This window comes from Anastrepha ludens, chromosome X, assembly GCF_028408465.1.
Source record: "Anastrepha ludens isolate Willacy chromosome X, idAnaLude1.1, whole genome shotgun sequence".
NCBI classification, from domain to species: Eukaryota; Metazoa; Arthropoda; class Insecta; order Diptera; family Tephritidae; genus Anastrepha; species Anastrepha ludens.
The window spans coordinates 75,914,430-75,986,518 of NC_071503.1; the positions used below are offsets into that span (position 1 = coordinate 75,914,430).

General features: G+C 39.7%; 3 protein-coding genes across 3 annotated transcripts; 2 read left to right on the top strand and 1 right to left on the bottom strand.

Moving 5' to 3' along the window:
• The first annotated feature begins 1,228 nt into the window (after positions 1 to 1,228).
• Positions 1,229 to 4,546, top strand: LOC128870227 (uncharacterized). Its single transcript, XM_054112826.1, has one exon. It carries the CDS (start codon positions 1,229 to 1,231, stop codon positions 4,544 to 4,546), a length of 3,318 nt encoding a protein of 1,105 aa, XP_053968801.1.
• A 382-nt stretch (positions 4,547 to 4,928) lies between these two features.
• On the top strand, positions 4,929 to 6,627 carry LOC128869317 (uncharacterized). The gene is made up of 2 exons (XM_054111844.1): positions 4,929 to 5,934; positions 5,987 to 6,627. Exons 1-2 carry the CDS (start codon positions 4,951 to 4,953, stop codon positions 6,011 to 6,013), a joined length of 1,011 nt encoding a protein of 336 aa, XP_053967819.1. The 5' UTR covers positions 4,929 to 4,950; the 3' UTR covers positions 6,014 to 6,627.
• Positions 6,628 to 12,912: 6,285 nt separating this feature from the next.
• Positions 12,913 to 20,605, bottom strand: LOC128869526 (uncharacterized). Its single transcript, XM_054112091.1, has 2 exons — positions 18,663 to 20,605; positions 12,913 to 13,679 (listed from the first exon to the last, which is right to left on the bottom strand). Exons 1-2 carry the CDS (start codon positions 18,720 to 18,722, stop codon positions 12,987 to 12,989), a joined length of 753 nt encoding a protein of 250 aa, XP_053968066.1. The 5' UTR covers positions 18,723 to 20,605; the 3' UTR covers positions 12,913 to 12,986.
• Positions 20,606 to 72,089: the final 51,484 nt, after the last annotated feature.

Below are 72,089 nucleotides of genomic sequence, written 5' to 3' on the forward strand. Positions count from 1 at the left end.
GCATAGGCGGTGGCAGTCTCCACCCCTCTGGACCCAATAAATCCACTGCTTCACACTATCATGATTTAGCCGAAAGAAGATGGTAGCAATAACCTACATGTACTACAACAAAAAACACATGGCCGTGGTACAAAATCCAAAGGACGAATCTCCTGTTAGGATGTTCTCGAACAAAAAAAAAAGACATCACACGAGGAGAGTGGTAGTAAAACGGGGCTGGTCACTAATTAGGATTATTTCAGCGGAAATACTCAACCACTTCAACAACACTTAATACAATCATACCGCAGTGATCGCTCACAAGCTGTTTGTGCCGATGCTAATATATCTAACTATTTACCCGTAGCCAAAGGTGTTCCCCAAGGGTCTATGCTCGGCCCTCTACAAAGTGTGTTAAAATTTTGTGACATTCATGTATACGCAGATGATGTCCAATTATATTATATATCAGCTGCCTTTTTGTATCCATAAATAGTTGTATTAATAATCTCAACACTGACTTAGATCACATCAGCAAATGGGTCTGTGACAACAGGTTGCTCTTGGATGTGGATTGTGTGATAGTCTGTGTCGTAGTAAACTTAATGTCCTCTACTACAACATTGCCTAATATTAGTTTTTCCCTTAAAAATATTGTATTTTGTGTAAAATTTGGCGAAAAGTAAAAGGCCTGATGCTGCTTCACAAGGTCATTAACTCTTGTGAGCCCAAATACTTTGCCTAATGAATTCAATTCACTAAATCATCCCGATCACTTAACCTATGTTCGGAGCCGCGGATGATCTGCCCTAATGCACCCGCAAATAAACAGTAGCTTGCAAGCACATATGTACGTACATACAGAGGTGGGCACATACATATTTTTCTTATCTATCGCTATGTTGTGCCGGTACATAGAAATTTATGTAATTATCATGTTTTTTATTTCTGTTATTCCTTGAAATCCGTTCTTCGTTGTTCTGCATAAATATGTCACACAGCAAGTAAGTTAGGCAGTCTTGTACAAACATTTGAAAATAAATAGTCGAATAAAAGGGCAAAGGAATCGTTTTTCTTTTAACATAACGCTACTAAAAAGGCTTAGCTAGCTCTAATATTGGTGACCCCGACGTGATAATATAACGCGATTTTCCGGTATTTTTTAAATCCGTTATTAAAAACGTACAGTTGTGCCTGCCGCGCACTGATATAATTTCGACTCTCGTTTGCCAACGTCTAAACCTTCGTCATGCAAGGGGAAGATATAGATCGAGCAGCCTTTCTAAGACTGAAAACCAAGGCTATTTTCAACAGATTGGAGCGCTTAATCAAAGAGTTGGCCTCAGACAAGCTGCACAGTATGGACGAGTACAGTATTTCGGCAACGCTAGAATCTCTGGTCGAATTGAAATCCAACTTTTCTGTCGCGCATACAAGCTTAGAGGAATTAGATTTTGACTCCATAGCCAGCGATTTGCCAAACCACTTCGATGCTGCTCTAATCAACCTTAGGGCTAGCTTGCAACGCGAGATAGGTAAACGTAGTACCTCTCAACATTGCTCCACGTTCAGGATGAACTCCAGTGAAGCCCAATCAATCGTCGTGAACGCCAATAGTTCACGTCTACCATTACTAACGCTGCCTAAATTTTGTGGGGCCTACACTGAGTGGACAAATTTCTATTCGATGTTCACGTCAATTATCGACAAGGACAGCGACCTCACAAACATCGACAAACTACAACATTTGTGTTCCTGTTTGAGTGGCGCTGCCCTCGACACCGTGCGGTCACTGGAAATAAGCAATGATAATTATGAAACTGCTTTAGAACTTTTGCAGAAGCGTTTCGATAACAAACGTCTTATATTTCAGGCACACGTCAGGGAGATATTTGGGCTGAGCAAGGTGGATTCAAACGTAGGCATGCTCCGAAAGCTGACAGACAAGGTCACTTCACACATTCGTGCATTACAGTCGCTCGCATCTAACGAGAAAATTGCAGACTGCATCATCGTACAAATGATTCTCCAGAAACTTGACAAAACGACGCAGGCCAAATGGGAGGAAACCTCTTCGATCAGCGAGCTGCCATCCTGGGATCAATTGACTGCATTCTTGGAAAGGCGCTGCCGAATGCTTGAGAATGTTGAGCATGCTGTTCAAGCACAGACTGGTCAGGCGTTAAGGCATAGCAAAAACGACAGTATTAGTCAAAGGAAAACGTTTGTCGCCTCCAAAGGCTCAACACGTGTTTGTGTATTTTGTGGAGCACCCGAGCATGCAATTTCTAGTTGTCAACTTTGCGCAAATTTAGATCCGAACTCGCGCCTGGGGGAAGTTAAGAAGCTTGCACTTTGTCTTAACTGCCTCAAGGCTGGCCATCAAATGCGGGACTGCAAATCCGGATCGTGCCGCACCTGCCAGTCGAAACACCACACGCTCCTGTATTTTAACCGCTCAACTGCTTCGTTAACCGATAGTCAAGCCGATGCTTCATCGGTGGCCACAATTCGATCCAGTGCTATGACTGCATCGATATCTGCTTCGCTTAATGCCCCCGTGTCTCCTTCTGATGCTGTGCTCCTAGCTACTGCCGTCATTCTTGTAAAAAATCGTGCTGGAATCTTCGTATCCTGTCGCGCTCTTTTAGATTCTGGTTCCCAGTTGCACTTCGTCACAACTCGCTTCGCAAATCAACTTCAGCTATTCAAAACAAAAGCTTCTGCTACAGTCTCTGGAATTGGAGATGCCAACTTCCCAACGGAAGGTTACTCACTCGATCTCGTACTTAAGTCGCGGACTTCAGATTTTTCAACAAGCATCACTGCCCTTGTTGTGAAAACCATCACCGACAATCAGCCTGGCTGCTCCGTGAGCACCAACGAGTGGAATGTTCCGTCGAATATACCACTAGCCGATCCTGGGTTCAACTTACCACAGCGTATTGATCTGCTCATTGGAGCAGGACTGTTCTTCGATCTACTTTGTGTGGGTCAGATACGCTTAGGATCTGGTTTACCACTACTTCAGAAAACTCGTCTCGGATGGGTGCTATCTGGAGGTGGGCAACAAACTCCAAACCTGTCATCATTCGTCGTGAGGCAGAAATCCTCCAGTGGTCTCATTCCCAGCACTCGGCTGGACTATTTAGTACGTCGGTTTTGGGAGATCGAGCACATTTTCGAACCGATCTCTAAGGCCTCCCAAGAAGATCTTGACTGCGAAGCCCACTTCCAGGGAAATTATTTTCGATTGCCATCAGGTGAATACTCTGTTCGTCTGCCCATAAAACGCAGCATGGATGCCCTAGGAGACTCCTATTTACAAGCTCGTCAACGCTTTCAAGGTCTGGAACGAAAATTCGCCCGTAACCCTGATCTAAAGGCAGAATACAGTAAGTTTATTAAGGAATATCTGGACCTCAACCACATGTCGCTGGTTTCCAACGAGGTTGTACAACAATGCAAGTACTTCCTGCCACATCATTGCGTTATCAAGGATGACAGTAGTACAACAAAATTGAGGGTGGTTTTTGATGGATCTGCAACCACTACCTCAGGTTTTTCGTTAAATGACCTACTCATGGCAGGCCCAACTATTCAACCGAAGCTTTTTCATATTCTCATTAGATTTCATACTTTTCCTATAGCACTTACTGCAGACATCTGTAAGATGTATAGGTGTGTTCGCGTCACTCCACCGGACAACATGCTCCAATGTATTTTGTGGCGAGAATCTCCACAAGAAGACTTTCGCATCTATAAGCTCGACACGGTGACGTATGGAACTAAGCCTGCAGCGTTTCTAGCCATCCGAGCCATGCACCAACTCGCAGCAGACGAATCCGCGACTTATCCCATTGGAGCAGAAGCGGTACTTCGGGACTTCTATGTAGATGACCTGATAACTGGGGGCGATTCAATGGCAGAAGTACTCAACATTAAACTGCAAACAACTAGCCTTCTTACCCGAGGAAGCTTCAAGTTACGCAAATGGTGCTCTAATAGTCCTGAGATCCTTCGTGATATTCCTGACGTAGACAAGGAAAAGTTTCTTAAGTTTGACGATGGCAGTGACATCACCAAAGCACTGGGGCTTGTCTGGGACCCGCACAAGGACAAATTGCTATTTTCATTTGTACCACAAAGAGAATTCGGAAAAAACTCCAAACGCTCTGCGTTGTCTACACTAGCTCGATGTTACGATCCCCTTGGACTAATGGGGCCCACGCTGACCAAGGCGAAGATTCTTCTGCAACGAATGTGGAGAGATAAGCTCGAGTGGGATGAGAGTCTGCCACAATCGTTAGACACTGCTTGGTCTGCTTTTTGCACTGGATTTGCAGACATGCAGTATCTATCATTTCCTCGTTACGTTTTTCAGTCTGAAGCCATTAGAGAAATCCATGCATTTTGCGATGCAAGCCTTGAAGCTTATGGGACTTGTGTTTACACGCGATCAACCAAGGACAACACCATACAAGTTCACCTATTATGTTCAAAGGCCCGTGTCTCTCCACTAAAGACCGTCACCATACCCAAGCTGGAACATTGCTCGCACAGCTAATGGGTGAGTTTACAAAAACGAAACTTTTTAATTGTTCATTTCATTGTTGGTCAGATTCCTCCACCGTCCTTTCGTGGGTGCGAGAAGAACCGTCAAGGTTTAACGTTTTTGTCGCCAATCGGGTTTCCACCATACATCAACTGACAGAGGGCATGCAATGGCACTATGTTCCTACAGCAATGAACCCGGCTGACATTTTATCGAAGGGAGCTACACCCCGGGAACTTCTAGGATCGAAACTTTGGATGCACGGCCCACCCTTTTTGCTAGAAGCGGAGGACAACTGGCCACGCATGTGCTCACCACAACCAAAACTTCCCGAAATTCGACAAAGGGTTTTGCTTTCTGCAAATAATCATACAGACATTTCCCTTTCATTCAAATACATTAACTCATTCGGAACAATGCAGCGAATTTTTGGGTATGTCAGCAAATTTATTAACATCAAAAAATCGCCAAGGTCATCGCAACTTAAGGCTGAAGACATTCATCAGGGAACTCAACTTCTTATTCGCATAGTACAAAGAGTGCAATTGTGGCCGGAGTACACTGTATTGCAAGCCAATAAATGCGTCCCTAATTCGAGCAGCATTGCCTCGTTATCGCCATTCCTTGATGACTTCGGAATTATTAGAGTCGGTGGACGATTAAAAAATTCGATGCTTAGCTTTTCATCGCGCCATCCATGCATTCTACCGAAGGATCATCCACTGACGTACGCAATAATCACCTATTTTCATCGTAAGCATCACCATGCAGGTCCTCAAGCTTTACTCGCCTTTATTCGTATGCAGTTTTGGCCAATAGGTGGCAGGAAAACAACAGCTCGCGTTCTACAAAAATGCATTATCTGCCTCAAATCAAGACCGAGACTCGTCGAGCACATAATGGCTGATCTGCCCAAGGAACGCATTCAGGCTTGGCGGCCCTTCATAGTCACCGGTGTGGATTACTGCGGCCCGTTTTATTACAAGCCTGAAGTGCGCAACAAATCGCCACAAAAATGCTATGTTAGCGTGTTCATATGCTTCGCTACAAAGGCTGTTTGGATGGAGTTGGTAAGAGACCTTTCAACGGGTGCATTTATTGACGCATTAAAAAGATTCATAGCCACGCGTGGAATACCAAGATGTATCTGGTCTGACAATGCAACGAATTTTGTAGGCGCTAAGAACGAGCTTAAGGAACTACGAGACTTAGTTCTCAGTGAAAAACACCGCAGCAAACTTCACAACTTTTGCCTCAGTAATGGGTTCGATTGGCGCTTCATTCCCCCTCGCTCCCCGCACTTTGGCGGTTTGTGGGAAGCAGCCGTAAAGACAGCCAAGCAACATTTCTATCGTTCCGCTAGCTCATCAATTCTTGGGTTTGATGAATTGCGTACATTGGTATGTGAAATCTGTGCTGTGATTAATTCGCGTCCTCTAACCCCTCTTTCAGAAAATCCAGAGGATTTGGATGTCCTAACACCAGGGCATTTTTTGATTGGTGGTCCTATGACAGCTCTTCCTGAACCGGATCTCACGGCGCTAAATTACTCGCGACTTGATCGATGGCAACGTGTAACATATATACAACAAGTCTTTTGGAGGCGGTGGACTCAAGAGTATCTCACTCTTCTCCAGCAACGCGCAAAATGGCTTACGCCTCAAGCCAATATTCAAGTCAATGATGTCGTGTGCATAAAGGAAGAAAATTCACCGCCCTTGAAGTGGCCTCTAGCACGAGTAATTGAAGTTATCCCTGGAGCAGATGGTGTCGTACGAGTGGCACTTTTGCGAACATCTAGTGGCATAAAGCGTCGAGCCGTAAACAAACTGTGTGTTCTCCCGGTAAGGAATTCTGTTGAAAGCCGTGACCTTTCAACGGGGGGGAGGATGTTCGGAGCCGCGGATGATCTGCCCTAATGCACCCGCAAATAAACAGTAGCTTGCAAGCACATATGTACGTACATACAGAGGTGGGCACATACATATTTTTCTTATCTATCGCTATGTTGTGCCGGTACATAGAAATTTATGTAATTATCATGTTTTTTATTTCTGTTATTCTTGAAATCCGTTCTTCGTTGTTCTGCATAAATATGTCACACAGCAAGTAAGTTAGGCAGTCTTGTACAAACATTTGAAAATAAATAGTCGAATAAAAGGGCAAAGGAATCGTTTTTCTTTTAACATAACGCTACTAAAAAGGCTTAGCTAGCTCTAACAACCTATTTAGTAAGAAATATATGTACTTGTCTTGTATCTGAACGTCAGTTATACGTTTTTGTTGTTCGTCTTTAGAACGTTCTACATCAATACATTCGAAGTACATTGCGCTTTAACTCACACATTATTTTTCCCACAAAATTGCTAATATGCACGTACATACTACAGGTATAATAGTATATTGGTCCTTTTGATGTTTCTTTGTTCTCCTCCTCCTACATCTACCCTTCACAGCATACTATTTCCTCTCCTCCAACCCTTTTCTCTATAAACACCTCTTTAATCAGTAAAGAAATTATATCAATCTCAAATTTAAGAGACGGTAATCTTATAATCTCTTATTGGTAAACTCGAAGTTAATAGCAGAAAGATTTATAAAGGCCAATAATCTAGTAGGTATTTGCCAAATTACTTGCAAATAACATGATCAGCTTAACTATGTGAAGGGTACAATTTTCGCCCCTGCCTCTATAATATTCCTGAAAACGAAATCGTTGAAGAGATCAAATTTTATCATTTGGTGTCAGTTTACACCGTGGATGGTGTAACCAAATCAACAGGGGTTGTTCTGCTGACTTTCGACCTTTGCAATTTACGGCTGGAATTTAGAATAATGTCTATTGTGCAATTTTTGGCAAACTATTATGTCTTTATTAATGAAACTTGGTAGAGATGTTAGTGAGGTGTTAAAGAACACTCTTTATAACTCCAAATTATTCGGGAAATAATAATTTCGTAATTATTTGCCTTCAAAATGCCCTCGGGAACTTCACTAATGGACTATGAATAAGTTCATGCGGTTTTTTTTCGAAATTTGAAACTTTATTGACGTAAAATGGTTACAAATTTAATATTCAAAATATTGTCCATCGCTTACTACTACTTTTTCCCATCTTTCTGGCAATTCACGGATTCCCTTTGTGAAAAATTCGGTCGGTTTTGCCGCAATCCACGAATCGATCCATTTTTTGACTTCATCGTAATTACGGAAGTGCTGGTCAGCCAGGCCATGTTGCATCGATCGGAAGAGATAGTAATCGGATGGCGCAAGGTCTGGACTATACGGCGGGTGGGGTAGGACATCCCATTTGAGCGTTTCTAAGTATGTTTTGACCACTTGTGCAACATGTGGCCGAGCATTGTCATGTTGCAAAATAACTTTGTCGTGTCTATCGGCGTATTGCGGCCGTTTTTCTCGCAGTGCTCGGCTCAAACGCATCAATTGTCGTCGGTAGACATCCCCCGTAATCGTTTCATTCGGTTTCAGTAGCTCATAATACACAACACCCAGCTGGTCCCACCAGATACACAGCATAACCTTCAGGCCATGAATATTCTGCGCCGACGTCGATGTTGAAGCATGGCCAGGGTATCCATACGTTGCCCGACGTTTTGGATTGTCGTAATGGACCCACTTTTCATCGCCAGTCACAATTCGATGCAAAAAACCCTTTCTTTTGTGCCGTTGAAGCAGTTGTTCGCATGCCATAAAACGGCGTTCAACGTCTCTTGGCTTCAATTCATACGGCACCCAATGGCCTACCTTTCGGATCATTCCCATGGCTTTTAAACGTTTGGAAATGGTTGATTGATCAACTCCCAAAGTTTTTGCAACCTCTTCTTGCGTTTGAGCCGGATCTTGATCGAGCAATTCCTCCAATTCGGTATCCATGAACTTTGGCGGCGCACCCTCGCGTTCTTCGTCTTCCAAGCCAAAATCACCACTTTTAAAGCGTGCAAACCACTTCTGGCACGTTCGCTCAGATAGAGCATGCTCACCATAAACTTCCACCAAGATACGATGACTTTCGGCTGCTTTTTTCTTCATATTAAAATAATGAAGAAGAATTCCCCGCAAAAACACATTATTTGGCACGAAATTCGACATTTTCAAGTGTGGTAAAAATATTGTTGTTTACGCTTCAAATAAAAAACTTATACTGACGTTTGTGCCTTACGACAGTAGCTCTCCAATGAATGTTTGGAAATGTGGATCGATGGAATAATAATCAAGTTACGCCATCTGTTGTAAAACCGCACGAACTTACTCATAGTCCTATACCTGCAAATGAAAACAAAAATATGAAAAAAAATTAAGGATTTGAGTTTAGTGTTAATGGTTATAGTGCCTTCTTACTACATACATGCATATGACGTTTTAATTTTGGGTTCAATGGTTTTAACATGGAAAGGAGTTCTACGCAAAAATGCTGTGGATTGCGTGGCCGGAGTTGGACTGATGAGGCTTATTTTTTTGAAGCGCGGCCGAAGGCCGCCCACGCGAAAAGGAGTTCTACGCAAAAATACTGTGGATTGCGTAGCCGGAGTTGGACTGATGAGGGTTATTGTTTTGAAGCGCGGCCGAAAAAAATTCCATGCATGAGGACCCGTTTGTGAAACTGATCGAAGCAATACAATACACTTATATAATGTAATTTTTGGCTTTTAATTACTTTATTATTTTTTGTGATACGCTTAGTATCATTGTTTTTAAGTTTCGATGAGTTGTATGTTTTTATTTTCAAAAATATTTCTCAATTTTAAATTTCAGCAAAAAATACTGCAGTTTTACAATGAACCTTCCACTGAACATCTCTGCATACGAACTTCGTTTTTATGTCAGGTGTATGGCAGCACCAACTTTTCGCTAAATTAGAGAACTTTAACATTAAATTACTTAAAAACTATAAGCCTCCGGCAGGTTCGGTTTTCAGTTTTAAGATGGGGATACACCCCTCTATCCCCCCCTTTTATCCTTTTTTTTCAAAGCGATATACATTATACTAAATATTTCCCCAACTTACCAAGCAAAATATATATATCCTGATATAATGTAAAAATACGTGAATATATTCCCAACCCGCAGAGGTGCCAATCTTGTCAAATGTTTGGCCAACAGATTGTTCAAGTGTTAAATGCGCCAATTGCGCCGAAGAACATCCCTCCTCCTCCCCACAATGCAAAAGATTTGATTATTATATGCGCCAACATTTAAAATCAAAGTAACTGTAGTAATCGTTGCTTTAATTTAAAAAGAAGAATTTAAACAAAATACATTATAAAACGACCTCACATTTTGGTGTGTGCGTTTTAGTAAATTTAAAACTATACAAATTTGATAAAAATGTTTAATAATTTTGTGAGTTGAAATTAATTTTATAATATGTTCACATACGTTCACGTTCGCGCTTAACTCAAAATCCGTAATTAAAAAGTGCGATTTCCCATACAAAATTTCTCTCATAAAATCTGAGATTATAAAATAATCCTAGATAATAACGATACTTTTTGACATACAACCCTGTGTTTTCTGTTTTTTTTATCGATAAATATTATTACAAATGTAAGGAGAAACATAATAAAAACTAAATGAAATCGATGTCGGTAAAGAAAACGAGTCTCTAAACATAATTCTAATACAATTTTTGCTAAATATTATTAATTATGGATTAATTTTACAAAAAAAGCTTGCGTCCATAATCGTTTTGTCCTCTTATTACTCTCTATAGAATATCCCATGCGCATTGCTGCCATAATTTTTTGCAACCTCAGTAAACGTCGCATACGGATTTCCTCCAACTGTTTATTATTAGCAGCCAAGTGCGCAATTAAATTAGCTATTCCTTCTCCTTGTATTTTCTTCATATCGGTAATAATAATTAAAGAAACCAAAAACACCGAATATAATTTCTTTGAGGAAAAACCTCTCAATGTAGTATTGACAGCTGATTGTCAATTTTGCAGGTAATCTGACATATGTGAGCGGGTAGATTAATTTGGTGGATTTATAGGTGATTAATGTATATGTGAACGTATTATTATACGAGAATTCATAGAGCATACAAGTGTTTTGGCATATTGAGACTCTGTGGCCAAAAAGTAAGGTGAATTTGGTTGTAAAATGAAAAATCTTTATTTATTCTTGTAAATCAATTTCATCCCCTTCAAAATAATCCCCTCACGATGATATAAACTTATGTCAACGATTTTTCCAATCCCCGAAACATGCCAAATAGTCCATTTCCGGTATAGCCATCAGCGCCTTCTTCGATTCAGCTTTTATCTCCTCAATCGACTCGAAACGCGTACCCCGGAGTGGTCTCTTGAGTTTTGGGAATAGCCAGAAATCACACGGAGCCAAATCAGGCGAATACGGTGGTTGCGGAACGATATGCGCGGAATTTTTGGCGAAGTGGTCACGAAGAACGAGTGCAGTGTGAGACGGTGCATTATCGTGATGCAAAAACCAAGAGTTGTTGGCCCATAATTCTGGTCTTTTTAGACGAATTGCTTCACGTAAACGACGCACAACGCTCAAAGAATATTGCTTATTAACAGTTTGGCCAGGTGGAAGGAATTCATAGTGCACTACACCACGAAAATCGAAAAAAACTGTCATCATGACCTTTATTTTTGAATGACTTTGACGTGTTCTTTTCGGTCTGGCCTCGCCTTTAGCATGATACTCGCTTGATTGGTCGGTTGTTTCAGGGTCGTAAGCATAAATCCAAGTCTCATCTCCCGTAATGATTCATTTGAGCTTGTCCTGATAGTCTGAAAGCATTGTTTCACACACTTTTTTCCAAGAAATTGAGAGTTTTCGGTACCAAACGAGATTTGACTTTTCGTAGGCCCAAATGGTCTTTCAAAATGGTTTTCACAGATCCTTCTAATATTCCGAAGTAAGGTCTTGAACAGTCAACCGACGATTTTTGAGCACTAACCCCTTCACTTTATTGACGTGTTGGTCATCTGTTGACGTCGATGGTCGTCCGGAGCGCTCCACGTCATCAACACGTTCTCGACCCTCTTTGAAGTTTTTGTACCACTTATAAACATTTTTCTGCGACATGATCGAATCAGCAAATGCCTTCTGCAACATGCTAAACGTTTCCGCAGCCGAAATTTCATTCCGCAAACAAAATTTGATGGCACTTCTCTGCTCAATCAAATCAGACATTGTAAAAATCGAAAAATGCACTCTTGGTCGTTTGGTAAACACAAGCGCAAATATCTTACTGATAATGACATTCACATGAAAGTTGGCCCAGATGTTATTAACAGTGCTGCCAACTCATGAAAAAAATAACTAGAGCGAAATTTTAATCCCGCGAAGTTGGACAAATAAATTCACATTACTTTTTGCCCGCAGTAATATATATGTATGTACTTATATATATCAATATGTACATATATTATGTTTGTAATGTTTCTGCAAAAGTTCAATTACATCTTCAATTCATATAGTGTTGCCTACATATGTGTATACGCATGCAGCAACCATGACCTGCCTCACGAGCATCGCCTTATCATATTTACAAGCAATTAATAGGGAGTAAATAACAACCTAACAAATGCTAAAACAATTCTCTTTTGCATATGCATGTATATACATATGTGTATACACACTTGATGCCCTAGCCTATATACGTAGGTACATATTTGTGTTTTGAACTTCCAACAAAACAATGCTTACTAATGTACACATATGCATGTACATACATACAACCGCACACACAGGGCACTCACTTTATACCTCTAAATGCGTATGGCGTCCAAAGCTAAAATTCTATGCCCAGCGACTACAATAACAAAATGCGTTAATAGGCGCAGCGGAGCGGCCGTCATTCTAGTTGCCATGATGCTGAAGAATCTAAAATAGTCGCGGCGGCGCCGAACAGTTTCAACCATTGTACGGTACAACAAACACTCATCATCAAAAAATTCATTGATAAATTCGAGCTCATAGTTTTAAGAGCAAAGTACTTTCATTCATAAAATGAACCACCCTGAAAAATTCTTAAGCCTTTTTAAGATTAATTATTTTTGGGAGGGATGCGCGAACACAACAATTGCCTGAAATATAACTAGCGAGCGCGTTCGTTGTAAATTCACAAGTGACTTCTCTATTTCCTACTTCATGTTTATATAGGTTTTCTTAGCCTAAACTTAACTAACGGACCTTATATAATTAATGTTATGTTAAGTTATCTATGTACTTATACAGATATACATAGTGTTATTAAGGCAGAATATACTTTGAACAATTTTATAACAATTCATTTCGGATAATTACTTAAATTAATAATTAAAACTATAAAATTCATTTCGGATAATTACTTAAATTAATAATTAAAACAATAGGCCATTTGGCGTAACACCGGCCACCTTGAAAGGCTCATGGTCCTTCAACGACTGATGGCAGTACGGCGAGCTTGTGAATGGGGCGTTTAATTACGCCCGCTTTGGTTGCCACGTCTGCTAGGCGGACCTTGCCGTCTTGCCCTGTTACGATTGCGGCGACGCGGCCGAGCACCCATTGCTGCGGTGGTGTGTTGTCTTCCTGAACCAGGACGAGGTCGTTCAGCTCGAGGTTGCGCTTCGGATGCAATCACTTGCTCCTCTGTTGAAGACCCAACAGGTAGGTCCTGGACCACAGTCGCCAAAACTGTTGCTTGAGACAACAGACAAGTTGCCATCTGTCGCAGCAACGCATTTGGTCCATCGATACTTGGGCTGGTGACAGCGCTCGAAGGGGGCACCCAACTAGTAGGTGCGCTGGTGTTAGGGCCTCTCCATCGTTCGCGTCCTGACTCAGTGGTACCAGGGGTCGTGAGTTGAATACGGCCTCGACCTCGACGAGCAGCGTCTGCAGTTCTTCGGCGGTGAGCAGCGCGTTGCCGATTGCGCGCACGAGAAGGTGTTTGGCGGACTTCACTGCCGCCTCCCATAACCCGCCGAAGTGCGGTGCCCTGGGTGGTATAAAGGCGAAGGTGAATCCTTCGTCCGTTGCGTATTTCTGTACTTCCGTTTGTTGGGCCTCGAAAGCATCCCTCAACTCGCGAAGCTTGCGATCGGCGCCGACGAAGTTGGTGGCGTTGACGCTGTATATTTTCCGCGGCATTCCTCGGCGTCCAATGAATCTTTTTAGGGCGAAAATAAAACAATTAGAAGACAAGTCTGTTACTAGTTCTAAATGTACTGCCTTTGAAGTGAAACAAACGAACACTGCGATATATGTTTTTACTGGGGGTCTACCTCGTATTTTCAATGTAGTATATACGGGACCACAAAAATCTACTCCACATATTAGAAAGGGTCGTAGTGCACGAAGCCTATCGGCAGGCAAATTTCCCATTATTTGGGTTTGCAGCTTCGGCTTATAATGAAAGCAGTGTGTGCAGTTTCGAACGGTACGACTACAAGCTTCTCGAGCATTGACCAGCCAAATGCGGTCTCGGAGAAGCGCTACCAATGCCTTTGCTCCAGCATCGTGATTTCGAAAATGTAGGTACCGTAAGTATGTGGTAACGAAGTGCGAGTTCTTGCTTAAGAGCAGTGGGAACTTGGCATCATATGGGAGAGGCGCATTTAATAGGCGGCCTCCTACTCGGAGTAAATTAAACGACAGCGACAATTCCGAGTAGTTGTGCAAAAACGGATTAAGTTTTTGCAAACTTGAGGGTAGGGTGGTACCTTTGGTGAGTTTCATAATTTCTTCACCATATTCAACATGTTGAACCACCTGAATGACTTTGAGGAAACTTAATTTAATATCCTCAGCCGTCAGCATTTGTGTGAATGTCGCAGATGGGTTTCTAATGCGTTTTATCCATCTTAATATGTAAGCGACAATACGAAGCAGTTTTTGATGAGGAGATACTCTTTTGGTGAGTTCCATAATTGGATGCGATTCATTTGCTTAAACAACTAAAACTGTTGCGTTCCGTTTCTTCTCTAATGCTTCGTCTCCTGGAGAGAGCTGGAAGTGGGTGGTTGTTGGCCATAACGCAGGGTCTTCTAGGAGGAACTGTGGACCACTAAACCAGATAGAATTATTCAATTCGTCCACGTTACAACCCCGAGACACTTGATCCGCGGGATTTTGCTTAGTTGGCACATGTCGCCAAGTAGCTTTATCCGTCAACTCTTGGATTTCGGACACTCTGTTTGCAACAAAGGTCTGTAGTACAGATGGATGCGTTTTGATCCAATGCAAAACAATTTCAGAGTCTGTCCAGAAGTTTATATTTTCAATTGACCGACTCAACATTGGCGCTATTCGTGACCATAATTTGGCCAGCAAGTGGGCTGCCGAGAGCTCTAGACGCGGAAGAGATTTAGTCTTCAGCGGAGCCACTCTAGACTTTGCAGTAAGCTGCGTACATTTCGTTCCACCAGCCGAATGGCTACGTATGTATATACAGCAGCCATACGCTCGTATTGAGGCGTCGGCAAAGCCATGAATTTGGCAGCTTGCACTCGACTCGGTATGTACAAACCGAGGAATGCTTATTGATGGTAGCTGCAGTAGATTGGCTTTGAAATTTTCCCAGCTGGTGTCGAGGTGCAATGGAATCGACTCATCCTAATCTAGTTTTTGCAGCCAAAGCTCTTGCAATAAGATTTTTGCTTTGGTAACTAGTGGGGCAAGTAAACCAAGAGGATCGAAAAGACGAGCCGAAACTGATAATATGTTTCGCTTAGTGGCTCGTAAACTGGTAAAGTTGTCATTTAAGACAAACCGAAACAAATCTTCCTTCGGCAACCAATGGATTCCAAGTGTTTTTGTGGAGTCTGTATGATTGAAGTTTAAGGCCTTCTCAGAACTCTCACAATCGAAAAATGATGGGTGATTTGAAAACCACTTAGATAAATTGAATCCTGCCGAGTTTAATATTTTAACTACCTCACTTCTAATAAGATCTAGAGATTCGAAATTATCGGATCCTGTAAGCAGGTCGTCTACATAAAAATCTCTTTTTATTGCCTTTGAGCCGAGTGGATACATATGTGTATTGGCATCGCTGAGCATTTGTAAACACCGTGTAGCGAGAAATGAAGCAGGCGCAGTGCCGTATGTTACGGTGTTAAGTCGAAAGATTTGAAGTGGCTCAGATGGATGCCGTCTCCACACTACAAGCTGAAAGTTTTTGTCTTCTTCGTGCATGAGAATTTGGCGGTACATTTTAGTAATGTCCGCCGTAAATGCATATTTATGCAAACGAAAACGAAGAAGTGTTGAATACAGCTCTTCTTGAATGGTCGGCCCAACCATCAAGATTTCATTCTACGCAATTTGAGAAGAGGTACGACTTGATGCGTCGAAAACAACACGTAATTTAGTCGTCGTACTTTCAGGCCGAAGAACGCATTGATGCGGAATGAAGTAGTGTGGCTCACTCGGGATCTTATTATTTGTTGGGCTCATGTGACCCAATTCGATGTATTCATTCATGAAGTCCAATGTATCGACGAAGTTCTGGATCTTTCAAGGTCTTTCTCTCCAGGGCCTGAAACCGCCGAGACGCGGTTTCATAGGAATTACCGAGTAACTTACGGTCATCTTTGAAAGGCAGTCTTACTTGAAGCCTTCCTGAAGGCAAAACTTTAGTAGTTTTTACGAAAAATTTTTCACACTCTATTTGTTCAGGTGTGAATTTTGTCGAACTAGCTCCTGAAAGTATTTCTTCCATCGCCCAGAACCTTTGGAAAATGGAATCTATATTTGCTAGATCTTGTTCAGTATGACATAATGTGCTACTGACTGTGGGAGGAGGACGTTGGTTGGAGGCGTATTTGCCAGACACAACCCAGCCTAAAAGTGTCTTTTGCAATGTTGGGTGATTGGGGCTGGCCTTGATCTGGCCTTCAGCTAAAAGCTCGAAAAATGTTTCAGCACCTAACAAAAGATCTACCTTTTGAGCCTTATAAAATTCTGGGTCCGCTAAGCTAATGTTTTTAGGAATTTTCCAGCCATTAATATTTACGTTACGATCTGGATGGCTGACTGAAATGGATCGCATTATCCAAAACTGTGCCGAAAACTCATAATTATTGACCCGCGATTTTACAAACGTATTTAATTTCGTCCTTACTTTTTTGGTTGCATTTCCGATGCCGATAATATTTAAAGTCGTATTTTCGCGACGAATTCTTAATTTCTGCGCCAAATCCTCTGTCATGAAATTCACCTGAGATCCAGAATCCAGCAAGGCTCGTGCAGCAAGGTACTCTCCGGAGCTACGTTTTACGTTGACTACGGCTGTAGCCAACATAACCCGATCTGGCGTACTCGTCGTGTGCATGGCATGCGAGGTCGAAAGTTGTGGTGCAGTTGCAAAGGATACAGGGTACTGGTGCAGCAACGTGTGATGCGAACGGTTGCAAACACGACACCGATCCGCTTTGCACTTTGAAACTGAGTGCCCCTTTCGCAAACAATTTATGCATAAGGGGACTGATTTAGCAAACTCAAATACACGGGTATACTATGATCATTTGATTTACAGTGCGGACACACCGGCTGTTTTATATTTGAAGTCACTAAGGCAGCTTTTGTCCTCATCGCATGAAGGTGGGGTTTCTGAATGCTGTGAATGCTTGACGGCTTTAGCCTCGACGTTGAGGCTTCATCGGCAGATAAATGTTGGTAGCGTTTATTTAATGCTGCCTCACACTGACGCCATAATGGCAGCTTATCATAATCCAACTGTTCCTCCCACTTTGACCGAGTAACGGTGTCAACTTTTGACATTACCAGATGAATTATGATAGCGTTTGTGATGTTTTTCTCGTCACCTAACGACAGCAACGAGTCGTAAACAGCCGACACTGTATCAATCATTGTGCGCAATGAAAGCGCAGATGGCTTTGGGATAGTTGGCAGTTCAAAAAGTTTGGAAATTGTGTCGAAAAATATTAAGCATTTATTGTCATAAACTTTTTTCAGACTAGCCAGGCCTTTACCGTTCCCAAAGCTTCACCAGACAGACAGTTAACCAAGTGATTAAATTTCTCAATGTCTGGGATTGTAGGATCGTTGTGCACCAAACTCTCGAACAGACTCATAAAATTTTTAAATTCTGAATATTCCCCTTTAAATTTAGGTAGCGACATTTTCGGTAGTCGCGAGCTGTGAGGTGCAACAAAGGATGTTTCGGCTATTGACGATTTATTTCTCGCCAGAATAGATTTTATAACGGACTTAGTTTCCACTATTAGGTCCTCTAACTCCCCACGGGCTATGTCTTCCTCGTCGATTTCTTCAATTTTCGACTGACACTTCATAAGCTTATCGCTATGAGAGTTCAAAATGTCCAGTCGACACTCCAATTCAATTGGATCTAACGACATTGTTTTATCGAGGAGACCCGTTTTTATGCGCACTATACTATTTCTCGTAACAGTTCGCTGGCACTTTAGTGATTTCAATTCCATAATCTCCTTACTTGGAGAGAGACTTGGAACTGCTGTCTTTGGCTTGCTCATTTTGAGTTAAATTATTGAAACTCCCGAAAAATTTGCTCAATGTCCACAGAAACGAAAAAATATTGTATCTGTGAGAGTTTGTGGCTGAAGAAACGAAAACGAAAAGATGGCTGAATAGCCTGCACAAATCTCAATCAGAAAAACGAAAAATAGCTGTTGGACAACGCTGTGGTCAGGCCACGAAAGGATGAGCAAGCACAGTAGCACAACACTACGAAAATTGTTCAACAAATTTGCGAAAAATCGATTTTTGTTTGAATTGTTTCCTTGTAAATAATCCGTATTTACGAAAAATTTATTTAACTTTATAATAATTTTAATTTAATTGAACTTATTGTTCGAAAAAAAGGTATTCAATTTATTTAATTTTGTTTTTTAAATTTATTGACGATTTCGCGTTTGTGTGTGACCTTAACCCTTTATTATCAAATCCCAACGTACCCTTGTTTCACTTTCGCTGAGTTTTATATACGTATATTTGTATAGATGATTGTATATATGGTACATGTACACATATGGGAGTGTGTACATATATATGTACGTATATGTATATGCAAGAAAGTGAAAGGGTGATGCAAAAAATTGAGAGTGTTTATCAACAACAACCACAACTTTCAATTTATTGCACTTATTACCTGTAGAGGCTTATTGCAAGCCTTGACTTTCCTTTTGCAAAGGATGCAGGTGCAGGTCATTCCTGGCGGCGACAGAACCAGCGGTAGGAATTACAGCGACAGCGGGCGATGACCAGTGACCAGAGTAGCAGCGACGGTTACAGCGATGAGAGCAGCGGCGAGTATGGCAGTAACTGCGAGAACTGTGACTGCGGACAGTGATATTGATGAGGGCGACGAACTGCAAATGAGCAGCGGTGAATTCCACTGTTTTTTTTTTTTTTAAGAACAGAACTGAATTCTTAGCGGCATCCAATTACGGCACTTAGGTAATTTTTATTTTTATGTTTTAGGGGTCACAGTTTCTTTTTCCTTTTTTTTTTTTTTGTAACGGTTTTTTTTTTTTTTTTGTTTTTTATAAAATTGCCTTATTTTTGGCCGAGAACATTTATATAGGTACCACTGTGACCGTTTATATATACATATAAGTACCGCACTGTTTCAGCTATGCACTATGTATTTTGGTTTATTCTTTTTTATTTATTATTTTTTTTTTTTTTTAAGCACAAATAGATAATTTGGCACGCTTTTTTACCGCCGCTATTTATTAATTTACTGTTTTTATTTTTATGTATAATTATAATTTAAGATTTTTTTTTTTTCACTATGTTCCATAAACACGACACTGTATTACCGCTTCTCTCCTTATATGTTTATGTATGTATGTACACTATGTACTCGTTTTTTTTAATTTTGGATTAAGTCACTGAACCTTTTAGTGAGGGTGGTTTTTATGTTAGTTTGTTTGTTTGTTTGCTTTTGTCACTGCACTTGATGCGAAACCGGACTTGCAAAAATGTAAAACGCGCAGGCAATTGTTGTTGCTAATTAAAGCACTTATTGTTTGTACATATATGTTTATTGTTTTGTCTTTGGAAATAATTTCCGTATTGTTTATGTTTAATTTTTTAATTATGTTTCACGCATCATGTCCCTGCTCGGGCGCCATGAAAAAATTCTTAAGCCTTTTTAAGATTAATTATTTTTGGGAGGGATGCGCGAACACAACAATTGCCTGAAATATAACTAGCGAGCGCGTTCGTTGTAAATTCACAAGTAACTTCTTTATTTCCTACTTCATGTTTATATAGGTTTCCTTAGCCTAAACTTAACTAACGGACCTTATATAATTAATGTTATGAAATGTTATCTATGTACTTATACATATATACATAGTGTTATTAAGGCAGAATATACTTTGAACAATTTTATTACAATTCATTTCGGATAATTACTTAAATTAATAATTAAAACTATAAAATTCATTTCGGATAATTACTTATATTAATAATTAAAACAATAGGCCATTTGGCGTAACACACCCATATGTCAATTTTCTCTACCATTCGAAAATAGTCAATATTGGAATATTTCGCGTAGAATTATTTGGCAATGTTTGGTAAATCTGGAATTTTTGTCATGTCGAATGGACGCGGCTCGTATATATGTTTGCACCCATATATGTGTGTATAAATGTCTTCTAAATGCTCGACAACCGCAGCTGCTGTGCGTCAAGAGCGCTTAGGAGCATACAGTACGTTGCAGAAAACAACACAAGTAGCTTATAAAAAAGTTCTGTGTCGGACATTTCAATACTAGGAAAAATTTTCGAAACAATTATTTTATGTTCTCTAATAGTAGGTAAATAGTTAGTTAGTAGATTACTTTACATATGTATAATAGTTCTTCATTTGATAAAAAGTGCACAAAAACATATGCATATATCTGTAAGGCTAGAAAGTTGCTCTAAAATTAGAGTATTTCAAGGTTACTTTACATATTTGAAGGTTGCTGTACATGCAGTGCTGTGCCTATGAATGTGCACTGGATTTCTTGAGCAGTTTTAGGGAATCGTAATATTTGTTTTTGCTTCGGTAAGTGCACACACATACACACAGCATATATCATATACATACATATATGCGCATATGTATATAAATTCACATATTTCGATTTGCATATGCTATCTTCCTGTGTGCCTGGTAATGAAGCGTTTTCTATAAAGGATTTTGATTTGGGAGTTCAACAGATATATGTGTGCTTAATAACAGCACTTTGCTGTGCCTGTGAGTGCGCGTTGGATACCTTGGACATTTTTTGCGAACCGTAATAATTTTTCTGTGGCAAGCGCATATTAAAATTTGCATATGCCATCTTCCTGTGTGCCTGGTAATGAAGCACTTTCTATAGAGGATTTTGATTTGGTTGAAGGGACTTCAACAAAGTTTTAGAGAAGATGTCTTAGACAGATATATATTTTTGGATAATTTGCTCTTTCTACGTCACTATTGAACTTAGCATATTTGTTTTCTATTATGAAGTAGCTGTAGCTGGCCTACTGCGTTAACATTCTTTCTTCCTTCATATACACGAATTTTATTCTTATTTAAATTGTAGGTAAAAATAATACTTATTGTTATTGTTATGACAGATTGTATGGAATAAATGGAGTTCGAAAAAAAAAAAAAAAAATATAAACGAATTTTACTCAACTGCTGTTTAATTTGACCAGTTGAGTATATTTCTGTTAACTTTTGGTGAAAAATATGTCTATGGTGAAGTACGCGCGCAAAACGAGCACCCCTCAAAATTCAATGCGTTCCCATCATTGAGACTTCTCTAAGGCCGCCCACGCGAAAAGGAGTTCTACGCAAAAATACTGTGGATTGCGTAGCCGGAGTTGGACTGATGAGGGTTATTGTTTTGAAGCGCGGCCGAAAAAAATTCTATGCATGAGGACCCGTTTGTGAAACTGATCGAAGCAATACAATACACTTATATAATGTAATTTTTGGCTTTTAATTACTTTATTATTTTTTGTGATACGCTTAATATCATTGTTTTTAAGTTTCGATGAGTTGTATGTTTTTATTTTCAAAAATATTTCTCAATTTTAAATTTCAGCAAAAAATACTGCAGTTTTACAATGAACCTTCCACTGAACATCTCTGCATACGAACTTCGTTTTTATGTCAGGTGTATGGCAGCACCAACTTTTCGCTAAATTAGAGAACTTTAACATTAAATTACTTAAAAACTATAAGCCTCCGGCAGGTTCGGTTTTCAGTTTTAAGATGGGGATACACCCCTCTATCCCCCCCTTTTAACCTTTTTTTTCAAAGCGTTATACATTATACTAAATATTTCCCCAACTTACCAAGCAAAATATATATATCCTGATATAATGTAAAAATACGTGAATATATTCCCAACCCGCAGAGGTGCCAATCTTGTCAAATGTTTGACCAAAAGACCGTTCAAGTGTTAAATGCGCCAATTGCGCCGAAGAACATCCCTCCTCCTCCCCACAATGCAAAAGATTTGATTATTATATGCGCCAACATTTAAAATCAAAGTAACTGTAGTAATCGTTGCTTTAATTTAAAAAGAAGAATTTAAACAAAATACATTATAAAACGACCTCACATTTTGGTGTGTGCGTTTTAGTAAATTTAAAACTATACAAATTTGATAAAAATGTTTAATACTTTTGTGAGTTGAAATTAATTTTATAATATGTTCACATACGTTCACGTTCGCGCTTAACTCAAAATCCGTAATTAAAAAGTGCGATTTCCCATACAAAATTTCTCTCATAAAATCTGAGATTATAAAATAATCCTAGATAATAACGATACTTTTTGACATACAACCCTGTGTTTTCTGTTTTTTTTATCGATAAATATTATTACAAATGTAAGGAGAAACATAATAAAAACTAAATGAAATCGATGCCGGTAAAGAAAACGAGTCTGTAAACATAATTCTAATACAATTTTTGCTAAATATTATTAATTATGGATTAATTTTACAAAAAAAGCTTGCGTCCATAATCGTTTTGTCCTCTTATTACTCTTTATAAAACTTAATATAGAATATCCCATGCGCATTGCTGCCATAATTTTTTGCAACCTCAGTAAACGTCGCATACGGATTTCCTCCAACTGTTTATTATTAGCAGCCAAGTGCGCAATTAAATTAGCTATTCCTTCTCCTTGTATTTTCTTCATATCGGTAATAATAATTAAAGAAACCAAAAACACCGAATATAATTTCTTTGAAGAAAAACCTCTCAATGTAGTATTGACAGCTGATTGTCAATTTTGCAGGTAATCTGACATATGTGAACGGGTAGATTAATTTGGTGGATTTATAGGTGATTAATGTATATGTGAACGTATTATTATACGAGAATTCATAGAGCATACAAGTGTTTTGGCATATTGAGACTCTGTGGCCAAAAAGTAAGGTGAATTTGGTTGTAAAATGAAAAATCTTTATTTATTCTTGTAAATCAATTTCATCCCCTTCAAAATAATCCCCTCACGATGATATAAACTTATGTCAACGATTTTTCCAATCCCCGAAACATGCCAAATAGTCCATTTCCGGTATAGCCATCAGCGCCTTCTTCGATTCAGCTTTTATCTCCTCAATCGACTCGAAACGCGTACCCCGGAGTGGTCTCTTGAGTTTTGGGAATAGCCACGGAGCCAAATCAGGCGAATACGGTGGTTGCGGAACGATATGCGCGGAATTTTTGGCGAAGTGGTCACGAAGAACGAGTGCAGTGTGAGACGGTGCATTATCGTGATGCAAAAACCAAGAGTTGTTGGCCCATAATTCTGGTCTTTTTAGACGAATTGCTTCACGTAAACGACGCACAACGCTCAAAGAATATTGCTTATTAACAGTTTGGCCAGGTGGAAGGAATTCATAGTGCACTACACCACGAAAATCGAAAAAAACTGTCATCATGACCTTTATTTTTGAATGACTTTGACGTGCTCTTTTCGGTCTGGCCTCGCCTTTAGCACGATATTCGCTTGATTGGTCGGTTGTTTCAGGGTCGTAAGCATAAATCCAAGTCTCATCTCCCGTAATGATTCATTTGAGCTTGTCCTGATAGTCTGAAAGCATTGTTTCACACACATCAACGCGACGACTTTTTTCCAAGAAATTGAGAGTTTTCGGTACCAAACGAGATTTGACTTTTCGTAGGCCCAAATGGTCTTTCAAAATGGTTTTCACAGATCCTTCCAATATTCCGAAGTAAGGTCTTGAACAGTCAACCGACGATTTTTGAGCACTAACCCCTTCATTTTATTGACGTGTTGGTCATCTGTTGACGTCGATGGTCGTCCGGAGCGCTCCACGTCATCAACACGTTCTCGACCCTCTTTGAAGTTTTTGTACCACTTATAAACATTTTTCTGCGACATGATCGAATCACCAAATGCCTTCTGCAACATGCTAAACGTTTCCGCAGCCGAAATTTCATTCCGCAAACAAAATTTGATGGCACTTCTCTGCTCAATCAAATCAGACATTGTAAAAATCGAAAAATGCACTCTTGGTCGTTTGGTAAACACAAGCGCAAATATATTACTGATAATGACATTCACATGAAAGTTGGCCCAGATGTTATTAACAGTGCTGCCAACTCATGAAAAAAATAACTAGAGCGAAATTTTAATCCCGCGAAGTTGGACAAATAAATTCACATTACTTTTTGCCCGCAGTAGTATATATGTATGTACTTATATATATCAATATGTACATATATTATGTTTGTAATGTTTCTGCAAAAGTTCAATTACATCTTCAATTCATATAGTGTTGCCTACATATGTGTATACGCATGCAGCAACCATGACCTGCCTCACGAGCATCGCCTTATCATATTTACAAGCAATTAATAGGGAGTAAATAACAACCTAACAAATGCTAAAACAATTCTCTTTTGCATATGCATGTATATACATATGTGTATACACACTTGATGCCCTAGCCTATATACGTAGGTACATATTTGTGTTTTGAACTTCCAACAAAACAATGCTTACTAATGTACACATATGCATGTACATACATACAACCGCACACACAGGGCACTCACTTTATACCTCTAAATGCGTATGGCGTCCAAAGCTAAAATTCTATGCCCAGCGACTACAATAACAAAATGCGTTAATAGGCGCAGCGGAGCGGCCGTCATTCTAGTTGCCATGATGCTGAAGAATCTAAAATAGTCGCGGCGGCGCCGAACAGTTTCAACCATTGTACGGTACAACAAACACTCATCATCAAAAAATTCATTGATAAATTCGAGCTCATAGTTTTAAGAGCAAAGTACTTTCATTCATAAAATGAACCACCCTGAAAAATTCTTAAGCCTTTTTAAGATTAATTATTTTTGGGAGGGATGCGCGAACACAACAATTGCCTGAAATATAACTAGCGAGGGCGTTCGTTGTAAATTCACAAGTGACTTCTCTATTTCCTACTTCATGTTTATATAGGTTTTCTTACCCTAAACTTAACTAACGGACCTTATATAATTAATGTTATGTTAAGTTATCTATGTACTTATACAGATATACATAGTGTTATTAAGGCAGAATATACTTTGAACAATTTTATAACAATTCATTTCGGATAATTACTTAAATTAATAATTAAAACTATAAAATTCATTTCGGATAATTACTTAAATTAATAATTAAAACAATAGGCCATTTGGCGTAACACCGGCCACCTTGAAAGGCTCATGGTCCTTCAACGACTGATGGCAGTACGGCGAGCTTGTGAATGGGGCGTTTAATTACGCCCGCTTTGGTTGCCACGTCTGCTAGGCGGACCTTGCCGTCTTGCCCTGTTACGATTGCGGCGACGCGGCCGAGCACCCATTGCTGCGGTGGTGTGTTGTCTTCCTGAACCAGGACGAGGTCGTTCAGCTCGAGGTTGCGCTTCGGATGCAATCACTTGCTCCTCTGTTGAAGACCCAACAGGTAGGTCCTGGACCACAGTCGCCAAAACTGTTGCTTGAGACAACAGACAAGTTGCCATCTGTCGCAGCAACGCATTTGGTCCATCGATACTTGGGCTGGTGACAGCGCTCGAAGGGGGCACCCAACTAGTAGGTGCGCTGGTGTTAGGGCCTCTCCATCGTTCGGGTCCTGACTCAGTGGTACCAGGGGTCGTGAGTTGAATACGGCCTCGACCTCGACGAGCAGCGTCTGCAGTTCTTCGGCGGTGAGCAGCGCGTTGCCGATTGCGCGCACGAGAAGGTGTTTGGCGGACTTCACTGCCGCCTCCCATAACCCGCCGAAGTGCGGTGCCCTGGGTGGTATAAAGGCGAAGGTGAATCCTTCGTCCGTTGCGTATTTCTGTACTTCCGTTTGTTGGGCCTCGAAAGCATCCCTCAACTCGCGAAGCTTGCGATCGGCGCCGACGAAGTTGGTGGCGTTGTCGCTGTATATTTTCCGCGGCATTCCTCGGCGTCCAATGAATCTTTTTAGGGCGAAAATAAAACAATTAGAAGACAAGTCTGTTACTAGTTCTAAATGTACTGCCTTTGAAGTGAAACAAACGAACACTGCGATATATGTTTTTACTGGGGGTCTACCTCGTATTTTCAATGTAGTATATACGGGACCACAAAAATCTACTCCACATATTAGAAAGGGTCGTAGTGCACGAAGCCTATCGGCAGGCAAATTTCCCATTATTTGGGTTTGCAGCTTCGGCTTATAATGAAAGCAGTGTGTGCAGTTTCGAACGGTACGACTACAAGCTTCTCGAGCATTGACCAGCCAAATGCGGTCTCGGAGAAGCGCTACCAATGCCTTTGCTCCAGCATCGTGATTTCGAAAATGTAGGTACCGTAAGTATGTGGTAACGAAGTGCGAGTTCTTGCTTAAGAGCAGTGGGAACTTGGCATCATATGGGAGAGGCGCATTTAATAGGCGGCCTCCTACTCGGAGTAAATTAAACGACAGCGACAATTCCGAGTAGTTGTGCAAAAACGGATTAAGTTTTTGCAAACTTGAGGGTAGGGTGGTACCTTTGGTGAGTTTCATAATTTCTTCACCATATTCAACATGTTGAACCACCTGAATGACTTTGAGGAAACTTAATTTAATATCCTCAGCCGTCAGCATTTGTGTGAATGTCGCAGATGGGTTTCTAATGCGTTTTATCCATCTTAATATGTAAGCGACAATACGAAGCAGTTTTTGATGAGGAGATACTCTTTTGGTGAGTTCCATAATTGGATGCGATTCATTTGCTTAAACAACTAAAACTGTTGCGTTCCGTTTCTTCTCTAATGCTTCGTCTCCTGGAGAGAGCTGGAAGTGGGTGGTTGTTGGCCATAACGCAGGGTCTTCTAGGAGGAACTGTGGACCACTAAACCAGATAGAATTATTCAATTCGTCCACGTTACAACCCCGAGACACTTGATCCGCGGGATTTTGCTTAGTTGGCACATGTCGCCAAGTAGCTTTATCCGTCAACTCTTGGATTTCGGACACTCTGTTTGCAACAAAGGTCTGTAGTACAGTTGGATGCGTTTTGATCCAATGCAAAACAATTTCAGAGTCTGTCCAGAAGTTTATATTTTCAATTGACCGACTCAACATTGGCGCTATTCGTGACCATAATTTGGCCAGCAAGTGGGCTGCCGAGAGCTCTAGACGCGGAAGAGATTTAGTCTTCAGCGGAGCCACTCTAGACTTTGCAGTAAGCTGCGTACATTTCGTTCCACCAGCCGAATGGCTACGTATGTATATACAGCAGCCATACGCTCGTATTGAGGCGTCGGCAAAGCCATGAATTTGGCAGCTTGCACTCGACTCGGTATGTACAAACCGAGGAATGCTTATTGATGGTAGCTGCAGTAGATTGGCTTTGAAATTTTCCCAGCTGGTGTCGAGGTGCAATGGAATCGACTCATCCTAATCTAGTTTTTGCAGCCAAAGCTCTTGCAATAAGATTTTTGCTTTGGTAACTAGTGGGGCAAGTAAACCAAGAGGATCGAAAAGACGAGCCGAAACTGATAATATGTTTCGCTTAGTGGCTCGTAAACTGGTAAAGTTGTCATTTAAGACAAACCGAAACAAATCTTCCTTCGGCAACCAATGGATTCCAAGTGTTTTTGTGGAGTCTGTATGATTGAAGTTTAAGGCCTTCTCAGAACTCTCACAATCGAAAAATGATGGGTGATTTGAAAACCACTTAGATAAATTGAATCCTGCCGAGTTTAATATTTTAACTACCTCACTTCTAATAAGATCTAGAGATTCGAAATTATCGGATCCTGTAAGCAGGTCGTCTACATAAAAATCTCTTTTTATTGCCTTTGAGCCGAGTGGATACATATGTGTATTGGCATCGCTGAGCATTTGTAAACACCGTGTAGCGAGAAATGAAGCAGGCGCAGTGCCGTATGTTACGGTGTTAAGTCGAAAGATTTGAAGTGGCTCAGATGGATGCCGTCTCCACACTACAAGCTGAAAGTTTTTGTCTTCTTCGTGCATGAGAATTTGGCGGTACATTTTAGTAATGTCCGCCGTAAATGCATATTTATGCAAACGAAAACGAAGAAGTGTTGAATACAGCTCTTCTTGAATGGTCGGCCCAACCATCAAGATTTCATTCTACGCAATTTGAGAAGAGGTACGACTTGATGCGTCGAAAACAACACGTAATTTAGTCGTCGTACTTTCAGGCCGAAGAACGCATTGATGCGGAATGAAGTAGTGTGGCTCACTCGGGATCTTATTATTTGTTGGGCTCATGTGACCCAATTCGATGTATTCATTCATGAAGTCCAATGTATCGACGAAGTTCTGGATCTTTCAAGGTCTTTCTCTCCAGGGCCTGAAACCGCCGAGACGCGGTTTCATAGGAATTACCGAGTAACTTACGGTCATCTTTGAAAGGCAGTCTTACTTGAAGCCTTCCTGAAGGCAAAACTTTAGTAGTTTTTACGAAAAATTTTTCACACTCTATTTGTTCAGGTGTGAATTTTGTCGAACTAGCTCCTGAAAGTATTTCTTCCATCGCCCAGAACCTTTGGAAAATGGAATCTATATTTGCTAGATCTTGTTCAGTATGACATAATGTGCTACTGACTGTGGGAGGAGGACGTTGGTTGGAGGCGTATTTGCCAGACACAACCCAGCCTAAAAGTGTCTTTTGCAATGTTGGGTGATTGGGGCTGGCCTTGATCTGGCCTTCAGCTAAAAGCTCGAAAAATGTTTCAGCACCTAACAAAAGATCTACCTTTTGAGCCTTATAAAATTCTGGGTCCGCTAAGCTAATGTTTTTAGGAATTTTCCAGCCATTAATATTTACGTTACGATCTGGATGGCTGACTGAAATGGATCGCATTATCCAAAACTGTGCCGAAAACTCATAATTATTGACCCGCGATTTTACAAACGTATTTAATTTCGTCCTTACTTTTTTGGTTGCATTTCCGATGCCGATAATATTTAAAGTCGTATTTTCGCGACGAATTCTTAATTTCTGCGCCAAATCCTCTGTCATGAAATTCACCTGAGATCCAGAATCCAGCAAGGCTCGTGCAGCAAGGTACTCTCCGGAGCTACGTTTTACGTTGACTACGGCTGTAGCCAACATAACCCGATCTGGCGTACTCGTCGTGTGCATGGCATGCGAGGTCGAAAGTTGTGGTGCAGTTGCAAAGGATACAGGGTACTGGTGCAGCAACGTGTGATGCGAACGGTTGCAAACACGACACCGATCCGCTTTGCACTTTGAAACTGAGTGCCCCTTTCGCAAACAATTTATGCATAAGGGGACTGATTTAGCAAACTCAAATACACGGGTATACTATGATCATTTGATTTACAGTGCGGACACACCGGCTGTTTTATATTTGAAGTCACTAAGGCAGCTTTTGTCCTCATCGCATGAAGGTGGGGTTTCTGAATGCTGTGAATGCTTGACGGCTTTAGCCTCGACGTTGAGGCTTCATCGGCAGATAAATGTTGGTAGCGTTTATTTAATGCTGCCTCACACTGACGCCATAATGGCAGCTTATCATAATCCAACTGTTCCTCCCACTTTGACCGAGTAACGGTGTCAACTTTTGACATTACCAGATGAATTATGATAGCGTTTGTGATGTTTTTCTCGTCACCTAACGACAGCAACGAGTCGTAAACAGCCGACACTGTATCAATCATTGTGCGCAATGAAAGCGCAGATGGCTTTGGGATAGTTGGCAGTTCAAAAAGTTTGGAAATTGTGTCGAAAAATATTAAGCATTTATTGTCATAAACTTTTTTCAGACTAGCCAGGCCTTTACCGTTCCCAAAGCTTCACCAGACAGACAGTTAACCAAGTGATTAAATTTCTCAATGTCTGGGATTGTAGGATCGTTGTGCACCAAACTCTCGAACAGACTCATAAAATTTTTAAATTCTGAATATTCCCCTTTAAATTTAGGTAGCGACATTTTCGGTAGTCGCGAGCTGTGAGGTGCAACAAAGGATGTTTCGGCTATTGACGATTTATTTCTCGCCAGAATAGATTTTATAACGGACTTAGTTTCCACTATTAGGTCCTCTAACTCCCCACGGGCTATGTCTTCCTCGTCGATTTCTTCAATTTTCGACTGACACTTCATAAGCTTATCGCTATGAGAGTTCAAAATGTCCAGTCGACACTCCAATTCAATTGGATCTAACGACATTGTTTTATCGAGGAGACCCGTTTTTATGCGCACTATACTATTTCTCGCAACAGTTCGCTGGCACTTTAGTGATTTCAATTCCATAATCTCCTTACTTGGAGAGAGACTTGGAACTGCTGTCTTTGGCTTGCTCATTTTGAGTTAAATTATTGAAACTCCCGAAAAATTTGCTCAATGTCCACAGAAACGAAAAAATATTGTATCTGTGAGAGTTTGTGGCTGAAGAAACGAAAACGAAAAGATGGCTGAATAGCCTGCACAAATCTCAATCAGAAAAACGAAAAATAGCTGTTGGACAACGCTGTGGTCAGGCCACGAAAGGATGAGCAAGCACAGTAGCACAACACTACGAAAATTGTTCAACAAATTTGCGAAAAATCGATTTTTGTTTGAATTGTTTCCTTGTAAATAATCCGTATTTACGAAAAATTTATTTAACTTTATAATAATTTTAATTTAATTGAACTTATTGTTCGAAAAAAAGGTATTCAATTTATTTAATTTTGTTTTTTAAATTTATTGACGATTTCGCGTTTGTGTGTGACCTTAACCCTTTATTATCAAATCCCAACGTACCCTTGTTTCACTTTCGCTGAGTTTTATATACGTATATTTGTATAGATGATTGTATATATGGTACATGTACACATATGGGAGTGTGTACATATATATGTACGTATATGTATATGCAAGAAAGTGAAAGGGTGATGCAAAAAATTGAGAGTGTTTATCAACAACAACCACAACTTTCAATTTATTGCACTTATTACCTGTAGAGGCTTATTGCAAGCCTTGACTTTCCTTTTGCAAAGGATGCAGGTGCAGGTCATTCCTGGCGGCGACAGAACCAGCGGTAGGAATTACAGCGACAGCGGGCGATGACCAGTGACCAGAGTAGCAGCGACGGTTACAGCGATGAGAGCAGCGGCGAGTATGGCAGTAACTGCGAGAACTGTGACTGCGGACAGTGATATTGATGAGGGCGACGAACTGCAAATGAGCAGCGGTGAATTCCACTGTTTTTTTTTTTTTTAAGAACAGAACTGAATTCTTAGCGGCATCCAATTACGGCACTTAGGTAATTTTTATTTTTATGTTTTAGGGGTCACAGTTTCTTTTTCCTTTTTTTTTTTTTTGTAACGGTTTTTTTTTTTTTTTTGTTTTTTATAAAATTGCCTTATTTTTGGCCGAGAACATTTATATAGGTACCACTGTGACCGTTTATATATACATATAAGTACCGCACTGTTTCAGCTATGCACTATGTATTTTGGTTTATTCTTTTTTATTTATTATTTTTTTTTTTTTTTAAGCACAAATAGATAATTTGGCACGCTTTTTTACCGCCGCTATTTATTAATTTACTGTTTTTATTTTTATGTATAATTATAATTTAAGATTTTTTTTTTTTCACTATGTTCCATAAACACGACACTGTATTACCGCTTCTCTCCTTATATGTTTATGTATGTATGTACACTATGTACTCGTTTTTTTTAATTTTGGATTAAGTCACTGAACCTTTTAGTGAGGGTGGTTTTTATGTTAGTTTGTTTGTTTGTTTGCTTTTGTCACTGCACTTGATGCGAAACCGGACTTGCAAAAATGTAAAACGCGCAGGCAATTGTTGTTGCTAATTAAAGCACTTATTGTTTGTACATATATGTTTATTGTTTTGTCTTTGGAAATAATTTCCGTATTGTTTATGTTTAATTTTTTAATTATGTTTCACGCATCATGTCCCTGCTCGGGCGCCATGAAAAAATTCTTAAGCCTTTTTAAGATTAATTATTTTTGGGAGGGATGCGCGAACACAACAATTGCCTGAAATATAACTAGCGAGCGCGTTCGTTGTAAATTCACAAGTAACTTCTTTATTTCCTACTTCATGTTTATATAGGTTTCCTTAGCCTAAACTTAACTAACGGACCTTATATAATTAATGTTATGAAATGTTATCTATGTACTTATACATATATACATAGTGTTATTAAGGCAGAATATACTTTGAACAATTTTATTACAATTCATTTCGGATAATTACTTAAATTAATAATTAAAACTATAAAATTCATTTCGGATAATTACTTATATTAATAATTAAAACAATAGGCCATTTGGCGTAACACACCCATATGTCAATTTTCTCTACCATTCGAAAATAGTCAATATTGGAATATTTCGCGTAGAATTATTTGGCAATGTTTGGTAAATCTGGAATTTTTGTCATGTCGAATGGACGCGGCTCGTATATATGTTTGCACCCATATATGTGTGTATATATGTCTTCTAAATGCTCGACAACCGCAGCTGCTGTGCGTCAAGAGCGCTTAGGAGCATACAGTACGTTGCAGAAAACAACACAAGTAGCTTATAAAAAAGTTCTGTGTCGGACATTTCAATACTAGGAAAAATTTTCGAAACAATTATTTTATGTTCTCTAATAGTAGGTAAATAGTTAGTTAGTAGATTACTTTACATATGTATAATAGTTCTTCATTTGATAAAAAGTGCACAAAAACATATGCATATATCTGTAAGGCTAGAAAGTTGCTCTAAAATTAGAGTATTTCAAGGTTACTTTACATATTTGAAGGTTGCTGTACATGCAGTGCTGTGCCTATGAATGTGCACTGGATTTCTTGAGCAGTTTTAGGGAATCGTAATATTTGTTTTTGCTTCGGTAAGTGCACACACATACACACAGCATATATCATATACATACATATATGCGCATATGTATATAAATTCACATATTTCGATTTGCATATGCTATCTTCCTGTGTGCCTGGTAATGAAGCGTTTTCTATAAAGGATTTTGATTTGGGAGTTCAACAGATATATGTGTGCTTAATAACAGCACTTTGCTGTGCCTGTGAGTGCGCGTTGGATACCTTGGACATTTTTTGCGAACCGTAATAATTTTTCTGTGGCAAGCGCATATTAAAATTTGCATATGCCATCTTCCTGTGTGCCTGGTAATGAAGCACTTTCTATAGAGGATTTTGATTTGGTTGAAGGGACTTCAACAAAGTTTTAGAGAAGATGTCTTAGACAGATATATATTTTTGGATAATTTGCTCTTTCTACGTCACTATTGAACTTAGCATATTTGTTTTCTATTATGAAGTAGCTGTAGCTGGCCTACTGCGTTAACATTCTTTCTTCCTTCATATACACGAATTTTATTCTTATTTAAATTGTAGGTAAAAATAGTACTTATTGTTATTGTTATGACAGATTGTATGGAATAAATGGAGTTCGAAAAAAAAAAAAAAAAATATAAACGAATTTTACTCAACTGCTGTTTAATTTGACCAGTTGAGTATATTTCTGTTAACTTTTGGTGAAAAATATGTCTATGGTGAAGTACGCGCGCAAAACGAGCACCCCTCAAAATTCAATGCGTTCCCATCATTGAGACTTCTCTAAGGCCGCCCACGCGAAAAGGAGTTCTACGCAAAAATACTGTGGATTGCGTAGCCGGAGTTGGACTGATGAGGGTTATTGTTTTGAAGCGCGGCCGAAAAAAATTCTATGCATGAGGACCCGTTTGTGAAACTGATCGAAGCAATACAATACACTTATATAATGTAATTTTTGGCTTTTAATTACTTTATTATTTTTTGTGATACGCTTAATATCATTGTTTTTAAGTTTCGATGAGTTGTATGTTTTTATTTTCAAAAATATTTCTCAATTTTAAATTTCAGCAAAAAATACTGCAGTTTTACAATGAACCTTCCACTGAACATCTCTGCATACGAACTTCGTTTTTATGTCAGGTGTATGGCAGCACCAACTTTTCGCTAAATTAGAGAACTTTAACATTAAATTACTTAAAAGCTATAAGCCTCCGGCAGGTTCGGTTTTCAGTTTTAAGATGGGGATACACCCCTCTATCCCCCCCTTTTAACCTTTTTTTTCAAAGCGTTATACATTATACTAAATATTTCCCCAACTTACCAAGCAAAATATATATATCCTGATATAATGTAAAAATACGTGAATATATTCCCAACCCGCAGAGGTGCCAATCTTGTCAAATGTTTGACCAAAAGACCGTTCAAGTGTTAAATGCGCCAATTGCGCCGAAGAACATCCCTCCTCCTCCCCACAATGCAAAAGATTTGATTATTATATGCGCCAACATTTAAAATCAAAGTAACTGTAGTAATCGTTGCTTTAATTTAAAAAGAAGAATTTAAACAAAATACATTATAAAACGACCTCACATTTTGGTGTGTGCGTTTTAGTAAATTTAAAACTATACAAATTTGATAAAAATGTTTAATACTTTTGTGAGTTGAAATTAATTTTATAATATGTTCACATACGTTCACGTTCGCGCTTAACTCAAAATCCGTAATTAAAAAGTGCGATTTCCCATACAAAATTTCTCTCATAAAATCTGAGATTATAAAATAATCCTAGATAATAACGATACTTTTTGACATACAACCCTGTGTTTTCTGTTTTTTTTATCGATAAATATTATTACAAATGTAAGGAGAAACATAATAAAAACTAAATGAAATCGATGCCGGTAAAGAAAACGAGTCTGTAAACATAATTCTAATACAATTTTTGCTAAATATTATTAATTATGGATTAATTTTACAAAAAAAGCTTGCGTCCATAATCGTTTTGTCCTCTTATTACTCTTTATAAAACTTAATATAGAATATCCCATGCGCATTGCTGCCATAATTTTTTGCAACCTCAGTAAACGTCGCATACGGATTTCCTCCAACTGTTTATTATTAGCAGCCAAGTGCGCAATTAAATTAGCTATTCCTTCTCCTTGTATTTTCTTCATATCGGTAATAATAATTAAAGAAACCAAAAACACCGAATATAATTTCTTTGAAGAAAAACCTCTCAATGTAGTATTGACAGCTGATTGTCAATTTTGCAGGTAATCTGACATATGTGAACGGGTAGATTAATTTGGTGGATTTATAGGTGATTAATGTATATGTGAACGTATTATTATACGAGAATTCATAGAGCATACAAGTGTTTTGGCATATTGAGACTCTGTGGCCAAAAAGTAAGGTGAATTTGGTTGTAAAATGAAAAATCTTTATTTATTCTTGTAAATCAATTTCATCCCCTCACGATGATATAAACTTATGTCAACGATTTTTCCAATCCCCGAAACATGCCAAATAGTCCATTTCCGGTATAGCCATCAGCGCCTTCTTCGATTCAGCTTTTATCTCCTCAATCGACTCGAAACGCGTACCCCGGAGTGGTCTCTTGAGTTTTGGGAATAGCCACGGAGCCAAATCAGGCGAATACGGTGGTTGCGGAACGATATGCGCGGAATTTTTGGCGAAGTGGTCACGAAGAACGAGTGCAGTGTGAGACGGTGCATTATCGTGATGCAAAAACCAAGAGTTGTTGGCCCATAATTCTGGTCTTTTTAGACGAATTGCTTCACGTAAACGACGCACAACGCTCAAAGAATATTGCTTATTAACAGTTTGGCCAGGTGGAAGGAATTCATAGTGCACTACACCACGAAAATCGAAAAAAACTGTCATCATGACCTTTATTTTTGAATGACTTTGACGTGCTCTTTTCGGTCTGGCCTCGCCTTTAGCACGATATTCGCTTGATTGGTCGGTTGTTTCAGGGTCGTAAGCATAAATCCAAGTCTCATCTCCCGTAATGATTCATTTGAGCTTGTCCTGATAGTCTGAAAGCATTGTTTCACACACATCAACGCGACGACTTTTTTCCAAGAAATTGAGAGTTTTCGGTACCAAACGAGATTTGACTTTTCGTAGGCCCAAATGGTCTTTCAAAATGGTTTTCACAGATCCTTCCAATATTCCGAAGTAAGGTCTTGAACAGTCAACCGACGATTTTTGAGCACTAACCCCTTCATTTTATTGACGTGTTGGTCATCTGTTGACGTCGATGGTCGTCCGGAGCGCTCCACGTCATCAACACGTTCTCGACCCTCTTTGAAGTTTTTGTACCACTTATAAACATTTTTCTGCGACATGATCGAATCACCAAATGCCTTCTGCAACATGCTAAACGTTTCCGCAGCCGAAATTTCATTCCGCAAACAAAATTTGATGGCACTTCTCTGCTCAATCAAATCAGACATTGTAAAAATCGAAAAATGCACTCTTGGTCGTTTGGTAAACACAAGCGCAAATATATTACTGATAATGACATTCACATGAAAGTTGGCCCAGATGTTATTAACAGTGCTGCCAACTCATGAAAAAAATAACTAGAGCGAAATTTTAATCCCGCGAAGTTGGACAAATAAATTCACATTACTTTTTGCCCGCAGTAGTATATATGTATGTACTTATATATATCAATATGTACATATATTATGTTTGTAATGTTTCTGCAAAAGTTCAATTACATCTTCAATTCATATAGTGTTGCCTACATATGTGTATACGCATGCAGCAACCATGACCTGCCTCACGAGCATCGCCTTATCATATTTACAAGCAATTAATAGGGAGTAAATAACAACCTAACAAATGCTAAAACAATTCTCTTTTGCATATGCATGTATATACATATGTGTATACACACTTGATGCCCTAGCCTATATACGTAGGTACATATTTGTGTTTTGAACTTCCAATAAAACAATGCTTACTAATGTACACATATGCATGTACATACATACAACCGCACACACAGGGCACTCACTTTATACCTCTAAATGCGTATGGCGTCCAAAGCTAAAATTCTATGCCCAGCGACTACAATAACAAAATGCGTTAATAGGCGCAGCGGAGCGGCCGTCATTCTAGTTGCCATGATGCTGAAGAATCTAAAATAGTCGCGGCGGCGCCGAACAGTTTCAACCATTGTACGGTACAACAAACACTCATCATCAAAAAATTCATTGATAAATTCGAGCTCATAGTTTTAAGAGCAAAGTACTTTCATTCATAAAATGAACCACCCTGAAAAATTCTTAAGCCTTTTTAAGATTAATTATTTTTGGGAGGGATGCGCGAACACAACAATTGCCTGAAATATAACTAGCGAGGGCGTTCGTTGTAAATTCACAAGTGACTTCTCTATTTCCTACTTCATGTTTATATAGGTTTTCTTACCCTAAACTTAACTAACGGACCTTATATAATTAATGTTATGTTAAGTTATCTATGTACTTATACAGATATACATAGTGTTATTAAGGCAGAATATACTTTGAACAATTTTATAACAATTCATTTCGGATAATTACTTAAATTAATAATTAAAACTATAAAATTCATTTCGGATAATTACTTAAATTAATAATTAAAACAATAGGCCATTTGGCGTAACACCGGCCACCTTGAAAGGCTCATGGTCCTTCAACGACTGATGGCAGTACGGCGAGCTTGTGAATGGGGCGTTTAATTACGCCCGCTTTGGTTGCCACGTCTGCTAGGCGGACCTTGCCGTCTTGCCCTGTTACGATTGCGGCGACGCGGCCGAGCACCCATTGCTGCGGTGGTGTGTTGTCTTCCTGAACCAGGACGAGGTCGTTCAGCTCGAGGTTGCGCTTCGGATGCAATCACTTGCTCCTCTGTTGAAGACCCAACAGGTAGGTCCTGGACCACAGTCGCCAAAACTGTTGCTTGAGACAACAGACAAGTTGCCATCTGTCGCAGCAACGCATTTGGTCCATCGATACTTGGGCTGGTGACAGCGCTCGAAGGGGGCACCCAACTAGTAGGTGCGCTGGTGTTAGGGCCTCTCCATCGTTCGGGTCCTGACTCAGTGGTACCAGGGGTCGTGAGTTGAATACGGCCTCGACCTCGACGAGCAGCGTCTGCAGTTCTTCGGCGGTGAGCAGCGCGTTGCCGATTGCGCGCACGAGAAGGTGTTTGGCGGACTTCACTGCCGCCTCCCATAACCCGCCGAAGTGCGGTGCCCTGGGTGGTATAAAGGCGAAGGTGAATCCTTCGTCCGTTGCGTATTTCTGTACTTCCGTTTGTTGGGCCTCGAAAGCATCCCTCAACTCGCGAAGCTTGCGATCGGCGCCGACGAAGTTGGTGGCGTTGTCGCTGTATATTTTCCGCGGCATTCCTCGGCGTCCAATGAATCTTTTTAGGGCGAAAATAAAACAATTAGAAGACAAGTCTGTTACTAGTTCTAAATGTACTGCCTTTGAAGTGAAACAAACGAACACTGCGATATATGTTTTTACTGGGGGTCTACCTCGTATTTTCAATGTAGTATATACGGGACCACAAAAATCTACTCCACATATTAGAAAGGGTCGTAGTGCACGAAGCCTATCGGCAGGCAAATTTCCCATTATTTGGGTTTGCAGCTTCGGCTTATAATGAAAGCAGTGTGTGCAGTTTCGAACGGTACGACTACAAGCTTCTCGAGCATTGACCAGCCAAATGCGGTCTCGGAGAAGCGCTACCAATGCCTTTGCTCCAGCATCGTGATTTCGAAAATGTAGGTACCGTAAGTATGTGGTAACGAAGTGCGAGTTCTTGCTTAAGAGCAGTGGGAACTTGGCATCATATGGGAGAGGCGCATTTAATAGGCGGCCTCCTACTCGGAGTAAATTAAACGACAGCGACAATTCCGAGTAGTTGTGCAAAAACGGATTAAGTTTTTGCAAACTTGAGGGTAGGGTGGTACCTTTGGTGAGTTTCATAATTTCTTCACCATATTCAACATGTTGAACCACCTGAATGACTTTGAGGAAACTTAATTTAATATCCTCAGCCGTCAGCATTTGTGTGAATGTCGCAGATGGGTTTCTAATGCCTTTTATCCATCTTAATATGTAAGCGACAATACGAAGCAGTTTTTGATGAGGAGATACTCTTTTGGTGAGTTCCATAATTGGATGCGATTCATTTGCTTGAACAACTAAAACTGTTGCGTTCCGTTTCTTCTCTAATGCTTCGTCTCCTGGAGAGAGCTGGAAGTGGGTGGTTGTTGGCCATAACGCAGGGTCTTCTAGGAGGAACTGTGGACCACTAAACCAGATAGAATTATTCAATTCGTCCACGTTACAACCCCGAGACACTTGATCCGCGGGATTTTGCTTAGTTGGCACATGTCGCCAAGTAGCTTTATCCGTCAACTCTTGGATTTCGGACACTCTGTTTGCAACAAAGGTCTGTAGTACAGATGGATGCGTTTTGATCCAATGCAAAACAATTTCAGAGTCTGTCCAGAAGTTTATATTTTCAATTGACCGACTCAACATTGGCGCTATTCGTGACCATAATTTGGCCAGCAAGTGGGCTGCCGAGAGCTCTAGACGCGGAAGAGATTTAGTCTTCAGCGGAGCCACTCTAGACTTTGCAGTAAGCTGCGTACATTTCGTTCCACCAGCCGAATGGCTACGTATGTATATACAGCAGCCATACGCTCGTATTGAGGCGTCGGCAAAGCCATGAATTTGGCAGCTTGCACTCGACTCGGTATGTACAAACCGAGGAATGCTTATTGATGGTAGCTGCAGTAGATTGGCTTTGAAATTTTCCCAGCTGGTGTCGAGGTGCAATGGAATCGACTCATCCCAATCTAGTTTTTGCAGCCAAAGCTCTTGCAATAAGATTTTTGCTTTGGTAACTAGTGGGGCAAGTAAACCAAGAGGATCGAAAAGACGAGCCGAAACTGATAATATGTTTCGCTTAGTGGCTCGTAAACTGGTAAAGTTGTCATTTAAGACAAACCGAAACAAATCTTCCTTCGGCAACCAATGGATTCCAAGTGTTTTTGTGGAGTCTGTATGATTGAAGTTTAAGGCCTTCTCAGAACTCTCACAATCGAAAAATGATGGGTGATTTGAAAACCACTTAGATAAATTGAATCCTGCCGAGTTTAATATTTTAACTACCTCACTTCTAATAAGATCTAGAGATTCGAAATTATCGGATCCTGTAAGCAGGTCGTCTACATAAAAATCTCTTTTTATTGCCTTTGAGCCGAGTGGATACATATGTGTATTGGCATCGCTGAGCATTTGTAAACACCGTGTAGCGAGAAATGAAGCAGGCGCAGTGCCGTATGTTACGGTGTTAAGTCGAAAGATTTGAAGTGGCTCAGATGGATGCCGTCTCCACACTACAAGCTGAAAGTTTTTGTCTTCTTCGTGCATGAGAATTTGGCGGTACATTTTAGTAATGTCCGCCGTAAATGCATATTTATGCAAACGAAAACGAAGAAGTGTTGAATACAGCTCTTCTTGAATGGTCGGCCCAACCATCAAGATTTCATTCTACGCAATTTGAGAAGAGGTACGACTTGATGCGTCGAAAACAACACGTAATTTAGTCGTCGTACTTTCAGGCCGAAGAACGCATTGATGCGGAATGAAGTAGTGTGGCTCACTCGGGATCTTATTATTTGTTGGGCTCATGTGACCCAATTCGATGTATTCATTCATGAAGTCCAATGTATCGACGAAGTTCTGGATCTTTCAAGGTCTTTCTCTCCAGGGCCTGAAACCGCCGAGACGCGGTTTCATAGGAATTACCGAGTAACTTACGGTCATCTTTGAAAGGCAGTCTTACTTGAAGCCTTCCTGAAGGCAAAACTTTAGTAGTTTTTACGAAAAATTTTTCACACTCTATTTGTTCAGGTGTGAATTTTGTCGAACTAGCTCCTGAAAGTATTTCTTCCATCGCCCAGAACCTTTGGAAAATGGAATCTATATTTGCTAGATCTTGTTCAGTATGACATAATGTGCTACTGACTGTGGGAGGAGGACGTTGGTTGGAGGCGTATTTGCCAGACACAACCCAGCCTAAAAGTGTCTTTTGCAATGTTGGGTGATTGGGGCTGGCCTTGATCTGGCCTTCAGCTAAAAGCTCGAAAAATGTTTCAGCACCTAACAAAAGATCTACCTTTTGAGCCTTATAAAATTCTGGGTCCGCTAAGCTAATGTTTTTAGGAATTTTCCAGCCATTAATATTTACGTTACGATCTGGATGGCTGACTGAAATGGATCGCATTATCCAAAACTGTGCCGAAAACTCATAATTATTGACCCGCGATTTTACAAACGTATTTAATTTCGTCCTTACTTTTTTGGTTGCATTTCCGATGCCGATAATATTTAAAGTCGTACTTTCGCGACGAATTCTTAATTTCTGCGCCAAATCCTCTGTCATGAAATTCACCTGAGATCCAGAATCCAGCAAGGCTCGTGCAGCAAGGTACTCTCCGGAGCTACGTTTTACGTTGACTACGGCTGTAGCCAACATAACCCGATCTGGCGTACTCGTCGTGTGCATGGCATGCGAGGTCGAAAGTTGTGGTGCAGTTGCAAAGGATACAGGGTACTGGTGCAGCAACGTGTGATGCGAACGGTTGCAAACACGACACCGATCCGCTTTGCACTTTGAAACTGAGTGCCCCTTTCGCAAACAATTTATGCATAAGGGGACTGATTTAGCAAACTCAAATACACGGGTATACTATGATCATTTGATTTACAGTGCGGACACACCGGCTGTTTTATATTTGAAGTCACTAAGGCAGCTTTTGTCCTCATCGCATGAAGGTGGGGTTTCTGAATGCTGTGAATGCTTGACGGCTTTAGCCTCGACGTTGAGGCTTCATCGGCAGATAAATGTTGGTAGCGTTTATTTAATGCTGCCTCACACTGACGCCATAATGGCAGCTTATCATAATCCAACTGTTCCTCCCACTTTGACCGAGTAACGGTGTCAACTTTTGACATTACCAGATGAATTATGATAGCGTTTGTGATGTTTTTCTCGTCACCTAACGACAGCAACGAGTCGTAAACAGCCGACACTGTATCAATCATTGTGCGCAATGAAAGCGCAGATGGCTTTGGGATAGTTGGCAGTTCAAAAAGTTTGGAAATTGTGTCGAAAAATATTAAGCATTTATTGTCATAAACTTTTTTCAGACTAGCCAACGCCTTCGAATAATTTTCGTCCGACATTTGGAAGGCCTTTACCGTTCCCAAAGCTTCACCAGACAGACAGTTAACCAAGTGATTAAATTTCTCAATGTCTGGGATTGTAGGATCGTTGTGCACCAAACTCTCGAACAGACTCATAAAATTTTTAAATTCTGAATATTCCCCTTTAAATTTAGGTAGCGACATTTTCGGTAGTCGCGAGCTGTGAGGTGCAACAAAGGATGTTTCGGCTATTGACGATTTATTTCTCGCCAGAATAGATTTTATAACGGACTTAGTTTCCACTATTAGGTCCTCTAACTCCCCACGGGCTATGTCTTCCTCGTCGATTTCTTCAATTTTCGACTGACACTTCATAAGCTTATCGCTATGAGAGTTCAAAATGTCCAGTCGACACTCCAATTCAATTGGATCTAACGACATTGTTTTATCGAGGAGACCCGTTTTTATGCGCACTATACTATTTCTCGCAACAGTTCGCTGGCACTTTAGTGATTTCAATTCCATAATCTCCTTACTTGGAGAGAGACTTGGAACTGCTGTCTTTGGCTTGCTCATTTTGAGTTAAATTATTGAAACTCCCGAAAAATTTGCTCAATGTCCACAGAAACGAAAAAATATTGTATCTGTGAGAGTTTGTGGCTGAAGAAACGAAAACGAAAAGATGGCTGAATAGCCTGCACAAATCTCAATCAGAAAAACGAAAAATAGCTGTTGGACAACGCTGTGGTCAGGCCACGAAAGGATGAGCAAGCACAGTAGCACAACACTACGAAAATTGTTCAACAAATTTGCGAAAAATCGATTTTTGTTTGAATTGTTTCCTTGTAAATAATCCGTATTTACGAAAAATTTATTTAACTTTATAATAATTTTAATTTAATTGAACTTATTGTTCGAAAAAAAGGTATTCAATTTATTTAATTTTGTTTTTTAAATTTATTGACGATTTCGCGTTTGTGTGTGACCTTAACCCTTTATTATCAAATCCCAACGTACCCTTGTTTCACTTTCGCTGAGTTTTATATACGTATATTTGTATAGATGATTGTATATATGGTACATGTACACATATGGGAGTGTGTACATATATATGTACGTATATGTATATGCAAGAAAGTGAAAGGGTGATGCAAAAAATTGAGAGTGTTTATCAACAACAACCACAACTTTCAATTTATTGCACTTATTACCTGTAGAGGCTTATTGCAAGCCTTGACTTTCCTTTTGCAAAGGATGCAGGTGCAGGTCATTCCTGGCGGCGACAGAACCAGCGGTAGGAATTACAGCGACAGCGGGCGATGACCAGTGACCAGAGTAGCAGCGACGGTTACAGCGATGAGAGCAGCGGCGAGTATGGCAGTAACTGCGAGAACTGTGACTGCGGACAGTGATATTGATGAGGGCGACGAACTGCAAATGAGCAGCGGTGAATTCCACTGTTTTTTTTTTTTTTAAGAACAGAACTGAATTCTTAGCGGCATCCAATTACGGCACTTAGGTAATTTTTATTTTTATGTTTTAGGGGTCACAGTTTCTTTTTCCTTTTTTTTTTTTTTGTAACGGTTTTTTTTTTTTTTTTGTTTTTTATAAAATTGCCTTATTTTTGGCCGAGAACATTTATATAGGTACCACTGTGACCGTTTATATATACATATAAGTACCGCACTGTTTCAGCTATGCACTATGTATTTTGGTTTATTCTTTTTTATTTATTATTTTTTTTTTTTTTTAAGCACAAATAGATAATTTGGCACGCTTTTTTACCGCCGCTATTTATTAATTTACTGTTTTTATTTTTATGTATAATTATAATTTAAGATTTTTTTTTTTTCACTATGTTCCATAAACACGACACTGTATTACCGCTTCTCTCCTTATATGTTTATGTATGTATGTACACTATGTACTCGTTTTTTTTAATTTTGGATTAAGTCACTGAACCTTTTAGTGAGGGTGGTTTTTATGTTAGTTTGTTTGTTTGTTTGCTTTTGTCACTGCACTTGATGCGAAACCGGACTTGCAAAAATGTAAAACGCGCAGGCAATTGTTGTTGCTAATTAAAGCACTTATTGTTTGTACATATATGTTTATTGTTTTGTCTTTGGAAATAATTTCCGTATTGTTTATGTTTAATTTTTTAATTATGTTTCACGCATCATGTCCCTGCTCGGGCGCCATGAAAAAATTCTTAAGCCTTTTTAAGATTAATTATTTTTGGGAGGGATGCGCGAACACAACAATTGCCTGAAATATAACTAGCGAGCGCGTTCGTTGTAAATTCACAAGTAACTTCTTTATTTCCTACTTCATGTTTATATAGGTTTCCTTAACCTAAACTTAACTAACGGACCTTATATAATTAATGTTATGAAATGTTATCTATGTACTTATACATATATACATAGTGTTATTATGGCAGAATATACTTTGAACAATTTTATTACAATTCATTTCGGATAATTACTTAAATTAATAATTAAAACTATAAAATTCATTTCGGATAATTACTTATATTAATAATTAAAACAATAGGCCATTTGGCGTAACACACCCATATGTCAATTTTCTCTACCATTCGAAAATAGTCAATATTGGAATATTTCGCGTAGAATTATTTGGCAATGTTTGGTAAATCTGGAATTTTTGTCATGTCGAATGGACGCGGCTCGTATATATGTTTGCACCCATATATGTGTGTATATATGTCTTCTAAATGCTCGACAACCGCAGCTGCTGTGCGTCAAGAGCGCTTAGGAGCATACAGTACGTTGCAGAAAACAACACAAGTAGCTTATAAAAAAGTTCTGTGTCGGACATTTCAATACTAGGAAAAATTTTCGAAACAATTATTTTATGTTCTCTAATAGTAGGTAAATAGTTAGTTAGTAGATTACTTTACATATGTATAATAGTTCTTCATTTGATAAAAAGTGCACAAAAACATATGCATATATCTGTAAGGCTAGAAAGTTGCTCTAAAATTAGAGTATTTCAAGGTTACTTTACATATTTGAAGGTTGCTGTACATGCAGTGCTGTGCCTATGAATGTGCACTGGATTTCTTGAGCAGTTTTAGGGAATCGTAATATTTGTTTTTGCTTCGGTAAGTGCACACACATACACACAGCATATATCATATACATACATATATGCGCATATGTATATAAATTCACATATTTCGATTTGCATATGCTATCTTCCTGTGTGCCTGGTAATGAAGCGTTTTCTATAAAGGATTTTGATTTGGGAGTTCAACAGATATATGTGTGCTTAATAACAGCACTTTGCTGTGCCTGTGAGTGCGCGTTGGATACCTTGGACATTTTTTGCGAACCGTAATAATTTTTCTGTGGCAAGCGCATATTAAAATTTGCATATGCCATCTTCCTGTGTGCCTGGTAATGAAGCACTTTCTATAGAGGATTTTGATTTGGTTGAAGGGACTTCAACAAAGTTTTAGAGAAGATGTCTTAGACAGATATATATTTTTGGATAATTTGCTCTTTCTACGTCACTATTGAACTTAGCATATTTGTTTTCTATTATGAAGTAGCTGTAGCTGGCCTACTGCGTTAACATTCTTTCTTCCTTCATATAAACGAATTTTACTCAACTGCTGTTTAATTTGACCAGTTGAGTATATTTCTGTTAACTTTTGGTGCAAAATATGTCTATGGTGAAGTACGCGCGCAAAACGAGCACCCCTCAAAATTCAATGCGTTCCCATCATTGAGACTTCTCTATACATTAATGTCCTCTGAAGCATGTACGAATGAATCAAACAGAAAATATAAAACAAAAACCAGAAACTCACCACGAAATGCAAGCCCCTACACACCATTCACTGAATTCTCGTTCAAATCTCAACGCACACGCAAAAACAACTCTGCGACAAATTTCCACCTATCGCCAATCACTTCTCAGGCTCTTTACACTACGCCAAACATATCAAACTTCCCTCATTCGGTCGCTAATCTTCCCATCGAAGCAACAAATACGGCACCATTAACTTCTCTCTCTAATCTTACACGAAACAGTTAGACCCAAAAATTCAATTACGTATCAATCGAGCATATCCGATGATAGTAGCGCTCTTAAATAATAAAACATGAACATCTGTTTACCGATCTTTTTTCTTTCTCCTATCTTAACTTTTGTATGTCTCTTAAAATAGTTCAGTGGAATATGAGAAGTTATTACTAAAATTTTAATGAGCTATGTTTGCTTTCGACTGACCAAAATCGAGATGTCTTATGCATACAAGAAACGCATATTCGATTTTTCACAGCCAACTCACATATAGTTACCCCAAAAACCTATATATTGGTTACTTCTCAAATTTACCCAATACTCAGTCGTCAAAGCAAGGAGTTGGCATCCTGATAAAACCTCACATCCCCCACAAACTAAACATCATAAATTCTAACATTGCATCCATAGTATTAGAAATCTACTTAAACTCAAAGCTCACATTAATAAATATTTATATACCCCCGATTCAAGACTTCTCGAGTGAAGAATTAATATTATATCATACATATCCCAAGTAAATTCTCAGTTAATAATATCAGAGGACTTTAACGCTTGGAGCTCTGTCTGGGACTCCAGTACCAAAGGGAGTCAAAGGGAGCGTAGCTGCGGGAATTACAGACGATGTCTCATAGTTTGTTTGTTGGCTGCCTATTGAGGCGGTAAAGAGGAGTAATTTTTATTTGCACTTACACATTTCAGAGAGCGCACTAATACTGTCTTTATTTGACGCGAGTTTGTTGTCGATACGAGCACGACTCGGTGAAGATGGTGTTCGTTCTACCGGCATAAGAGGAGAAACTTTTTTTTTGTTTTATTGACCCTTTGTGACAGGTCTCTAAGTTGAATAACAAAATAAGGCACTTACGGCTTGAGCCCAATGGGTACTATATATATTGCTCACAGTCAACGAATGCACATTGTCAGAGGTTTTCCGATTTATCTCATATGTTATATTAAGTAAATATGTCAGGAGGTTTGCCATTGCCTGCCGAGGCCGAACTCTATTAGAAATAAGTGTTTCTTTATTTTGCTATTTCATGATCGGAGATTTGAACCTACGTACTCCGAAGGATACGAATCATCGAAACGAAGCCCGAAACGACCGAAACTGTGTCGCTGTACAATTAAATTCTATCAGGGTGCGGGGAATAAAGTCGATTCCAAATAATGGAAGGATATTCTAACTTCGATCGGACTAAAAAATTTAACAGCATAAGGATCCTTAACATCTCTCGCATGATACTTTAAAAAAAAACTAGATTGGAGTACGCCTTGGGAATAACCAAAAAGGAGTATTTTATAATAGTAGAAAGTTGAAAGTATAGGACCGAATAATATGTAACGATACTACATATTTTGAGCTTTCGACGGGGTCATTTGAAAACATTTGTTAATGTTTTGCTGCTCTATTCACTTAGATTGTTTGAGCTTTGTATAAATGATAATATAGAGTCACGATCTCGAATAACAATTATTCTGTATGTGGGGTGCCGCCGGTACTGACATCCCATTTCCGCTCAAATATATTGTTCGCCCTCTTTTTGTAAAGAAAAGAACAGGATAGACATATCATCATGTCGAGTTATAAAAGCGATCAATGATGGCTTTGCTCGTATACACAAAGAATAAACGACGCAGAGTGCTGCGGCTCAATATAAACAGTGGACAAAAATAGGCAAATGGATGAATTTCGCGCAAAATTTGCTCCTTTGTGGATTGAAATTGTTTTTTTCTGAAGCATTTCAACAATGCCAACTACTATATATTTTGGACAACAAAATTTTTTATTTGGGCAATCTCAGAAATGAGGCGCGACGTAGCCAAGCCGTGCCATGCTCACAGAAAAATAGCACGATTCGCTTAAAATTCTCAAGAATTCGCAATCGTTGCAAGCAACAGTCTTGTTTCAAAATAAATTTGTGACTTCACGGCTATAATGCATATTTCATTCATTTTCTATTAATTGAAAATTCCCATACGTCAAGATATATACCTATAATTCTAATCTATATTTTTAATAGTACAAAATGTCGAAAACGTAACCTTATTGTAAGCGAACGACAGTTTTTGGTTACATCATTAGTGTATGCACTTGACGCATAGCAGCTTAAACGATCACCTATCCTTTCGACTGTCGCCATTCTGATGCGTACTTAGAAGACATATTTACATAATATGTAACACAACGATGCGAGCACTTACCATGACAAAAACTGGCGGTTCTTCCGTATGAAAAATTAGCTTATGGACAGATCAGGTGCGTAAGAAAAAATGTGTTTGATTCATTTTTTGAATGAACGTGCCTTGCTTTGAGAAATATGCGCGTGCGTTTATAAATGAAATAGATTTTATTGTATTAAATAATATTTTAGAATGCTTGGCGGCGCAGCGGCGATTCCGCTGTGCATTCTGCTCCTTCTGGGCCTATGAAGGTATTTTGTACAATATTAGAAATATCGACTGGGGGAAGGCAAATTTAATTGAATAAATAATAAATAAAGGCCAACACGCTTACGTAGAGTGCGAACTGAAGAAAATATCGCAGCTGTATCGGCCAGTGTTAATGATGACCATCAATTATCGATTCGTCGGCGTTTGCAGCAATTGGGCCTCTGTTACTCAACAACGTAGACAATTTTGCGAAAGGACTTAGGTGTGAAGCCTTTCAAAATACAGCTGGTGCAAGAATTGAAGCCGAACGACCTACCACAACGCAGAATTTTTGGTGAATGGACTCTTGGAAAGCTGGCCGAAGATCCACTTTTTTATCGAAAAATTATGTTCAGCGACGAAGCTCATTTTTGGATCAATGGGTACGTAAATAAGAAGAATTGTCGATTTTGGAGTTGCAAGAGCTACCAATGTATCCAGAAAAGGTCACAGTTTGGTGCGCTTTATGGGCTGGAGGTATCATTGGACCGTACTTCTTCAAAGATGCTGCGAATCGTAACGTAACTGTGAATGGTGAGCGCTACCGTGAAATGATATCCAACTTTTTTTTGCCCAAAATGCAAGAGCTTGACTTGCATGACCCACATGCCACACAGCACGCGTAACAATGGACTTGTTGAGAGGCGAGTTTGGTGAACATTTTATTTCACGTTCGGGACCTGTCAATTGGCCACCCATATCATGCGATATAACGCCTTTAGATTATTTTTTGTTGGGCTATGTTAAAGCTCATGTCTATTCAGACAAGCCTGCATCAATTAACGCATTGGAAGACAACATTAAAGCATTTATATGTGAGATACCGGCCGAAACATTGGAGAGTATTCCAAAATTGGACTAAGCGGATGGACCATTTGAAGCGCAGTTGCGGTCAACATTTGCATTAAATAATCACCAAACATTAAATTATATGGACTGTACTATCGATTTAAATAAAAATTTCATGCAGTTTTCTGATTTTTTAAAAAGCTTTCCTATAGCTCTTAAAAAATCACCCTTTAGATAAGTACAAATATGAATGTACGTGTATGTATATACATATATGTATGTATATAAGATCGCCGTAGACGAATGGGTTGGTGCGTGACTACCATTCGGAATTCAAAGAAGAACGTAGGCTCGTAAAGAAAAAGTTTTTTCTAATAGCGGTCGCCCATCGGCAGGCAATGGCAAACCTCCGTGTGTATTTCTGCCATTAAAAAGCTTCTCATAAAAAAATATCTGCCGTTCGGAATCTGCTTGAAACTGTAGGCCCCTCCATTTGCGGAACAAAATCAAGACGCACGCCAAAAATAGGAGGAGGAGCTCGGTCAAACACCCAAAAAGGGTGTACGCGCCAATTATATATACATATATATATAAAATCCTTTAACCCCTAGTTGAACATAAGACATCTATTGGTAATGTATTAATGCGTTCACATATAAGTAGATGATCTACATTTTCGTGCTTAACTCCCAATCCCTAATTAAAATGGAGGTGGTCCGCGGATACAGGGTGATCAAATGCGATCCTCAGCTCTCCCTTGACTTCCTCCAAACCGATGTTGGCAAGATCCGGAACGTCTAGGAAGATTTGGAGCTCAAACTAATCCCGTCCAGGGATTACCAAATCGAACATGGAGATCGAAGCCAACAGCTGATTCTATACCTGCAAGCACATAACCGCAATATTCCCACTGGAGCATCATATAAACGGGGGCTCCGCAAGCGAACAGTGTGTCCTTGCCTTCTCCATATCTCGGAGGGGAGCATCGAGCCTCTAGGAAAAGTGGCCAACAAATTTGAATTGGGCGTAAGGAAAGCGCAACTGAAGATATTCCGCTCTGCGAATCCCGCGGATGACGCCAACGAGTTCCTATCGGGTATGCAACTGGACGACGCCGGTTCTGCCAAAAACGTTGGCGCTCACGAGCAGCACCAGGAAGTGCAGCTTGACGACGCCAATACCGTGTAAAATGACCAGTAAGGTCAATCTGCAACACTTTAGGACTGCAAGAGACAACCTAACCGGCAGCTGGCGGCAGATAACTGCAAATAACCATAACCTGTTTTACAAACGGATTCAAGGTAATCCCAAAACTTGTATTGCAGCTAAAAAACATTTGAATATATTTGTAAAACATACAGGGTGGCTGATGAATTTTGCTACATTAAGAAACTGAAATAACTTTTTTTTTAGTGTATGGAATTCATTTATTTTTTTTTCCAGTTGAAGGTCATTAAATTTTATTAAATGTAGCGTAACTAGTTTTAAAAATAATTGAATTTAAATGCCCCCATGCTCGTTGACACAAGTGCGGCATCTTAGTAAAAAGTTGTTCATTGCTGCTTTGAGAGTTGCGACAGGAATAGCCTCAATTGTTGCCCGAATGGATTGTTTCAGTTCATCCAAATTTGTTGGCTTTGTTTTATAAACTTCTTGTTTGCATAAACCCCACAAGAAAAAGTCAGGTGCAGTAAGGTCAGGCGACCTGGGGGGCCAACGAAATTCGGAGTTTCTTGAAATCAGTTTATTGGGAAATTTTCGTCGCAACTCTGTCATAACAGTCTGGGCTATGTGAGACGTTGCCCCATCTTGTTAAAACCACACAGAGTTGAAAGGAATTCTCTTTCGGCGTAGTTCTGGATAGAAAAATTCTTTCAGCATTTTCAAATAACGGTCTCCAGTAACCCTAACGGTGTGACCATTTTCTTCAAAAAAATAAGGCCCGACAATACAGCGTGAAGAAACCGCACACCACACTGTCACGCGAAGACGATGCAATTCCGTCTCGTGGAGTATCTGTGGGTTAGAAGTACTCCATATTCGACAATTTTGTTTGTTCACATTGCCGTTTAAATCGAAATGGGCCTCATCAGACATGAAAAGGCAGTTTAACATGTTTTGGTCTTCTTCCACCATTTGCGGATCTTCTGGCAAAATTCCAAGCGAATCGGCAAGTCTGCTGCATTCAGTTTGTTAACCATTTGAATTTTGTAGGGAAAAAAGTCTAAATCTTTGTGCATTATTGTTTGCAAAGACTGTCGGCTGACACCAAGTTGAGCAGACAAGCTTCTTGTTGAAACCCTTGGATTGCTTTGTATAGCTGCAGCTACAGCAGCGATCGTTTCCTCCGTCCGAACTGGTGGGTTTCGATGATAAGGACTTCTTGCGACTGTTCCTTGTTCAGCAAAATTATACACCAGTCTCATTATGGTCCATCTGCTCGGGGGATCGCCGCCAAACATCCGCCTGTACTCTCTCTGTACCAAAACTACGGACTCCAGTGCGTGATAGCGGCGGACTATCCAAATTCTTGTTTGCGTGTCCCAGTTATCCATTTTAATAAATTTTAAAGATCAATCTGCAAATTAAAACAAAAATGGAACAGATAACTTAAAAAGAAAAAAAAGTTATTCAATTTTTTTTTGGTAGCGGCTTTCATCTGCCACCCTGTATATATGTATGTATATAATCTCAACATATAGTTCACAGGATGTGACGGCTGTTGTGGAAGGAGCCGCTGAAGGTGTCAGGATAATACTTTCTTCCATCTACATGTCACATGATTGGCCAGCACCGCCCAAAGGAGCTCGTAAGGGTATGCTTGATACCAGGAATAAAACCCTGCTACTCGGATGCGACGCCAACGCGATGCATTATTTTATTATTAATACTAGCCTGACGATATGTAAGACAGATAATGCTCATCCTTTCACCTTTCCCCAGGACGGAGTATTTTAGGGGATGGGCGGAAGTGATTAATGTTAGTTTACTGTCTGGAAACAGTTCAGGGTCTCCCACTAAAATTATTTTCAGAGGGGATCACAGCTGGATCCTTTTCAATTTGGATCTCAGGATATGTCCACCCTTACCGTATCGAAACCCATTAAGAACCAGTTGGAAAAGGTTCAAAGATGTAGTAAGTATTTAATAGGGTAGGAAGAGTTCCGATCAACCAAATCGCTCTCACGGATCACTCCGGCAGTATAATTATAACATTAGAGAAGACATTTAGAAAGGCCTACAAAATGTAGTCTCGTATTAAATATTATAAACAACTCATTCTCCGTGGTGGAGATTTTTTTTTTTTTTTTGTTTGTCGGGACAACTAGCAAGTACAGCACTCAGACCCAATTACGTCCATTGTACTGCACTCAGATTTCCTTTTAATTTTCTTTAAATCTACCCTGCGAAGAAATCTGAGTAGATCTTATTGTGCCAAGGAGCGAAGGTGGTCGCTTCTTAAGATATCAGTGCCAAAGACCTCAAACCTGATTCGAGCGAAGGCGGTACAAACGCGCAGGAAGTGGTTCGCCGTCTCATCCTCCTCTCACAAGCTGGGCAGAGTATACTGTCTGCGTCGTCTACCTTCTCCAAGTGCTTCGCCCACAGAAAGTGGCCCGTCGTCAGTCCAACCAGCCGTCTGCACTCAATTCTGCTTAATGACGGGAGGGTTTGCGACAGTCGATCGGACATGACAGGTAACATCTGTTTAGTCCATCTGCAACCTCTCTCAGCCTACCAAGCTCGATTGTGAGTTGAAGTAACCCATTAGCTAACCGTGGCTTTGGTGGCTGCAGAAAGGAGTAGCAGAACGGGCCCCAGGCCAAAGAAGTTGGCCTCAGAGCCTATCCTAGCTAAGGAGTCAGAGGACTCGTTACCCTAGCACGCAAGGAACTGGCAATCCGCTCGACAACGCACTATCGCCTGTGGCAAAAAAAGGTCTGCAACGGCAGCGATTCAACAGATAAAACCAGTGCCGGCTGAACGGTCGTCAAATCAAGAAAAGAAAAGAAGCCGCCTAAATCGATGCTAACCAGCGCCAGTTGGACACACCAAGTGAAGTCAAGTCCTTCTCCACCTGATCTTTCCAACGCAAAGGAGAACTTCCTCTTCCTCTGTTACCACCAGCTGGCACCGTATCGAATACTTTCAAAGCCAGAGCGTTTGTATCCATTCGGACGACATGACCCAGCCAACGTAGCCGCTGGATCTTTATTCGCTGCGCTATGTCTATGTCGTCGTAAAGCTCATACAGCTCATTGTTCCATCGCCTGCAATTTCTGGCGTTGCCAACAAGCACCGGTCCAAAAATCTTACGCAGAATCTTTTTTCTCAAACACTCCCAGCGTCGCTCCATTGGGTGTTGTCATCGACCAAGCTTCTGCACCATAAGTTAGGACGGGCATGATGAGAGCCTTGTAGAGTGTTAGATTTGTTCGTCGAGAGAGGACTTTACTGCTGAGTTGCCTACTTAGTCCAAAGTAGCACTTGTTGGCAAGAGAGATTCTACGTTGCATTTCTAGGCTGACAATATTATAGGTGTTAATGCTGGTTCCTAAATATACGAAGTCTTTTACAAACTCGAAATTATAACTGTCAACAGTGACGTGGGATACGATAGTGCGCCCACTGTTTGTTTGAAGACAAGAGGTACTTCGTTTTGTTCTCGTTCGCCACCAGACCCATTCGCTTGGCTCTTTATCCAGTTCGGGGAAGGCAGAACTAACAGCGCGGTTGTTAAGGACGATGATGTCAATATCATCGGCATACGCCAACAATTGTACGCTCTTATAAAATATTGTACGGCCAGAATAGGCAAGCTTATATCCAAATAACTCTCCTGTCCTTGTTTCTTGAGGAAAGATAAGGGGAATTTGACAGAATCTTCGGCCGATACATTAGAATATCTAATAAATACACATTTCCCAGGTAACAGGGAATATACTGAGAGCATTAGTAACAGTGTTCAAAAGTCCAACTTGTCATCCAATACAATCAACTACATCGTATCCCAAGATAGAATTCTATGGGCCATGAAAAACTTTGAAACATAAAAAGGCAGCCGGTTCAGATGGGATACTTCTAGAAACGCCGATTCCGTGGCTGGAGGTCTTTTTCAAAAAAAGTCTTATGCTAGGGCCTATTCCAAAAAGCTGTAGGAGGGTTAAAGTGATTTTTATCTCCAAAGCTGGTAGACGTGGTTATAATTCACCGACAGATTTCAGACCCATCAGCTGATGCTTCTATTTTTTAAAGCTCTCGAGCGATTGTTAGAGAAGATTACAAACACAATAATTCCATCATCCCAACATGCCTGCCTCAAAGGTTAATCTACAGAGACATCTCTTAATGTGGTGGTAAATACGATTGAGAGGAGCATAGAAAACAAACAATACTCAATGTCGCTTTTCTCGACATAGAGGGGACTTTTAATAACGTTAGCACAAGATCCATAATTGAGGCTCTTAATATGTTAGCCACAGACATAGGTCTCAACGAGTGTAATCACAGACAAAAAGCTAGACTACCTGCAGGAAAAGTGTAATGATGCTGCATCTAGGGTCCAACTATGGGCTTTCTGCAGTGGGGCTAAAGTTGGCCGTACCAAAAACAGAAGCGGTCCTCGTAACTGCGCGCGCGAAGAAAAAAAGAGTTCATGAAATTGCGAATAGGTTGCCATGAAATACTGACGGAAGAGGCAATAAAGTATCTAGGCGTAATGATTGATGCACGGCTCTGCTTTAAGCAATATTTAGCAACTGTGGGTTCCAAACAGCGGCAGTTAACGGTGCTCTTACAACAGATATACTTGTGCAGGAAATGGGACAACTTTATGACAGACAAGGAGTAAAGCCGACAACTGAAGCGAAAGCTGCAGAACGTCTGCATTCGTTAGAAAAATGGCAAAGCAGATGGGACTCGTCTGTTAACGGTCGTTGGACCTATAGACTTATCCCCAAACTTGGCCAATGGGTGACCTGAAGGCACGATGACGTAGACCACTATCTAACCCAAATATTGAGCGGTCACGGATGTTTCTTGGAGTACCTCCATCGTTTTCACATGGGGGACCCTTCGTTCTGCCCAAGCTGCAACAATCCAATAGAAAGCGCGAAGCACGTGTTCTTCTACTGCCATCGTTTCAACGAAAAAACAAAAATAATATATAAAAAATAATACATAAAAAAATATAATATATATGTATAAAAAAAACTAAATATAAAAAAATAAAATATGAAATGAATTATGAAAGCCTAAAAGTGTAAAATTAAAAAAAATTAAGTATTTATTAAAGAAAAGAAAGTGTAAAAATTAAAAAAAATTCGTTCGTGTTGAAAAATAACTAAAATTTAACAAAAAATAATTACATATACATTTAAATAGTTAATATACATATACATACATGAGCCCAGACGGGTTAATCAATAACATGTGCGCATCACATGGAGGAGGACTGTTTACGAACTGTCAACAAATAACAGACGGTCGAGTCATGTGCTCACGACGACATAAGATGGTATAATATTACTGCAAAATCTTTTTTGCTGCAAATGCAAAAGAAACCTCGATGGCGTATAAAATCCATACGCTCATGTGAGAGAAGCCCGAGAGCATGCCACACGTACCACTAGTATGACAGCACTGACACATAAGAAGACGATCCTATAGCATGAAGCTGGCTACAAATATAGTGGACCCAGAAGTGGGGTATTGGTCCACTTAATGGACACCGTTCTGGGCCTTCCCGAAGTAATGCACGGTAGTTCCGAGAAGGGAGTGTCCCCAGAAGAGGAGGAGGAATTGATTTAGTGGCTAAACCATTCGACGCAGTTGACGACGGTCGCTGTAAGTGCGAAGGCATTTTAAACCCTGCTCACCCACCACAAAAACGAAAAAAAGGTCTCAACGAATGGATAGAGAACATGCTTAAAACTAGAATAATCCTCGTTGAGGTAGGCAGTGGCACCCCTCAGGGAGGGGTCTATTCCTTTTTGCTGTGGTTATTAGTTGTCAACAAAACCCTTACCAAATTCAACCGAAAGGGAATTAAAGCAGTGGCGTATGCGGATGACATAGTGCTTGTGGTTTCAGGAATGTTTCCAGACTGCGGTTTAAGTGTACAACCCAGCAAAACGGAATTGATGCTATTCGCTAAGAGAACCAAGATACCAAACTATAATCTCCCAATATTAAACGGCGTTAGTCTTATGCTAACCCAACATAACCCAACAGGCAAAATACTTAGGTGTCATCTTAGATCCCAAACTTAGCTAGAGGTCTAACATAGAGTACAGGGTAAAGAAAGCGAACAACAAAGAACATACGGGGTAATGAGATAGCGGATGAGCTAGCAAAAAAACATTCGACACAAGACTTTGCATAGGCGGTGGCAGTCTCCACCCCTCTGGACCCAATAAATCCACTGCTTCACACTATCATGATTTAGCCGAAAGAAGATGGAAGCAATTAACTACATGTACTACAACAAAAAACACGTGGCCGTGGTACAAAATCCAAAGGACGAATCACCTGTTAGGATGTTCTCGACCAAACATTTCACGCATCACTGCACTCCGTACAGTTCATGTAGAGGATCATGCAGCCAGACTTACCTCCCCTTCAATCCTATTTGCAGAAGCTGTCAAGCGGAAGGGGTGAAGGAAAGTCCTTTCCACTACTTATGTCCAGTGCTAGTTAGGGCACGACTCCGCTCCTTCGGTAAGCCTTTCCTACAGCAAACTAATGAGATCTCAGACATCGAGATAAAGAATTTGCTGCTATACTTGAACCTCACTAAATGGATCTGACAAGGAACAAAAAAAAAAAGACATCACACGAGAAGAGTGGTAGTAAAACGGGGCTGGTCACTAATTAGGATTATTTCAGCGGAAATACTCAACCACTTCAACAACACTTAATACAATCATACCACAGTGATCGCTCACAAGGTGTTTGTGCCGATGCTAATATATCTAACTATTTACCCGTAGCCAAAGGTGTTCCCCAAGGGTCTATGCTCGGCCCTCTATTATCTACAAAGTGTGTTAAAATTTTGTGACATTCATGTATACGCAGATGATGTCCAATTATATTATATATCAGCTGCCTTTTTGTATCCATAAATAGTTGTATTAATAATCTCAACACTGACTTAGATCACATCAGCAAATGGGTCTGTGACAACAGGTTGTTCTTGGATGTGGATTGTGTGATAGTCTGTGTCGTAGTATACTTAATGTCCTCTACTACAACATTGCCTAATATTAGTTTTTCCCTTAAAAATATTTTGTGTAAAATTTGGCGAAAAGTAAAAGGCCTGATGCTTCTTCACAAGGTCATTAACTCTTGTGAGCCCAAATACCTTGCCTAATGAATTCAATTCACTAAATCATCCCGATCACTTAACCTATTTAGTAAGAAATATATGTATTTGTCTTGTATCTGAACGTCAGTTATACATTTTTGTTGTTCGTCTTTAGAACGCTCTACATCAATACATTCGAAGTACATTGCGCTTTAACTCACACATTATTTTTCCCACAAAATTGCTAATATGCACGTACATACTACAGGTATAATAGTATATAGGTCCTTTTAATGTTTCTTTGTTCTCCTTCTCCTACATCTACCCTTCACAGCATACTATTTCCTTTCCTCCAACCCTTTTCTCTTTAAACACCTCTTTTTTTAGTATTATTTTTAATATTTTAGGATTAAGATCAAACACTGTCAAATAACTTATGGTTCAGTCTCCGACTATCACTTGCAACGTCCAGACGATAGTTCTACTCCTTCCGCTAGTAGTTCGGTTAAACATCGAATTTTCATTCTTCCTATTAGTTTCTGCTTCTCACATTCGTACATGTGTTCATTTTATTTTGCTACATTAATTCTCTATATAGTTCACAAGTGTCACATTGATGGCCGCGGGCCCTCCGATTTAGGGGAAATTCGTTTCTCCCTACTATCTGCAAGCCCGAAATCCAAAAAGGAAAGATATATTAAAACTTCAAAGTGATTTCCCTGAACTACCAACTATTCATAAACAAGAACCGAAATTTGTAGTTGTTGTATCAACAGACTCCGGCAAACATCTTTCCGCATACTCGTGCTTCGCAGTTTCCAAAGGGCTCAATGCTATCAGTAAAGAAATTATATCAATCTCAAATTTAAGAGACGGTAATCTTATAATCTCTTATTGGTAAACTCGAAGTTAATAGCAGAAAGATTTATAAAGGCCAATAATCTAGTAGGTATTTGCCAAATTACTTGCAAATAACATGATCAGCTTAACTATGTGAAGGGTACAATTTTCGCCCCTGCCTCTATAATATTCCTGAAAACGAAATCGTTGAAGAGCTCAAATTTTATCATTTGGTGTCAGTTTACACCGTGGATGGTGTAACCAAATCAACAGGAGTTGTTCTGCTGACTTTCGACCTTTACAATTTGCGGCTGGAATTTAGAATAATGTCTATTGTGCAATTTTTGGCAAACTATTATGTCTTTATTAATGAAACTTGGTGGAGATGTTAGTGAGGTGTTAAGGAAAACTCTTTATAACTCCAAATTATTCGGGAAATAATAATTTCGTAATTATTTGCCTTCAAAATGCCCTCGGGAACTTCACTATAATTTGCCACACTACCTTATATATTTTTTAACACTTCAGTAAAATTCACCAAATATATACTGACACGCGTGTTTTTACTTATTTTTATCCTTATATTCGAATTATTTTTATTAATGCATTTGCCCATACAATCACTTTCCAATTTTAAACGCGAATAAGAAGAAGATTGGAATGACAACAGTATGGTGTTGCCGGATGCCTGCAAATGAAAACAAAAATATGAAAAAAAATTAAGTATTTGAGTTTAGTGTTAATGGTTATAGTGCCTTCTTACTACATACATGCATATGACGTTTAATTTTGGGTTCAATGGTTTTAACATGGAAAGGAGTTCTACGCAAAAATACTGTGGATTGCGTGGCCGGAGTTGGACTGATGAGGGTTATTTTTTTGAAGCGCGGCCGAAGGCCGCCCACGTCAAAAGAAGTTCTACGCAAAAATACTGTGGACTGCGTAGCCGGAGTGGGATTGATGAGGGTTGTTTTTTTGAAACGCTGCCGAAGGCCGCCCACGCGATAGGAGTTCTACGCAAAAATACTGTGGATTGCGTAGCCGGAGTTGGACTGATGAGGGTTATTGTTTTGAAGCGCGGCCGAAAAAAATTCTATGCATGAGGACCCGTTTGTGAAACTGATCGAAGCAATACAATACACTTATATAATGTAATTTTTGGCTTTTAATTACTTTATTATTTTTTGTGATACGCTTAATATCATTGTTTTTAAGTTTCGATGAGTTGTATGTTTTTATTTTCAAAAATATTTCTCAATTTTAAATTACAGCAAAAAATACTGCAGTTTTACAATGAACCTTCCACTGAACATCTCTGCATACGAGAGAACTTTAAAATAAATTACTTAAAAACTATAAGCCCCCGGCAGGTTCGGTTTTCAGTTTTAAGATGGGGATACACCCCTCTATGCCCCCCTTTTAACCTTTTTTTTCAAAGCGATATACATTATACTAAATATTTCCCCAACTTACCAAGCAAAATATATATATCCTGATATAATGTAAAAATACGTGAATATATTCCCAACCCGCAGAGGTGCCAATCTTGTCAAATGTTTGACCAAAAGACTGTTCAAGTGTTAAATGCGCCAATTGCGCCGAAGAATATGCCTCCTCCTCCCCACAATGCAAAAGATTTGATTATTATATGCGCCAACATTTAAAATCAAAGTAACTGTAGTAATCGTTGCTTTAATTTAAAAAGAAGAATTTAAACAAAATACATTATAAAACGACCTCACATTTTGGTGTGTGCGTTTTAGTAAATTTAAAACTATACAAATTTGATAAAAATGTTTAATAATTTTGTGAGTTGAAATTAATTTTATAATATGTTCACATACGTTCACGTTCGCGCTTAACTCAAAATCCGTAATTAAAAAGTGCGATTTCCCATACAAAATTTCTCTCATAAAATCTGAGATTATAAAATAATCCTAGATAATAACGATACTTTTTGACATACAACCCTGTGTTTTCTGTTTTTTTTATCGATAAATATTATTACAAATGTAAGGAGAAACATAATAAAAACTAAATGAAATCGATGCCGATAAAGAAAACGAGTCTCTAAACATAATTCTAATACAATTTTTGCTAAATATTATTAATTATGGATTAATTTTACAAAAAAAGCTTGCGCCCATAATCGTTTTGTCCTCTTATTACTCTCTATAGAATATCCCATGCGCATTGCTGCCATAATTTTTTGCAACCTCAGTAAACGTCGCATACGGATTTCCTCCAACTGTTTATTATTAGCAGCCAAGTGCGCAATTAAATTAGCTATTCCTTCTCCTTGTATTTTCTTCATATCGGTAATAATAATTAAAGAAACCAAAAACACCGAATATAATTTCTTTGAGGAAAAACCTCTCAATGTAGTATTGACAGCTGATTGTCAATTTTGCAGGTAATCTGACATATGTGAACGGGTGGATTTATAGGTGATTAATGTATATCTGAACGTATTATTATACATACAAGTGTTTTGGCATATTGAGACTCTGTGGCCAAAAAGTAAGGTGAGTTTGGTTGTAAAATGAAAAACCTTTAATTGTTCTTGTAAATCAATTTCATCCCCTTCAAAATAATCCCCTCACGATGATATACACTTATGTCAACGATTTTTCCAATCCCCGAAACATGCCAAATAGTCCATTTCCGGTATAGCCATCAGCGCCTTCTTCGATTCAGCTTTTATCTCCTCAATCGACTCGAAACGCGTTCCCCGGAGTGGTCTCTTGAGTTTTGGGAATAGCCAGAAGTCACACGGAGCCAAATCAGGCGAATACGGTGGTTGCGGAACGATATGCGCGGAATTTTTGGCGAAGTGGTCACGAAGAACGAATGCAGTGTGAGACGGTGCATTATCGTGATGCAAACACCAAGAGTTGTTGGCCCATAATTCTGGTCTTTTTAGACGAATTGCTTCACGTAAACGGCGCATAACGCTCAAATAATATTCCTTATTAACAGTTTGGCCAGGTGGAAGAAATTCATAGTGCACTACACCACGAAAATCGAAAAAAACTGTCATCATGACCTTTATTTTTGAATGACTTTGACGTGCTCTTTTCGGTCTGGCCTCGCCTTTAGCACGATATTCGCTTGATTGGTCGGTTGTTTCAGGGTCGTAAGCATAAATCCAAGTCTCATCTCCCGTAATGATTCATTTGAGCTTGTCCTGATAGTCTGAAAGCATTGTTTCACACTCATCAACGCGACGACTTTTTTCCCAGAAATTGAGAGTTTTCGGTACCAAACGAGATTTGACTTTTCGTAGGCCCAAATGGTATTTCAAAATGGTTTTCACAGATCCTTCTGATATTCCGATCATATCAGTAAGGTCATTAACAGTCAACCGACGATTTTTGAGCACTAACCCCTTCATTTTATTGACGTGTTGGTCATCTGTTGACGTCGATGGTCGTTCATGGTCGTCCAATTCATCAACACGTTCTCGACCCTCTTTGAAGTTTTTGTACCACTTATAAACATTTTTCTGCGACATGATCGATTCACCAAATGCCTTCTGCAACATGCTAAACGTTTCCGCAGCCGAAATTTCATTGCGCAAACAAAATTTGATGGCACTTCTCTGCTCAATCAAATCAGACATTGTAAAAATCGAAAAATGCACTCTTGGTCGTTTGGTAAACACAAGCGTAAATATATTACTGATAATGACATTCACATGAAAGTTGGCCCAGATGTTATTAACAGTGCTGCCAACTCATGAAAAAAATAACTAGAGCGAAATTTTAATCCCGCGAAGTTTGACAAATAAATTCACATTACTTTTTGCCCGCAGTAGTATATATGTATGTACTTATATTATATATATCAATATGTACATATATTATGTTTGTAATGTTTCTGCAAAAGTTCAATTACATCTTCAATTCATATAGTGTTGCCTACATATGTGCATACGCATGCAGCAACCATGAGCTGCCTCACGAGCATCGCCTTATCATATTTACAAGCAATTAATACGGAGTAAATAACAACCTAACAAATGCTAAAACAATTCTCTTTTGCATATGCATGTATATACATATGTGTATACGCACTTGATCCCTAGCCTATATACGTAGGCACATATTTGTGTTTTGAACTTCCAACAAAACAATGCTTACTAATGTACACATATGCATGTACATACATACAACCGCACACACAGGGCACTCACTTTATACCTCTAAATGCGTATGGCGTCCAAAGCTAAAATTCTATGCCCAGCGACTACAAGAACAAAATGCGTTAATAGGCGCAGCGGAGCGGCCGTCATTCTAGTTGCCATGAAGCTGAACAATCTAAAATAGTCGCGGCGGCGCCGAACAGTTTCAACCATTGTACGGTACAACAAACACTCATCATCAAAAAATTCATTGATTAATTCGAGTTCATAGTTTTAAGAGCAAAGTACTTTCATTCATAAAATGAACCACCCATATGTCAATTTTCTCTACCATTCGAAAATAGTCAATATTGGAATATTTCGCGTACAATTATTTGCCAATGTTTGGTAAATCTGGAATTTTTGTCATGTCGAATGGACGTGGCTCATATATATGTTTGCACCCATATATGTATGTATATATGTCTTCTAAATGCTCGACAACCGCAGCTGCTGTGCGTCAAGAGCGCTTAGGAGCATACAGTACGTTGCAGAAAACAGCACAAGTAGCTTATAAAAAAGTTCTGTGTCGAACATTTCAATACTAGGAAAAATTTTCGAAACAATTATTTTATGTTCTCTAATAGTAGGTAAATAGTTAGTTAGTAAATTACTTTACACATGTATAATATCTTCATTTGATAAAAAGTGCACAAAAACATGTGCATATATCTGCAAGGCTAGAAAGTTGCTCTGAAATTAGAGTATTTCAAGGTTACTTTACATATTTGAAGGTTGCTGTACATACAGTGCTGTGCCTATGAACGTGCACTGGATTTCTTGAGCAGTTTTAGGGAATCGTAATATTTGTTTTTGCTTCGGTAAGTGCACACACATACACACATCATATATCATATACATACATATATGCGCATATGTATATAAATTCACATATTTCAATTTGCATATGCTATCTTCCTGTGTGCCTGGTAATGAAGCGCTTTCTATAGAGGATTTTGATTTGGTTGAAGGGAATTCAACAAAGTTTTAGAGAAGATGTCTAAAACAAATATAAATTTTTGGATAATTTGCTCTTTCTACGTAACTATTGAACTTAGCATATTTGTTTTCTATGATGAAGTGGCTGTAGCTGGCCTACTGCGTTAACATTCTTTCTTCCTTCATATAAACGAATTTTACTCAACTGCTGTTTAATTTGACCAGTTGAGTATATTTCTGTTAACTTTTGGTGAAAAATATGTCTGTGGTTAAGTACGCGCGCAAAACGAGCACCCCTCAAAATTCAATGCGTTCCCATCATTGAGACTTCTCTATACATTAATGTCCTCTGAAGCATGTACGAATGAATCAAACAGAAAATATAAAACAAAAACCAGAAACTCACCACGAAATGCAAGCCCCTACACACCATTCACTGAATTCTCGTTCAAATCTCAACGCACACGCAAAAAACAACTCTGCGACAAATTTCCACCTATCGTCAATCACTTCTCACACTCTTTACCCTACGCCAAACATATCAAACTTCCCTCATTCGGTCGCTAATCTTCCCATCGAAGCAACAAATACGGCACCATTAACTTCTCTCTCTAATCTTACACGAAACAGTTAGACCCAAAAATTCAATTACGCATCAATCGAGCATATCCGATGATAGTAGCGCTCTTAAATAATAAAACATGAACATCTGTTTACCGATCTTTTTTCTTTCTCCTATCTTAACTTTTGTATGTCTCTTAAAATAGTTCAGTGGAATATGAAAAGTTATTACTAAAATTTTAATGAGCTATGTTTGCTTTCGATTGACCAAAATCGAGATGTCTTATGCATACAAGAAACGCATATTCCATTTTTCACATCCAACTCACATATAGTTACCCCAAAAACCTATATATTGGTTACTTCTCAAATTTACCCAATACTCAGTCGTCAAAACAAGGAGTTGGCATCCTGATAAAACCTCACATACCCCACAAACTAATCATCATAAATTCTAACATTGCAGCCATAGTATTAGAAATCTACTTAAACTCAAAACTCACATTAATAAATATTTATATATTCTCGATTCAAGACTTCTCGAGTGAAGAATTAATATCATACATATCCCAAGTAAATTCTCAGTTATTAATGTCAGTGGACTTTAACGCTTGGAGCTCTGTCTGGGACTCCAGTACCAAAGGGAGTCAAAGGGAGCGTAGCTGCGGGAATTACAGGCGATGTCTCATAGTTTGTTTGTTGGCTGCCTATTGAGGCGGTAAAGAGGAGGCATTTTTATTTTCACTTACACATTTCAGAGAACGCACTGATACTGTCTTTATTTGACGCGAGTTTGTTGTCGATACTCGATGAAGATGGCACGACTCGGTGAAGATGGTGTTCGTTCTACCGGCATAAGAGGAGAAACTTTTTTTTTTTGTTTTTTTGACCCTCTGTGACAGGCCTCTAAGTTGAATAACAAAATAAGGCAACGAATGCACATTGTCAGAGGTTTTCCGATTTATCTCATATGTTATATTAAGTAAATATGTCAGGAGGTTTGCCATCGCCTGCCGAGGCCGAACTCTATTAGAAATAAGTGTTTCTTCATTTTGATATTTCATGATCGGAGATTTGAAACTACGTACTCCGAAGGATACGAATCATCGAAACGAAGCCCGAAACGACCGAAACTGTGTCGCTATACAATTAAATTCTATCAGGGTGCGGAGTATATAACCAAAAAGGAGTATTTTATAATAGTAGAAAGTTGAAAGTATAGGACCGAATAATATGTAACGATACTACATATTTTGAGCTTTCGACGGGGTCATTTGAAAACATTTGTTAATGTTTTGATGCTCTACTCACTTAGATTGTTTAAGCATTGTATAGATGATAATAGAGAGTCACGATCTCGAATAACAATTATTCTGTATGTGGGGTGCCGCCGGTACTGACATCCCATTTCCGCTCAAATATATTGTTCGCCCTCTTTTTGTAAAGAAAAGAACAGGATAGGCATATCATCATGTCGAGTTATAAAAGCGATCAATGATGGCCTCGCTCGTATACACAAAGAATAAACGACGCAGAGTGCTGCGGCTCAATATAAACAGTGGACAAAAATAGGCAAATGTATGAATTTCGCGCAAAATTTGCTCCTTTGTGGATTGAAATTGTTTTTTTCTGAAGCTTTTCAACAATGCCAACTACGTACATAAATATATATTTTGGACAACAAAATTTTTTATTTGGGCAATCTCAGAAATGAGGCGCGACGTAGCCAAGCCGTGCCATGCTCACAGAAAAATAGCACGATTCGCTTAAAATTCTCAAGAATTCGCAATCGTTGCAAGCAACAGTCTTGTTTCAAAATAAATTTGTGACTTCACGGCTATAATACACATTTCATTCATTTTCTATTAATTGAATAATCCCATACGTCAAAATATATATAATTCTAATAGGACTATGAATAAGTTCGTGCGGTTTTTTTTCGAAATTTGAAACTTTATTGACGTAAAATGGTTACAAATTTAATATTCAAAATATTGTCCATCGCTTACTACTACTTTTTCCCATCTTTCTGGCAATTCACGGATTCCCTTTGTGAAAAATTCGGTCGGTTTTGCCGCAATCCACGAATCGATCCATTTTTTGACTTCATCGTAATTACGGAAGTGCTGGTCAGCCAGGCCATGTTGCATCGATCGGAAGAGATAGTAATCGGATGGCGCAAGGTCTGGACTATACGGCGGGTGGGGTAGGACATCCCATTTGAGCGTTTCTAAGTATGTTTTGACCACTTGTGCAACATGTGGCCGAGCATTGTCATGTTGCAAAATAACTTTGTCGTGTCTATCGGCGTATTGCGGCCGTTTTTCTCGCAGTGCTCGGCTCAAACGCATCAATTGTCGTCGGTAGACATCCCCCGTAATCGTTTCATTCGGTTTCAGTAGCTCATAATACACAACACCCAGCTGGTCCCACCAGATACACAGCATAACCTTCAGGCCATGAATATTCTGCGCCGACGTCGATGTTGAAGCATGGCCAGGGTATCCATACGTTGCCCGACGTTTTGGATTGTCGTAATGGACCCACTTTTCATCGCCAGTCACAATTCGATGCAAAAAACCCTTTCTTTTGTGCCGTTGAAGCAGTTGTTCGCATGCCATAAAACGGCGTTCAACGTCTCTTGGCTTCAATTCATACGGCACCCAATGGCCTACCTTTCGGATCATTCCCATGGCTTTTAAACGTTTGGAAATGGTTGATTGATCAACTCCCAAAGTTTTTGCAACCTCTTCTGGCGTTTGAGCCGGATCTTGATCGAGCAATTCCTCCAATTCGGTATCCATGAACTTTGGCGGCGCACCCTCGCGTTCTTCGTCTTCCAAGCCAAAATCACCACTTTTAAAGCGTGCAAACCACTTCTGGCACGTTCGCTCAGATAGAGCATGCTCACCATAAACTTCCACCAAGATACGATGACTTTCGGCTGCTTTTTTCTTCATATTAAAATAATGAAGAAGAATTCCCCGCAAAAACACATTATTTGGCACGAAATTCGACATTTTCAAGTGTGGTAAAAATATTGTTGTTTACGCTTCAAATAAAAAACTTATACTGACGTTTGTGCCTTACGACAGTAGCTCTCCAATGAATGTTTGGAAATGTGGATCGATGGAATAATAATCAAGTTACGCCATCTGTTGTAAAACCGCACGAACTTATAAATAGACCTATTAATCTATATTTTTAATAGTACAAAATGTCGAAAACGTAACCTTATTGTACGCGAACGACAGTTTTTGGGTACATCATTAGTGTATGCACTTGACGCATAGCAGCTTAAACGATCACCTTTCCTTTCGACTGTCGCCATTCTGATGCGCACTTAGAAGACATATTTACATAATATGTAACACAACGATGCGCGCACTTCTTCTTCTTAATTGGTGCGATAACCGCTTACGCGATTTTGGCCGAGATTAACAAAGCGCGCCAGTCGTTTCTTTCTCGTGCTAACCGGCGCCAATTGGACACACCAAGTGAAGCCAAGTCCTTCTCCACCTGATCTTTCCAACGCAGAGGAGACCTTCCTCTTCCTCTGCTACCACCAGCTGGTACCGCATCGAATACTTTCAAAGCCGGAGCGTTTGTATCCATTCGGACGACATGACCCAGCCAACGAAGCCGCTGGATCTTTATTCGCTGCGCTATGTCTATGTCGTCGTAAAGCTCATACAGCTCATCGTTCCATCGTCTACGATATTCGCCGTTGCCACCGTGCAAAGGTCCAAAAATTTTACGCAGAATCTTTCTCTCGAACACTCCAAGCGTCGCTTCATCGGATGTTGTCATCGTCCAAGCTTCTGCGCCATACGTTAGGACGGGCATGATGAGAGCCTTGTAGAGTGTTAGTTTTGTTCGTCGAGAGAGGACTTTACTGCTCAATTGCATACTTAGTCCAAAGTAGCACTTGTTGGCAAGAGAGATTCTACGTTGGATTTCAAGGCTGACATTGTTATCGGTGTTAATGCTGGTTCCTAAATACACGAAGTCTTTTGCAACCTCAAAATTATAACTGTCAACAGTGACGTGGGTGCCGATACGCGAGTGCGCCGACTGTTTGTTTGAAGACAGGAGGTACTTCGTTTTGTCCTCGTTCACCACCAAACCCATTCGCTTTGCCACCTTATCCAGTTTGGAGAAGGCAGAACTAACAGCGCGGTTGTTAAGGCCGATGATGTCAATATCATCGGCATACGCCAGCAATTGTACGCTCTTATAATAAATTGTGCCTGAGCGATTAAGTTCTGCGGCTCGTACGATGCTCTCCAACATCAGGATAAAGAAGTCACACGACAGCGAGTCACCCTGTCTGAAATCTCGTTTGGTATCAAACGGCTCGCAGAGGCCTTCCCAATTCTGACGGCGCTGCTGGTGTTGAGCAACGTCATCTTACATAGCCGTATTAGTTTTGAGGGGATACCAAATTCAGACATAGCGGCATACAGGTACCTCCTTTCCGTACTGTCGAATGCAGCTTTGAAGTCGATGAAAAGATGGTGTGTGTCGATTCACCTTTCATGGGTCTTTTCCAAGATTTGGCGTATTGTGAATATTTAGTCGATGGTAGACTTTCCAGGTCTGAAGCCACACTGATAAGGTCCAATCAGTTGGTTGACGGTGGGCTTCAGCCTTTCACACAATACGCTCGCTAGAACCTTATAGGCGATATTTAGAAGACTAATCCCGCGGTAATAGGCACAAATTGCAGGATCGCCCTTCTTATGGATTGGGCAGAGCACACTTAAATTCCAATCGGCAGGCATGCTTTCATCCGACCATATTTTGCATAGAAGCTGATGCATGCACTTTACCAGCTTCTCGCCGCCATGTTTGGATAGCTCAGCCGGCAGTCCGTCGGCGCCCGCGGCTTTGTTGTTCTTTAGCCATGATATTGCTATTCTCACCTCGTCATGGTCGGGTAACGGAACGACCATTCCGTCGTCAACGATTGGGGTATCGGGATCTTCACATTCTCTATGACATGCGCAGCTGTCACCGTTTAACAGGTTCGAGAAGTGTTCCCTCCATAATTTAAGATTGCTCTGTACGTCAGTCACCAGATCGCCGTCTTTGTTCTTACAGGAAAACGCCCCGGTCTTAAAACCTTCTGTAAGCCGCCGAACTTTCTGATAGAATTTTCGGGCGTTGTTTCTATTGGCCAGCATCTCAAGCTCCTCGCACTCACGTATTTCGGCCTCTCGTTTCTTCTTTCGGATAATACGTCTCTCTTCCTTTTTCAGCTCTCTGTAGCGATCCCACATGGCTCGCGTTGCGCCCGATCGCAGCGTGGCTCTATAGGCGGCATCCTTTCTTTCTGCGGCAGCATGACATTCCTCGTCGTACCAATTGTTTTTTCGGGCTCGCCGGAATCCGATTTCTTCTTCGGCGGCGGTACGTAGGGAGCGAGAAATGTTGCTCCATTGCTCGCGCATGCCGGTTTGTTGGGCAGTGCTCTCCGAGAGCAGGAGTGAGAGTCGAGTGGCGAATCTTCTGGCTGTCTGTTGTGATTGCAGCTTTTCGATGTCGAACATTCCTTGCGTAGGTAGATGTACGTTTTTTGCTGCACAGAGGCGGGTGCGCAGTTTGGCTGCAACAAGGTAATGATCCGAGTCGATGTTGGGTCCTCGGATCGTACGTACATCAAATACACTAGAAGCGTGTCTTCCATCTATCACAACATGATCGATCTAGTTTCGCGTTTTTCGATCAGGAGACAGCCAGGTAGCTTGGTGTATCTTTTTATGCTGGAATCTGGTGCTGCAGACTACCATGTTTCGGGCCCCGGCGAAGTCGATCAGCCTCTGTCCGTTACCGGATGTTTCGTTGTGCAGGCTGAATTTTCCGACTGTGGGACCAAAAATTCCCTCCTTGCCCACCCTGGCGTTGAAGTCGCCAAGCACGATTTTTATGCGAACACTTACCATGACAAAAACTGGCGGTTCTTCCTTATGAAAAATTAGCTTATGGACAGATCAGGTGCGTATTTTTTATTATATTTATTATTTATATATTTGATTCATTATTTATTATTATATTTGATTCATTTTTTGAATGAACGTGCCTTGCTTTGAGAAATATGCGCGTGCGTTTATAAATGAAATAGATTTTATTGTATTAAATAATATTTTAGAATGCTTGGCGGCGCAGCGGCCATTCCGCTGTGCATTCTGCTGCTTCTGGGCCTATGAAGGTATTTTGTTTTTGTAAGTATTGTACAATATTAGAAATATCGACTGGGGGAAGGCAAATTTTATTGAATAAATAATAAATAAAGGTCATATATTTTCATTGACCTTTATAACGGGTGATTTTTTAGCTATTATCTTTTTAAACAGTTGGTTTAAACAGCTGACGCACGTTTCGGGTTTTGTTTCACAGTCAAACATCTTCAGTTTGGTCTATAATTTAACCATGAATCGTCTAACAAACGAACAACGCTTACAAATCATTGAATTTTATTATAAAAGTACATGTTCTGTTAAGAAAGTTTATCGCGCGCTTCTTCCATTTTATGGTCAGTTTAATCGACCCACTGAAGCGCCTATTCGAGCTATTGTGACTAAATTTAGAACCAAATTTACATTATTGGACATCAAACCACCAACACGCTTACGTAGAGTGCGAACTGAAGAAAATATCGCAGCTGTATCGGCCAGTGTTAATGATGACCATCAATTATCGATTCGTCGCCGTTTGCAGCAATTGGGCCTCTGTTACTCAACAACGTAGACAATTTTGTGAAAGGATTTATGTGTGAAGCCTTTCAAAATACAGCTGGTGCAAGAATTGAAGTCGAACGACCTACCACAACGCAGAATTTTTGGTGAATGGACTCTTGGAAAGTTGGCCGAAGGTCCACTTTTTTATCGAGAAATTGTGTTCAGCGACGAAGCTCATTTTTGGATCAAGGGGTTCGTAAATAAGGACAATTGTCGATTTTGGAGTTGCAAGAGCTACCATTGTATCCAGAAAAGGTCACAGTTTGGTGCGGTTTATGGGCTGGAGGTATCATTGGACCGTACTTCTTCAAAGATGCTGCGTATCGTAACGTAACTGTGAATGGTGAGCGCTACCGTGAAATGATATCCAACTTTTTTTTGCCCAAAATGCAAGAGCTCGACTTGCATGACATGTGGTTTCAGCAAGACGGTGCCACATGCCACACAGCACGCGTAACAATGGACTTGTTGAGAGGCGAGTTTGGTGAACATTTTATTTCACGTTCGGGACCTGTCAATTGGCCACCCATATCATGCGATATAACGCCTTTAGATTATTTTTTGTTGGGCTATGTTAAAGCTCATGTCTTTTCAGACAAGCCTGCTTCAATTAACGGAAGACAACATTAAAGCATTTATATGTGAGATACCGGCCGTAACATTGGAGAGTATTCCAAAATTGGACTAAGCGGGTGGACCGTTTGAAGCGCAGTTGCGGTCAACATTTGCATGAAATAATCTCCAAACATTAAATTATATGGACTGTACTATCGATTTAAATAAAAATTTCATGCATTTTTCTGATATTTTGAAAAGCTTTCCTATAGCTCTTAAAAAATCACCCTTTAGATAAGTACAAATATGAATGTACGTGTATATTTATACATATATGTATGTATATAAGATCGCCGTAGACGAATGGGTTGGTGCGTGACTACCATTCGGAATTCAAAGAAGAACGTAGGCTCGTAAAGAAAAAGTTTTTTCTAATAGCGGTCGCCCATCGGCAGGCAATGGCAAACCTCCGGGTGTATTTCTGCCATGAAAAAGCTCCTCATAAAAAAATATCTGCCGTTCGGAATCTGCTTGAAACTGTAGGTCCCTCTATTTGTGGAACAAAATCAAGACGCACGCCAAAAATAGGAGGAG

What these genes read in the sequence shown, in the direction of transcription:
- LOC128869526 (XM_054112091.1), bottom strand. Translation starts at nt 18,722, where the DNA reads ATGACCTGCACCTGCATCCTTTGCAAAAGGAAAGTCAAGGCTTGCAAT. An exon ending in CTTGCAATAAGCCTCTACAG is followed by an intron (nt 13,680 to 18,662) that starts GTAATAAGTGCA and finishes CGCCCTAAAAAG; the next exon opens with ATTCATTGGACGCCGAGGAA.
- LOC128870227 (XM_054112826.1), top strand. Translation starts at nt 1,229, where the DNA reads ATGCAAGGGGAAGATATAGATCGAGCAGCCTTTCTAAGACTGAAAACC.
- LOC128869317 (XM_054111844.1), top strand. Translation starts at nt 4,951, where the DNA reads ATGCAGCGAATTTTTGGGTATGTCAGCAAATTTATTAACATCAAAAAA. An exon ending in TTGATGAATTGCGTACATTG is followed by an intron (nt 5,935 to 5,986) that starts GTATGTGAAATC and finishes CCCCTCTTTCAG; the next exon opens with AAAATCCAGAGGATTTGGAT.